The following is a 72,089-nucleotide window of genomic DNA, read 5'->3' as shown; positions in this document are numbered from 1 at the left end:
CCACTCTACTCTATCATAGGCCTTAGATAGACATGGCTAACTTTAAAGCCATGTAAGCTTCCTTTCCAACTCTCCTATTGTTAAGGCAATGAACAAACACACAGGCAATTGCCACATTATCAATAGTCTGTCTACCAGGAATGAATTCTGATTGATTCAAACTAATGCATTATTTAAGAAGGGCATGAGTCTATCAACAAGAATCTTAGAAATGATCCTATAAACTACATTACATAAGCTAATTGGTCTAAAATGAGAAACCAGATAAGGGCAATAAACTTTTAGTATCAGGGTAATGATAGTTTCATTTATGGCTCTCAGAAGATTTCCAAAATGAAAAAAACTAGAGATAGCAGCAGTTAGATCATTTTTTATTGTGTTCTAAAAATTTTGAAAGAAGACAGGTGCCATACCATCTGGTCCAGGGGCTTTGTTAGAATGAAGAGAGAATGTTGCTTTTCTTACTTCCAGTTCTAAAACAAGTCTGATAAATTTTGAGTTCATATGTCTTTGTAATTACATAAGGAATACCATTCATGATTGAATCAAAATGTCAAGGTTGATAGTGAACAAATTTTGAAAATAACCTGTGATTTCATCCTCTATCTCCCTATTAGATATACACCATTGACCATTCTCATTCTGCAAAGAGTATATAGTAATTCTCTTCCTCCTCCCTTCTACAATAGCATGGAAATATTTGGCATTTTTATCACCTTTCTTCAGCTATTGTACTCTTTCTTTCTGGCCTCTGCTAATTTCTTCTGTAACTTCTCAATCTCTCTTTTTTTATCTTGCATTCCACTACTTGGACCTCATTAATCTTCTGCTTCAGCTCCTTGATTTCTTTCTTAGCATTAATTTTCAATTTTCTGTTCCAATTGAGCAAAGCTATCCTATAAGACTTGATTTTCTACTAGAGTTTAAAAAATCTAGTGCCGTTATGACTGCTCATCCATGCATTGTCTATTATACTGCTAACTTTCTTATACTGGAACCATTTCCTATGAAAATAAAATCTCTTTTTCCATTGTTTCTCTCTTGGATTGGTATCTAGCATCAACATACAATGATCAAAAGCCTTCACATGTATATGTATGCATTTAGCTTTGATATACTCCTTTCTCCATTTTGTCCTACGTAAAATTCTATCCAACCTTTCTTTTATCTCCCCTTCATTTTCCCACTTGTTACTCCAAGTTCAAGGCTTTCCGTCAAAACTTAGGTCTCTAAGATGATTCCCCTTAATAAACTCTCTAAAAACTCTAAAACTTCTCCCTGGCCTCTTATTCCCACCCTATTTCTCATCATTTGAGATGATGTAAATTCATGTCTCCAGCTAAAATCCAACTATTACGCCATATTTGTTTCCTTTGTTCAATTATTTTCCATTGCTACACTCTAATTTGCCCCTTAATACTTGCATAAATACATATCAGCCACCATTTCCTTCTTCTAGCTTGATCATCTAGCAACATCTCTATAGTAAAGTCGGTAAATAGTTTCTTACCCATCTTGATGTCTTTCATCCAAATCAATGACATATTGCCTTAGTAAATTTTGCAATTTATTTTTGAGATTTGAGTTTATGGAGACTTTGTAGTCTGATTCATTGTCTTTTATCTTGATCTTTCGATGTCAATTAGGCAATCTAAGTCGGGTTTTAATAAGTCTAGATTCAATTCATCTAATTAGTAACACTTTTGAATTTCAAGTCATGAGTTTCGGGTTAATACATGTGAAACTCATACTTAATTCACAAAATATTCGAGTTTTGAGCCTAATTCAGCTTTAGTCCAAACTTACTTATTACTCTTTAATTTTCTTAATATAATTACTATAACTATTAAGTCGTAAAGCTAATTTAATTTCTACAACATTAAAATTATACATGAACCAGTAACAATTCATTAAAAAGTACATAAGCCAAGAATTTTTCAACAATAATTATATCTAATTAGTTCAAAGTACATGAAAAATAGTAATAAAATATGACCAACAGTCAATATATTTTCAAAGATTGGAATTTCTCCATGGCCTTCTCAATTTGTTCCTACTAATATTTATCTACTCTTTTTGTTCACAGTGACTAGATTTGAACAAAAATACAACATTTGAATCCAAATAGTATTAATCAAATTGATTTTTCTCATAAGTCATATAAGAACTTACAAGAAAGAAGAAGTCATATGGTATTCAGTTCAAAAAGAGATTAAGTTGGTAAAGTATACAAAACACATGTTTTGTCATTGAAACTATTAATATATGCTTTGCGGAGGTGGAAATTAGAGATTAGAGTTGGAGATTGGAAATTGGAAAGGCCAATTGCGAAGGTGGAGTGGAGATTGGAAAGGTAGAAGCTGTTGTGGCTGTGGGTGAAGGGAAAAATGAGAGGGATTAAGGCTTTCATTGTTCTTCTGTCTTAATCTTCTAATATATATTGATATATTTTGACATATAAGTATTAGTATTTAGTAATTATACATTTATTTAGATATATTTATGTATACCAAAGTATAAATGTATTATATATATAAGTACAAATTAACGGGTTGAGCCTATATCAAGTTTGAACCTGATAAGAGTCAAGCTCGACTCACATTTAATTCAACGCTATTATTTAGGTTTAATCTCAATCCAATCCAACAAAAAGTTAGGCTTATCGGACATTTTATCGAGCCAAGTTCGAGTTGGTTCAGCCCAGCCTATTTACAATTCTGTCAGGCTACGGACTCCATTTCTGTCTTAGATTGGAGAATTGATTCAGAAATTGGGGAAGAAGATTGCAAAGAAGAAGAGAGGAGAGGGGAAAGTGAGAGCGAGGGAAAATAGAGAGAGAAAATAGGAGGAAAGAGAATGAAATTCTATTAATCTGTTCGATGCTTTTCTGGCCAATCAAGCGCCTACAAATAGGACAACCAACCGACTCAATTAATTCTTGTAACTGAATCTGTTAATGCTTCCCGTGGCGTCGTTCCTTTTAATATCTAGCTATACGACGTCGTCACACTTATTCTACCACTATCAAACCTAATTTGCACAATTGAATGAAAAACGGTATCGTTTAATACAATTTGGGCGAAATATTAATTCCTTGACATTGCTGCCCCCTTTAAACAGTCTTGTCCTCAAGACTGAAACTGAGGAAACTGAGCCTGGATGAAGTCTTGATCTTCCCACGAAGCCTCGTCTTCACTTAACTGGCACCATTTGATCAAGTACTGAATCACAGTTTGTCCCTTCCTCATGATCACCCTCCTACTTAGAATGCGCTCTGGGAACAATGTACATTGATCATCTAAGTCAGGTTCAGGTAAGGTAGCTGCGATGGATTACAGTGGTCCTAACTTCTTTTTGAGCAACGAAACATGAAAAACTGGATGAATGCGTGCCCCTGCAGGTAATTTGAGCCGATAAGCAACTGATCCAACCTTTGCTTCAATCTGGAATGACCTATAGAATCTGGCAGAGAGTTTGAGACACTTTCTTATAGCAACTGTCTGCTGCCTATAAGGCTGCAGTTTTAGGAATACCCAATCACCCACTTCGAAAGCCCTTTCAGTGCGTTTCTGATCAGCGAAATGTTTCATCCGTTGCTAAGCTTTTGCCAAGTGGTCTTTAATGCTACTGGAAATTCGCAGCCTTTCCTGGAGAAGTTGTGAGGCTGCTGGTATAATGGTATCATGGTGGGGACCTGATGTGAATCCCCGATCTAGACAACCAAAACACCATGGCTTAGGCAGCGGAAATTTGACCCAACTAATCCCTAGAAGTCACGAACAATTTTGATATTATCTCAACCCGTAACTACTCGAATTAACGAACCAAATTGGAGGTAGTAGAACGCCACAATCAAGGAGATACTCGATTGATAAGTTCGGGTGAATAACTTGAGAAGATTCTCAAGTATTCAAAGGAAAACTCTCTTGCCAAAGAGAAAGTGAAAACTCACTAATTGTATTTAATAGCCAAAAACTGATCCCAAACAAAGAGGAAGTGGGGCTATTTATAGCCCTTACAAGCATTAACCCTAATCCAAAAGTTGACCAAACTACCCTACATACTTAAGAAAGATTTTGGGCCTTACTTACTAACAAATGGGCCGCAATTAAACTATCTTAATTACCTAGACTTTTTAAAACGAGAAATAACTAAAATCAACGAGAAAAATCAAATAATCCTACTAAACTCAAGCATTCGTGCAATCAACTAGTCTTCACTTGAATCTTCCAATTCCCCATGTGCTTGAATGAGCCTTGGTCTTTATATTCTCATCAGGACCTAAAGGTAAAGGGGTAGGTTTGTAGCCGTATAAAGCTTCAAAAGGAGTCATTTGCAGGCTGGAGTGATAAGATGAGTTGTACCACCATTCTGCTAGAGGTAGCCATTTGCGCCAGTTATGGGGAAATTCTCCAGACATGCACCTCAGGTAATTTTCTACACATTGATTAAGTCTCTCACTTTGTCCATCTGATTGAGGATAATAAGCAGAACTATACCTTAATTCTGTCCCTGCTAGTTTGAACAATTCTTGCCAGAAAGCACTAGTAAAGATTCTGTCCCTGTCAGTTACTATAGACTCAGGTAGGCCATGCAGTTTAAAAATATTGTCAAGGAAGAGTTGAGCCACCTGTTTGGCTGTAAAGGGGTGATGTAAGGCCAGGAAGTGACCCACTTTAGACAGCCTATCAATCACTACCACCACTGTATCATATCCCTGAGATTCTGGTAGACTCTCTATGAAGTCCATGGTGATGTGAGTCCAAGCTAAATGAGGGATAGGTAATGGTTGTAGCAGTCCAGAAGAGGGGACATGCTCTGACTTAAATCTCTGACATATGTCACATTCTTGAATATACCTTACGACATCCTGCTTCATGTTAGGCCAGTAGAACAAGCTCTTCAGCCTCTGCCAGCACCCTCTTTGTCCAGAATGCCCCCCCAGGTGCAGAATCATGCAGAGTTTGGATCAGCCTGCCTCTCAATCCATTGTTTAACCCCACATAAAGTTTGCCATTGTACTTTAATAGTCCATTGTTCCATTCATACTGGGGTTGAGAAGCTGGATCTAGCAATAGTTGGGAAATGATGTTCTGGCACTGAGAATCAGAGTTATAACTCTCCTAAAGCTCCTTAATCCATAATGGTTTAGTCGTAGTGATGGCCAAACAAGATCCTTGTTGTCCTGCCTGATCTGTGTTCCTTGCATGCAGCCTGGACACTACATCAGCTGCTTTATTTTCAGCTCCCTTTTTGTACTGAATCTCATAATCTAGTCCCAACAATTTGGCCAATCATTTATGTTGCAGGGCAGTGGTAAGTTTCTGGTCTAGCAGGTACTTTAGGGACTGCTGATCTGTCTTAATAATGAAATGATATCTTATCAAGTAATGCCTCCACTTGGTCACCGCCATCACCAATGCCAATAGCTCTTTTTCATAAGTTGAGTCCCAAATTCTTAGGTGATAATGCCTTACTCAGGAAGGCTATAGGATGACCCTCCTACATCAGTACTGCTCCAATTCCTCCTCCACTAGCATCAGTCTCGATAGTGAAAACTTTGTGGAAATATGGTAGTGTGAGCACAGGAGCTTTACGCATGATGTATTTCAATGACTTAAAGGCCTCTTCTGCTTCACTGTTCCAAACAAAATTATCCTTCTTAAGTAGTTCTGTGAGTGGTTTGCAGATGACTCCATAGTGTTGAATGAATCTCCTGTAATATCCAGTCAAACCCAAAAAGCCCCTCAGATCTTTCACTGTCTTAGGTATAGGCCAGTGCATGATACTCTCAATCTTGGCTTGATCCATGGATACCTTATTCTCAGTTATGGTATGGCCCAGATAATCTACCTTTTCCTGTGCAAAGGAGCATTTGGATCTCTTGGCAAATAACTGGTGTTGTCTCAGGACAGATAGCACTGTTTTCAGGTGATCTAAATGCAATTCCAGTGTGGGACTGTAAATCAAGATATCGTCAAAGAATACCACAACAAATTTCCTTAAGTAAGGCTAAAATATCTTATTCATAAGGGATTGAAACGTTGCAGGTGCATTGTTTAGTCCGAATGGCATCACTAGGAACTCATAATGACCACAGTGAGTTTGAAAGGCAGTCTTATGAGTATCCTTGGGTTTGACTCTAATCTGGTGATAGCCTGAGGTGAGATCCAGTTTGGTTTTGTACTTTGACCCTACTAATTCATTGATCAGCTCATCCACATTTGGTATAGGATACCTGTCCTAAATAGTCATCTCATTCAAGTGCCTATAATCCACACAGAAATGACATGTTCCTTTTTTCTTTTTAACCAACAATACTGGTGAGGCAAAGGGGCTATTGCTATGGATAATGATCCCATGCTATAGCATCTCTCTGACTTGTTTCTCTATTTCACCTTTTTGGGAGTGAGGATATCCGTAAGGTTTCATTTTAAAGGCTTGGGAGTCAGGCTTTAAGGGAATCTCATGGTCTACTGTTCTTGTGGGGGGCAACTCAATGAGAGTCTGAAATACATCATCAAATTCTTCAATGATCTGCTGCACCGCAGCAGGCATAACAATTTCTTTAGACAACTTTTTCTGTCCCAACCTCAAAGCTAGGCACATCTGCTTCTTATACTTAATGAAATGTCTCAGATCACTGTCTCTGATAAGATCCAAGTCACAATCTTTTGCCTGTCCTCTCAATTACACTACTTCCCCTTGATTATGTAAGGAGATAGTTAACTGATGGAAGTCAAAGGTAATGGGGCTGAAGTGAGTCATCCAGTCTACCCCTAGTATAATATCTCACCCACTCAGGTCCATCACTTTGAGATTAAAGCAGAACTTATGTTGGCCAACTTCCCATGAAACTTTGGGGCAGGTGGCCTTGCTGATCACACAGGCTCCATTGCCTACAATCACAGAAAATGACTCCACTAATTGATATGGTATGTCATATGCAATCACATTCTCGCTGCTGATATAACTGTCAGAACTCTCAGTGTCCACTAAAATGAGCATTTCTTCTCCATCCAACTTCCCTACCAATGTTATTGTCTTCCTCTTCATAGCTTCTGATAGTGCATGCAAGGACATTTCCATGATTTGACCTGGATTACCCGTGAATTCATCTTGCTCTCCCAAAGCATCTTCAAACTCAGGTTCCTCCTCATCCTCAGTCACCAGAAGGTTTAAGTGACCAGATTTACACTGATGTCCCTGTCCGAACTTCTCTCCACACTTGAAACAAAGTCCATTATTCCTTCTATATTGTAACTCTTGTGGTGAGATTCTCCTAGACTCAGATCCAGGAGTAGGAACTGTGTTTCCTTTGAAGGGAGTGTTCCTAAAGGTACTGGTAGAGGGCACTCTGTAATGAGGATTGTGGTTCTGGTGCAGAGAAGAACTCCTGGAAATGTCAAACCTGTCTTCATGCATATGCTTCCCTCCCTCTTTGATGGTCCTTGTTTGTAACCTTAATGCCTCTTCTTGTAAGGCAGCCAATTCAAAGGCTCCTGACAGAGTGGCAGGTTTCAGCATCCGTATCATAGTTTTGATTTCTTCCTTAAGCCCACTGATGAAGCTAGACAAAAAATATTCCTCATCTAGGTGCTGATTCCTAATCATCATGAGAATTTTAAGTTCCTCAAACTTTTCCTGGTACTCCTCTACTTTGCCAGATTGCCTCAGTTTATTAAATTCCTCCACTACATCCCTCCCATTTCTACTATCAAACCTCTTATACAACAGATCCTCAAAAGTTTTCCAAGTTATTCCTGATTGTTCCAATTTAATTCCCTAAAACCAGTTATCAGCCCTCCCTTCCAGATACATTTCTATCACTTCTACTTTCTGATCCTCAGGGATCTAGTAATTCAGGCAGTATTTATTACATTTTCAAATCCATTCCCTAGGGTTTTTGTGACGGCCTCACCTCCTCCTAGGGCGTACCTCAGGATTTAGTAGACTGCCTGTCCAACTCTCGTCAAGACTCACTTACTCGTATCTCTAGAAAATAACTTACATCTTTGGAAAATAAGTAACACTACAAGTTCAAACTTAATATATACATTGATACTCAGATCCAGCTACAAGGCTTATACACGTCCAAATACATTAACGTGTTTACAATCCAAGTCCAATCAACCCTAGTCGGGTGCTAGTGCGAGTACAAGTCAAAATTTCAAAACTAGACTACTCTATACAAGTCTCACGCCTCGCTCGTACCCCCTGCTAAGGAAAACAAATGGAATGGGGTAAGCTATATACTTAGTGAATAGTCGGGGGTAAAAACGTAAAATCACATCCAAATAAACATGTAATCAAGATATTTCACATCAATAGACAGAAATGTAACATCACAATAGTAGGATACGGGTGGCGTCAAAACCAGTTCAATTCTCCGAGTTTGAATGCCTGTTGACACTCCGTCAATCAAAATACTCATGGTCCGTAGACTCCACTTACTTTTCCCGTTCACCTTATCAACTCCCGCTGGCCAGTCAACAGCACAGCAGCTCGAGCAAAACAAAATCACTTAGCTTTAATCAAAGTTTTAACAAAGAACGAAATCCCAAAGTTAGTATGGAACTAACTTCGACCAACTCCCGACTGGCTCGAATAGTTCGTCTACCCTTGGAACCGGGTTGGAACCAAGCCCTGAGATATCCAATCTCTCAATAGATGATATCTCTTAACAAAGTACACAACAAAGTACTTACCCCAACAGCACACAGCAAAAAGGGGTTCAACTCAAGTCATGTAATCACCCCCATCAGCACACAGTAAGAGGGTGATACTCAACATAAGGCATGTATTCTCACATATGATATCAAAATAAAGGATGGGCTTAGGTCGAGTGAGATAAAGTACACCCTCGCCTAAGTACCCATTTAACATATACAAAGCACTTTGACAATTTCACATCAATAAACAACCCAATTACTCACTCAAAAGAGTTAGCTTGCAAATCAAAGCATTTTATACGGGTCCACCGACTCCGTCCGGTTCGTCACTGCTTGTGACAGAAGATTATACTCAACTATCAGTGAATCGACCATCACAAATGAAAATAAGGACTAAAACGATCAAAGCGGCAAAAAGGCAAAGGAATGCATTCGCGCGTGCGCGAAAATGAAAATGGTACAAAACGGGTTACACGATTTTGACCATAACTGGAGCTGTGGTTATCGGATCAAAATGTACTAGGTAGTATCTCAAAACTTAGACAAAGGGTTATAACTTTCATGAAAACACCTCAACCCAGTTTTCAGTGTATCCAAGTCAAATTTGCAGATTACCGAACCAGAACTCCAAAGACCGGTTTATACCTCTAGTGAAATTTGGGCGGCATGCCCCTTGTGTTTACCTATTTTCAGCCATTTATGGCTTCAATATTTTCCTCAAATCAGTCCCAAAGTCATACACAAAATAATCTCATTTCAATAGCCGTTTAATAGGTTCAATGTCGTACAAGTACAAAATCAATTTAGGAAAATGTCTGAAAATAAAGTTTAAGTCATAAAACAAAAGACAGATTTGACGTCGCTTAGCGTATTGGATACAACTGAAGCTACGCTTATAGGATTGGAGTGAAATTTATACCGTTTCGAAGCTAAGATAAAGGGCTACAACTTTGATGAAGACCACTCAGTCTAATTCGTAGTGTATCCAGGCCAAAATTTCAAATTACAGAACCAGAATCTCACAAGCAGGCTAATTAACCGCACTATGCGTAAACGATAATAACTTAGGCTACTAAAGTCCGATTGAGGCGTTTTCGGGGCCGTTGGAAAGCTAAAACATAGTACTACAACTTCTATGTTTTGGTCAAATGCTAATTCAGTATGGATCAGGGTGAACAGATGCGGTCAGATTGGTGAAATGTCAAAACTGGCCACAGAGCTCTACCTATGGCAGTCAGGGGTATTTTTGTCTTTTCATATGCTACAGTGCTTGAATTGAGTTGAAATTTTGCAGAAAGCTATAAAACATCATTCCCTACAACTTTCATGTTTTGTACTAAACCTAATTCGGCCCCCATCATGGTCAAACAGAACCGGACAGAACAGAACAATGAAGAATCTCAATTTTGGAGTTTAAGGTATTCAAGGTATAACTTCCCATTTCTAACTTAAAACCACTACTCCTACCTCCTATACAAGCCTACATGCACCATATACCATCCAAACAACAAGAATTGCAAGTGAACCATTCAAAACCCTAACTCAAAATTCATCACTACAATCATCAAAATCACTTAAATTAGATATCACCAAGCATGAATTCAAGCTACTACATAACTCAAACAAGAGTAAGGGAAAAGGAAAGGATGGCCAGCTATAATACCTCAATAAAAGGGCTTGAAGAGTTATCCTTCACCTCTCCTTGTGAAATTTAGCTCCCTAAGCTTCCCAATCTCTCAATTTGCAAGTTAATCGGTTTAGTTTTCTTGTTTTCTCACTCAATCAAGCAAAACCCAAGATGGATTGAGATGGTTTCCTCTCTCTTTTTTTCCTCTCAAACTCACGGCTGGAAGACTGAAAATGAAGCTTTAAGAAGGTTAAAATGATAGGAATTAATTTGGGTCAAAGGTGACAAGTGTCACACTTTGATTGGAAGTCAAATTTTGTTCTTTTCTCTCTTATTTTTGGTCCAATATTTTGGCTGCCTTGAGGATATTTTGGGACTGATTTTAATCAATTAATAGCAAGGAGATTAAGGTAATAAAGTAGTGTTCAAGTGGTGCACTCACTCGGTAACAAACGGTACCCGCCTGTTCAACCCGTTTTTTCTTAAATCGCGTATACTAGGGTTTTAACTTATAATTCACTAACTTATGATTCTTACTTTTAATCACACACTTAATATCATCTAAACTCACCCTTAATCATCGAATTTAGTGCACACATCTCACCAAGTGATCACACAGTCAAAATACGCAAAAAGCCCTAATTTACCAGAACTAAGAACCTAAAGGGAAAACCCTTGATTCTATGGTTGATTGCAATTACTGAGGGTGTGAATGAATAGTAAAGCTATTAGAAATGAATAAATGCCAAATAAAAGGAATTTTAAGAAAAATGTGAGGAATTTTACAATTCCATTAATTATAATTAGGGTTTCGATTAAAATATGAGAGATTTAAGAAAATCGGTTAGTCACAAGTAAACTAGAGTTTTTTATTAGAATTTAGGGTTTCTAGTCTTTTAAAACAAAATAAGGTTTTAAATCAAATCCAAAGAAATAAACTTCAGTATCTTCTTTAAAAACAATCTCCTAACATTCGGTGTATCACAGTTCTCACCAGTGAACATGGGTAAATCGATTCTAGGAGGATTTGGTATCAAGATCTTACTTGTTTCCTTCCTGGCGGTCCTGTTGAAGTCAGATCCTACTGGTAGCCTCTAGTTTAGTGGAGGTGTTGGTAACAGAGGTGCCTGCTCCATTCTCGTTCTGTTCTCCTCTGGAGTAGCCTTCTCTTTGTTGATCATTGCTCTCATGAAGGCACTGAACTCCCACTTCATCTCAGCTACCAGGCCTTCCATTCTTTTGTTGTTTTCTTCTAGCTCAGTACGAAACTCAGTCTGCATTTGCTGTTGTTGCGACTGCGAAGACTGTAGACTTTCTATTACTTCTTGGATTCTGATTTCTTGTTTTCTGATTTACTCCTCCAGCGTCTTGAATCTGGTGCTTTCCGCCATAGCTTTCTGGTGTCGTCCAAGGATTCAGCCTGCTCTGATACCAAATGTTAGGCTACGGACTCCATTTCTGTCCTAGATTGGAGAATTGATTCAGAAATTGGGGAAGAAGATTGTAGAGGAGAAGAGAGGAGAGGGGAAAGTGAGAGCAAGGGAAAATAGAGAGAGAAAGTAGGAGGAAAGAGAATGAAATTCTGTTAATCTGTTCGATGCTTTTCTGGCCAATCAAGCACCTACAAATAGGACAGCCAACCGACTCAATTAATTCTTGTAACTGAATCTGTTAATGCTTCCTGCGGCGTCGTTCCTTTTAATTTCTAGGTATGCGACGTCGTCACACTTATTCTACCACTATCAAACCTAATTTGCACAATTGAATGAAAAACGGCATCGTTTAATACAATTTGGGCAAAATATTAATTCCCTGACAAATTCTAGATAATAGAAAATAACATATTTAAACAATGAAAGTTCTGTGACTTCCTTTACTTAGTTGCATGACGTGGGATTTGTAAGATAAAGATCTTTGTGTATGGCAAGTTCATCCAAATAATTGTCCCAAAAAATGTTTGATCTTGGACAAAAATTGAATACAAGAATGTACAAATCCCTTTGAGTCTGAAAAATTGAATACGAAAAGCTATAAATTGCGTTTCTTACTTATTAATTTTACAGACGGACTGAGAGTAATGGGATGAGAATTAGGTCATCTATTAGTAATTTTTGCAAATTATTTTTGAGATTATAGTAATTATATGTTTATGGAGATTTTGTAGTCTGATTCATTGTCTTTTGTCTTGATCTTCCGATGTTAATCTTAGTGGGCACTCTGATGTTTATTTATATCAAGAAAGTGCAAATCATGCCGTTAAGAAAGTGCAAAGCATGCCAATCTGTCGGTGATAGAAAATTGGTAAGAATTTACGTTAAACCACTAAAAAAATACACCTGATCGCTTCCTCTCCTCCTAAACCTTTGATCAGAGCTTTTCTTATATATATAAAAAAAAAAAATTGACTTTTGATCAGTCTTATTCAAGAGGGTTTGAGTGTTTGAATAAACTTCCAAGCCGTGTGATGCTCACCTTATGATAGCAAAACCACGATAATGAAAGGGACTCAGAGTTTAAAATAAACGGGTGAGTTTCCAGGTCTTTTACGATTGTTTTATTTTAATCAGAAAGAGTAGCAAGTAGAGAACTAAGTTGGGGCAATAAGCTACTGTATTTACTAATTGACCTTTGATCAGAAAAATGGTACCTGTCTTTTCTTATCAAGAAGGTCGACTTTTGATCGATATCATTCAAGAGGGTATAACGTAAATTTTTAAATCGTGCATGCTCACCTTATAATAGCGAAACAACAGTAATGACAAAGACCGAGAGTTTAAAATAAACGGGTGAGTTTCCAAGGTTTCTTGAATAATTAGTTGACTTTGTTGGTTTATTAAAAGTAGTAACGTTAGTTGGCTGAGTTTAATTTGGCTTTCAATTGGAGCTAACTTAGTCTTTCTTTGTGTTACGGGGATATGCATTGACTAGGAACTACACAGTTTCAGAATGCAGACAAATTTTCTAGTGAAATCCCAGTAATTTCTGCTGGAAATAGAAACGGTGTGATCCAATTGGAGACTCAGAAAATGGGTTTCAAGCCATTAATTTGGTATTGCAGACCACTGGAGAATGGGGTTTGGGCAAAGGAAACAGAGAGTGCTTTTGGGGCATACACACCCTGCGCCTTAGATTCTGTAGTGGGGTGTGTGTCCCATTTGGTTCTTCTGGGATTGTGTTTATATAGAATATGGTTGACTAAGATGGATTACAGGATCCTGAGATATCGATTGAGGTCAAATTTGTACAATTATTTTTTGGCATTGCTGGCCGGGTTTTGTGCTGCTGAGCCCTTGTTCAGATTGACTATGGGCATTTCACTTTTCAATTTGGATGCACAGAGTTGTCTGGCTCCATTTGAGGTGGGCATTTCCACATTTGAAAGTTTCTGATTTTCCTCTATTTTAACTGTTTGATACTTGTTCTTCAACTCTATGTAGCTATCTGTGACAAATATGTGATATTAGGGTAGTAGTTGCATCCCGTGTCTGCTTCATTAAGCGTTTGCAAATTTTTTAGCTTAGAATTGTTTTTGAGTATTTGATTAATGATTAAAGTCATATGCCTATTTCAGTTTTCAAGTTAGCAGGATTACCTTGTAAACAAGGATATTATTTTGACATGCGCGCTTTTGTTGTTGTTGTTATGCTACTCCAAGGTTTCTTGCTCAACTAGAGAAATGGTTTGATATGCTGCCAATGGACATGGTTGTTTACATGTAAATATTATTTTTATTTCTGTTCAACGCTCAAGAGGTTGAAGTTCCTTATAAAACAAAGACGTAACTCTCTCTCAGAACTATGAGTATAGAAACATTTTTTTCACTTTGTTTCTTGTCAACTTTGGCTAACTATCAATATGCTGATATGGAAAAGAACTTGAAATCCCTTGCAAAAGAAATTACAAGTTTTGGGCTTGAGAAGATATTTGATGCATACATTTGGTGGTGAAGAAGTGCTGATTTGGAGCCTAAGTTTAGCAGGCCATATTTTCCTTAATTTATGGTGCTTCACTAGGTGTTTACCACTTTTAAGTACCTGTTTTCTGTTCAGATGCTATCATTGGGAATTGAGGTACTTGCATGGTTCTCATTAGTGTCTATGCTGGGCTTGGAAACAAAAATTTACATTAGCGAGTTCCGGTGGTATGTCCGATTTGGACTGGTTTATGTTTTGGTAGCAGATGCTGTGATGTTCAATTTAATATTTGCACTGAGGGATTTTTGTCCAAGGTAAGTTGCTTATTGTCCATGGTGTTCCTATTCTTTATCTAAATTCTATGTTTAGTACAGCTGCAAGGTCTAAGTCAGTTTTCTATGCTAACTTCACATTGATAGCTCCATCTAAATGCAGTTTGGATAAATTGAAAAATTAAGTTTCTGGTATCCGCATTATTAAATTTGTGTTTAAGATAAACGTTTATAGGCCATGTCATAAAAATAACAATGTCCCGCAGGAAGTATGAATAAAGTCAAAATGTCAGTAGGAAAGTTTTAACACTTGGATCATCAGGGTGGGTGCTGGAAATCTATCTTATCAACATATGTAATCTCCAATGCTGCACGTCAAAGATAAATAGAATGACTCCCTGTTCGAGGGGAACTGGAGATGTATTTTAATATTGAGAGATTTATAAAGCATACATTGAGAAAATGAAAATGGAGAACAACACGTCGTTCAAAGGCCTTGAACTGTTGTAGGTGGTTAGTGGCAGATATTTCAAGATGGTGAATGCAACTTTACTTTAACTAAAGAGTTGCAAATAGGTAACAAAAGATGATAAATAATAGATATCAGCAGAACACATAAATTTTATAGCTCGGTAATGCCTAAAATCTATAACAAAATAGTTGGATGAAACTTTCTGACATAATTTTACCATTTTTGTAAACCATAAGATGTCTCTACTGGATGATGTTTGGTAGCAGATTTTTACCAGTTCTGTAATTTCGCAGGTCGGTACTGTATCTATATTGCTCTACACTTGCCTGCCAGGTAAATTCAGTTTTCTTTTCTGATTTGGCAAATGAGAGTTAATTTTGTTTGCCACTGTTACACATCAATAATATGCAATTAAATGCAGTGATCTATAAAGATTTTGGGCAATGTAGGAAGTCTACAGTGCAACCAGGCTTTACTCTAAAAAATTCTGGAAGGCATTTAATGTAAACTTAGTTTCTGTATGGAGTTACCAACTGTTTTGCTTGATTAGTTTTAAAATTTTATTGAAGGATAATTAAGTGATAAAGGCTGCAAAACTTCTTCTATCATTACTGTTATAATCGGCTTCTGGACACATGTTTCACATGCACATAGATGTAGATGAGCATTGCTACATCTATAGGTCATCTCTCCCCAGGTGGTCAACTAATTCCTCTGTGTATAAATTTTGAGGTTCAACACACGAAGATTTCAGTTGTCAAATGCTTAATGTAATCTCTTAAATCTAAAGCCAGCACATTTATACCAAGCTGTAGAGAAGAACCTAATAGTACAATTAACAAATGCAAAGCTCAATGTCCGCGTCTAATATTAGAGCATGGCTGTCAAGAAGAATTGAGATTTGAACTTTCTGTCACAAAGCTCTACCAAAAGTAATGTGCTGCCTTAAATATTCTGCATTAGGTTTTGTTAGGAGGGCTGCTTCTTGTTTATGTCCCACAACTGGAATCCTACCCTGGCTACATCCCATTATCTGGTGAATCTGCTGATGAAAATAAACATGATACTTTCCTTGGAGAAGACATTTGTCCAGAGCGACATGCCAATTTGTTGGACAGTAAGTAGCTTTATGTTAAAGTCCTTCATGTCAGGTACCTAAATTCCTAAGAATGTGAAGAACTGGGGAGGATCTTGGTTAGTATGGACATGAATATTTATTAGAACCCCATCAGTGCTCTTTATGGTAACTTAATGAACTCTGATCAAGGTCTAATCAGAATTTACATCCTCTACATGGTTAAATTATTGATGCTGCTTAATTGACAATCAACCTATTCTACTTTCCAGACCAAAACATCAATTCAAGTGGTATAGCAGATATAGCAACATGGACTGTTTATTTTAAGAGATCAATAGAATGTGATAAATAGATTACTTTCATCCCTATTGGCTTGCCGTCTTAGACGAGGTGGTGAGGGTAGCCAAAGATTAAGTTCATGTCTTGATATCATCTGTTATGCTTTGATGTTTTCCCATAACACGAATCATAATTGAGTACCATCTTGTGATAGGAATATATTTCGGATGGATGACCCCCCTCATGCAGCAAGGTTACAAAAGACCAATAACTGATAAGGATGTTTGGAAACTCGATTCCTGGGATCAGACTGAGACACTGATTAAAAAGTTAGTTTGCAGTTTTCTCTTTCCACTTGTGTAAAACAGTTGTTGAACTAAATTTCATTTCTGTTATGACTTAGGTTCCATCAATGTTGGGCTGAAGAATCTCAAAGACCAAAGCCATGGCTTCTACGTGCATTGAATTGTAGCCTTGGAAGCAGGTGGCTATTTGGTCATTAAGTTTATGAAAGATTTTTATTTCTGTGAGAGTGGGGTGGGAGGTTGGGGGCAGGGCGGATAAAGCACTTGTCTTGGTTTATATTGTTGATATTGCTTTAGCTGTATCTTCAATAGATGGCATTCTGCCTTTTCACCCCACTATATAATTGTTTTTGTTTTTGCAGGTTTTGGTATGGTGGCCTCTTCAAGGTGAGTTTCTTATAAATGTTACTCGTTCTGTAGTCCAGAAATGTATTTAGTTTCTGATACTATGATACAACGTAGAGCCATCTAGGCAGGGCCTTGCATGACTAGATTTTATGCTTTTTGGGAACTAATAATGCTTCACTTCTTTCAAGAAAAATCTTATACTATACACTTTCTTAGATTTTGTTGCAAGAGGAGAGAATTTTAATGAAAGTTTCCAGAATTGATACATCATCTGATCGTTTGTCTTGACTAACTTTTAGTTTTCAGTCAGTAACAAATTATTAGAGCCACATACTGTCTCATCGTATATAATGAAATAAGCTACTATGTAAAGTCATTTTTGCCACAAGTTCATGTTAGCCAAGAACTTGTTTTTATTCAATCAATTCAATGTCATTACCATTTAATATTTATCCGTGTATACTAAAAAAAGAACATATATGTGGAGTAGTATTTATCAAGCCAAATGTAGAATAATGACTAAATCAAGTTGAGTAGTGCGGGTATCACCAGAATATTTGTTCTTTATATATTCAGGTTAGACATTTCAAATTTTACAAAGCATCAAGGGGAGAGATAAATTAGAATTGGAAAAATTGAAGTTGAAAATATTTTATTATGTGAATTTTAGGTTAAAGAATCTTTCCACCAAAGCATCAGAATTATTGGAGTTCAGCATCAAAATGAGTATCTCTTTGCAGTACAATATGTGATTTTTCAGATTATTTTCTCTTAAGCTCATATGAATGAGCTAGTATTAGTTCCAACTCTAGTTCATATCATCCAAACGAGACAGTACTGCCTCCAACTCTGGTTCCTTTTGAAGTTATGAGGAGATTATACTTTCCCATGAAAGCATAATTCTGCATATACACATACAATGAGACATATAACAGTTTCTTAAACTGATTGAATAATTTTGACGGTCTTGCAGATTGGTTATGATATTTCCCAGTTCATAGGGCCCATGATACTAAATCATCTCTTAACGGTAATTTTGTTTTTTCTTTGTTTCCATAACCATGTTGAATGATGCAGATAACCTCTTTTTCTTTTTATTACTGGGCGTGAAGCAAAAAAATGTAGTCATGCATGACACGTGCATCCTACAATCCAGTCTTCTAATAGGTGAATATTTTTCCTGATCTAAGCTGAAATGAAGCTGGCTTTGGGATAGAATCAACACTCAGGTCAATTCTAAGATATACCAAACATCCATGTTCAAGAAACACTTGTACATCCTATCAGGAAAAGTGATTTGGTTATGGATTCTGCCTCTATGCTGTGCAAAAGTCATCTTTCTTTGTCATTTTGACTATTGTTGACTGCTGGTTCTGATGACAGCATAATATGAAAATTCAGTTGATATCATCTTATGTTAGTCTTTCTAAATACATGAGGTTAATAATCAAGTTCTGGCTTCATAATATGTATTTTTTCAATTAATTCTAGCATGTACAGTGCAACCCCAATATCTTCATCCACCTTTTAGTCGTGTGAACAACTTTATCTTGTATGCTTTTTGTATTGGACCATAATTTTTTCTCTTTATTTAAAACTTGAACTCTTAAGGTTATTGAAAGGGTTTCTAAATGTTGTCAAAAGCTTCAACCAATTACAATTGTAGAAATTAGTTTTTGGAAAATGGTAAGAAAGTCACATAAAAGAAATGGTCTAATTAAGAAATGAAAGTCCAACTCACTCAGATGTTGAAGCTCTAGAGTTCTCAAGCTTGGTACTATAGGTGAGCCAGTACAAACTTTAAACCATATAAATGTGAGAGGAAGTGGTTTTTCATGGGTATCTGGAGAATTGTCGTAATATGGTCTAATGCTTCTTTTTTCAGTTTGACTGCAAAATAATTTACTGTTTCATGAGTATGTTTTCCATTTGCAGTAGCCAGTTCTCTTGATTAACTTGATACATTTTGCAGTCTTTGGAACGAGGAGATCCTGCTTGGGTTCGTTATGCCTATGCTTTTTCAATTTTTGTTGGAGTGGTATGACTCTCATACTAAGTATACTAAAAGCTTCTTCTTTCTTCTTTAAGTATTGGACTGAATCAGGTTTTACATGCATTGATGAAGACAATTTCTTAGAAAGAAGAAAGTACACTTGTGCAGTATGGTGGGTGTACTAGTTTTTCTATGTGAGGCAGTGAACATCTCTAAATGCCTTTTAAAATATAGTGGGTTTGACGTTCATCCTAAATTTTAGGGAGTCATCGGTGGAATGGACATGTCTACAAGGCCAATATCTCCATTTTCTTCTGTTATTATGATTTAAGTATCTGTTTATCTTTAACAACATATTTTGTGTTTAATCTATTTATCTTAATGCAGTCAATCATAGTTCAATGTTTTTGGTTGTGTGTTTATACTAGGGATTAAGTAACTGTGATTTGAAGATGCAAAATAGAATCAAAATCTCAATACATGGATACTCTTATTGAATTCATGTAAGCCAAGTAATCTGTCATGTAGATATTGTGACTACATTCAATTGTTTTAATTTAATCTTATAAATGTATTAACTGTACATGGCAAGTATGTGTTGATGTTCATTCTGACTCTCTCTCTCTCTCTCCCTCCTTTTCTAAGTGTGCATGTGTATGTTCAAATGTCCTCTCTTCTTTCTTCACATTGGAGGCAACTGCCTCAATCAATTGATAAAAGTTCTGTACCACCATTGATTGTTTTGTTCATCATCTTTGAATTATAGAAACCTGCACCTGGTGATATGAAACTCTTAGTGTATCTAGTCAATATGACTATATTTGCTCATCGTTTAAATGACATATTTTCAATTTAAATTTCTTTCAAGAATCTTTCTGCATTTGCACGTTCCATTTCTTCATGATACACTACAAATCTAAGCTGCTCATTTTAGATTTATTGGTCCGTCATAAACTAACCCCTTTTCCATTTCTTCAGTCATTTGGAGTTCTTTGTGAATCTCAGTACTTTCAGAACATGATGCGTGTTGGTTTCAGGCTAAGATCAACTTTGGTAATTATCCTTCCTTCTCTAAATTGCGAGCACCAAATATTGCCTTTTTTTCATACGTTGCTTTGCTCATTGTTCTTGTGATTACATGCTTTTGTGCTTTGAATGTTGTGAAAACACATTTGTATGTGGATCTATCGAACCACAGACTGAATGACTAAATATGGCAAGCATGGTTGGACGCCAAATCTATCTGCAACCCCAGCCGCAGGTTTGGAGAAAAGGAAAGAGTGCATGAATTGGCAAGCCAGAATCACTAGCCTACTAGATAAAATGTGCATCATAGTGGTATTGGCCTTCTAAGATATGCAATCATGACTTCATGATTTGTCCTGCAGTGGATGGTTGGAAAATTTCTGAAATGTATTATAAGACTTAATGTGCAATAGTAATAGCATGTTGGGCTTAATATTGAGTGGCCAATAATGTGCTGGGCTGATAATCCACCTAGGTCATTAACAATTGATATCGGTAGGCATGAGCACATTGTGCGAATGTCAGAATATCAGAGGGATTTCATGGGGAGATGGTGACCAGAATATTTTGCATTACATAATTTGCAGAAATTTGGATGCTAACTGGACTGGCTGGCTACTACTGATAAGATGTCAAGCTAGCAAGAGATTCCAGTAAGTTATCAGGCCGGTATTCCAGTGAAATTGATCCTTCAACAAGTAATGACTTTGAAGGTTGATTAGTGTAGCTCGGTAGAGACACTGAGTCTTTATTTCATCTGACTTCGAATTCCACTTCCATTCTAATTCAGTTTTCATCTAACAATGTTTTAACTACAAGTAGTTCATTTATCAATTGCCCCATCATACATGTGCAAAAAAAAATTCTTTTAAACTTCAACACATTAATAGGAAAATACACAAACTAGTCCAACCCTGATGTTCGTTGAATCTTTAGCTTTTCCAGGGTGTTTAGGTATTATATGGTTGATATTTCTATTAACCTTGACATGGAAGGATTGAGAATATAGGATCTTATTCTCTATTCTTTTATCCAATTCTCCCAAATGGTTTTTATAACAAATAAATTGTCTGAAAGCATAGTGTCTTATGGAACACCTTTTTATTTCCACTGAAAAAGAAATTGAAAAAACATGTACACAAGTCTTCCTCTTCATGTCTACGTTAATGAGAGGAATGTCAAGCTGAAAGAAATAACATTGTAGTTTGTGTAAGTTAATCAAGAAACAAGTTTCATCTTATGCGGAATGCTTAACATCATTGTCAAACAAAGTATCAAGTTTTGTTCCATACTCGACCATAGGTTCAGATTCTTGCCTTTTAGCCTAGCAGTTCAAGTTAGTCTTTTCATGTTGTTCTTTCTTCTCCTGGCTTTTGATGCAAGGTCTGTATTATCCCCATCTTTCTTTTTCTGTTTTTATCTGTATGGTGATAGGAAGAGAATCTACCATTCTGTCTGGTATCAAAGAAAGCCGGAAGCTGAGTTCATATAATGATATCATTTTTTTTTTGTCCTGTTTTCTGATGCTGAAGCATTTTTTGTCTGAGTTGGAATATATACTGTTGGCATTTGTAGGTAGCTGCTATTTTTTGGAAAACTTTGAGGCTAACACATGAGAGTCGCAAGAGCTTCCCATCCGGAAGAATAACAAATATGATAACAACCGATGCTAATGGACTTCAGGTACTGACGTGGATTTTTTATTTTAATTATAACCATATTTAATGGGTGAGAAGCTTGACGCCAGAGTCTGGTCTTCTTTTAGTTGGCTTTTGTTCTCTTTTATGATAAAGCTGTTAAACTAAGTTCTGCACCCAAACAACTGAGTTAGATTAGAGTAGGCTTTTGAATATTCGGTCATCCTCTGTATCCACTGAACAATTAATTAAGGAGAAATTTTGCCATGAGTCCATGACATTGATTTATATTCCAAACTATGATTATCATCTACCTCGAATACATATCAACAACCATTGGTTTCAGAAATTTTCTGGAATGGTCATCCAGACTAGCAGTAATGTCTCTTTCACTAGTGTTAAATACTCTATTTAGCTAATGATTGCATCAATGGGCTAAAACACCAAAGTCTATATTAAGCTGGACTATGGAATGAATTACAAAAAAAAAAAAGAACACATATAAGTTGAAGCTAACACCATCTCTGGTTGATTAGCACTCAAAAAAGCAGTAAAGGTTTTTCATATTTTCTTAGTGGCCGGAATAATTATTGACACCTGTATATATAAGAAAATGTTTTAGAATTGTTTCTACACCATTGGATATGCTAATTTGTAAAACATCAAATCTTTGTTGATGTTAGAGTTGTATGATTTGGCTTAATGGGTAAAACCATTATCACTGGCTCAGAAACATGTACCTTTCTATTGTAATTCTTGTGGCTCGGAAATCTAATCAGACTATCAGTCTCAGAACATCACTGGAACCAACATTATTGATTTGGTGAAGATGGGTTAAACTAATCTTGAATGAGATGAATTAGCAATAATTAAGTATTTTAATGGAGTCATGCATTTTCAGCGTAGACTCAATTTTTTGTCATGTTTATACTTGTGTTTGTCTACATTCTGTGCAAGAATTTTCATAGTTTTATTCATGCGTTATGTTTACTAAGTGATCTATGATTGTTTTTTAGCAAATATGCTGCCAACTTCATGGCTTATGGTCAGCTCCATTTCGAATTTTGATAGCCATGGTTCTTCTATACCAGCAGTTAGGGGTGGCATCAATTCTTGGTTCTCTTATGTTGGCTCTAATGTTTCCCATTCAGGTAAAAAGATTATTAAGCCACAATTCCATTAACTTTTGTGCATCAATGTCTCTCTTGGGATCAGTGGACTATGGAGTACATTCCAAACCAAGTATTTTAGTGGGTTAATTTGCAACTGCTCCTTCTTTAATTTAGAATAGATTTCTAGTATGCACTATGTAAGTGGATTTAGGTCACATTGTCCTACAACTGTTACCCCTTTCATTTTTTATTAGTGCATGCTTTCTGAACTTTTAGTAAGCAATGCATAATCAAGAACTATACACCAAGCTATTATAATGTTTAGGAAGACAAATTTGATTCAAAATGATCTCTTCAAAGTTGTACCATACATATAAGTTAGCAAACACATTCTGTAATTTAAACACTTGAAGTAAATGTTCAGGAACATTGGAAGGGTCTTACATGTTTGGGCAAGAATATGTGTAAATTTGGTTTGGCTAAAAAAAGACAATACTCGAAGCATTTTCTTTTCTGTGTGAAACATTCAGGAAAAATTCCAATTACAAAATCCAGAATACATGTTTGTTAAGAAAATTGAGTTTTTTTTTTACGTCGGAGCACAGACAATATCCACCCATTATGTCAATTTATTTGGTTAGCTTTACATACTTCTACTCTGAAGGTGTTCAGCATTTTGGGCCAGTGATCTCTCTTCACTTGGCTTTTTATTTTTATTTTTTTAATACTCATGCACATGTTGGCATCCTTAAAAATGTTTGACATGTGGGCTTTTATTCCTGTACTATGCATTGTTTCTTGTTTCCTGTGGGATATAATTCATTCCACCGCAATAAAATGCTTGATTTTCTAATTTAGTTTTGATACAGACTTTTATTGTAAGCAAGATGCGAAAACTATCCAAGGAAGGACTGCTGCGTACTGACAAAAGAGTTGGTCTAACCAATGAAATTTTAATGGCCATGGATGCGGTTAAGTAAGGCACAAAATGGATAAGGTTGTTTATAATTTTAATTAGTTCTATTAAACAACTGATGATGATATGGTTATTTATATCAGATGTTATGCGTGGGAGAAGAGCTTTGAGTCCAAGATCCTGAGCATGAGGAATGATGAACTCTCATGGTTCAAGAAAGCACAGTTGCTAGCAGCGGTAATTCATAATCTATGTAAAAGTCAAGCTGAATCAGGAAACCTCATTTAGCCTATCAAAACATTTTGACCCTGAAAAACATTGGTCTGTTTCAGACAATTATAATAGTGTTCAGTTGTTAGCTTATAAGTTGCTCCAGCATATGTAGCTTATGTTTTCTGATGATTGCAATTGCATCTAAGTAAGTAGACCTAAAATTGTCTGATCTCAGTTTCTAAATACTGATTGGGTAAGTTAAGTTCAGCTCAATAGTGCATTTCTTTGAATTTGGACCCTTCTGATGTCTGAACCAAATCATCAAAAGCTACAGTGTCCTAGATGTTTCTCCTATTGGCAGTGATAGCGGGCTTCAATAATACTTCTATTCATTTCCAAACTTTCATGCTCCAGATATTTAGTAGGAGTGTGATATATTAGACAGTTATTCGATTTCTTAAAGCATCATGTTTACAATTTTTTAAGTGCTTAATTGTTGTCCACTCCCTGATTATCTCTATGTTCCTCGAATTGCAGTGTAACACTTTCATATTAAACAGCATCCCTGTTCTTGTAACTGTGGTTTCGTTCGGAATGTTCACTTATCTTGGTGGAGATTTGACACCTGCCCGGGCGTTTACCTCTCTTTCTCTTTTTGCTGTTCTGCGTTTTCCCTTGAACATGCTTCCCAACTTGATAACTCAGGTATTTCTTCTTTGGCATGTTGCTAACTCATCTGTTCACATTTTATTTGCACCTTGGGTTGCAATTCATTGCTTTGGTTAATATGGTATAAGCATGGATTTGCAGAGTTGGAGTTTCTTTTCTTTTGTGTTCATAACTTATTGGAGTTACATGTATCAAATTTTCATTTACAAACAGTCATGCAGGCAAGTCAACAATATTGGCCTAACATTTTAGTTCCTTGAAATTCAGGCATCCACATTATTATGAAAAAAAAAATGTGCTTGGAGCAGTAAATTATTATGTGGAAAAAGTTCTTTCTATGAAAGGTTGAGACTTGAGTGTGACCAGTTATGTACAGAGAGCAATATATTGAGATTTAAGTTAATGAAACTTAACAGAATGCTTCCAGCAAAAGACAAATAAAACTTAAAGTAGCTAAATTTTCAGATCTAAAGGATATGGCTATTTTTCGAAAGGTATTCTGGCCACGAGAATCAACTTATCAGAAAGCACTGAAGCTTTTGTCCATGACTGGTTTACAATCTTAGTCATCCACATGAAAAACAAGTAGATTGTGCTTGAGTGCTTGAAAAGAATTGCACAAGGTTTGTTTTCCACATAAAAAAAAAAAAAAACCACATATACTGAAAATTACTGAATGCTTAAACATGGGCATATTATTCTTTGCATATTGCCTAGGCCAAGATGCCAATTATATTCAAGATTTGAAACAAATAAAAATAATGGCTGGCCATTTTGGGTAATAACCAATTCTTCTGATTAAATCTTGTATTAAGTAGTCTGATATCTGAAGTTTCCTTGTGGATAGTACAGCATGGTTACGGAGACAAATTTTCCTAGTTATATTACATGTTTCCGGGAAACCATAAAATAGCTGACGAAACTGTTTTGAGTCTAATCTTCTTTTTCCCTCTTATGTTTTTCTGTGCATTATGATGCTTTCAGACACCAGTTTGACATTTTTTCCAAGGGATACTTTCCCTTTTTCTTGCTATTTGCTTGCTTCTTTTCTCTTTGTTATAGTTTGTTGTAGCCTACTTATGGAGACTTCCACTTTGAGCCAACTTATTATACTTTGTTGAATAATCGAAGATCCTTAAATAATATAAGAACATTATTTATTGCTCCATCTATTCTAATTTAAGTTTTCTTGCTCTACTTTGGAAGGTGGTAAATGCAAATGTGTCACTACAACGGCTGGAGGAATTGTTCATAGCTGTAGAAAGAATCCTTTCACCAAATCCACCTAGGGAACCAGGCCTTCCTGCCATTTCAATCAAGGATGGATACTTTTCATGGGATCCTAAGGTCGTACTTTCCTCCTTATATCTCTGTAGACTGTCCATATCTCTAATGTGTTTCATTTTTAAACTCTTAATCCACATGGAAAAAAAAAAGGAAAATTCAGATTTTTTATAAAACTTTTATAGCGTTCATAATTGAAATTCTCATTTGATTCTGAACTCCTGATTTAACAACCAGAGGATCAATAATGCAGTGTAAAAGAATTTGAATGCACGAAACAATCTTCTTTCTATTTGTCGAGTTTCTGCAGCATATGTCAATTTAATTGCATCACAAATCTCACACTCTGAAAGGAAACCTCTGGTCAAATTTTAATCAATGAGCAAATCCTTATAGTTGATGGTCTGAAAAGCTTAGTGACTATTACTTTTGTGTTTCTCTTAACCTTTCTTCGAGTGCACTATCAATTATTTTGAATGCCAAGTACTCTTTCTAAGTTACTGCATTTAGTTTTTAGGGACAAGGGAAGCTAATGAGCTGCTCTCCAGATGTCACGTTTATTTCATGCAAATTCAAAAGTTACTGAAATTCGACTTTGCTTTTGGCAAATGAATGTGCCTGCGATGTACTTTAAACATCCAATTAAAATACTGTCTATTTGAACTTTTATTTGAGATGGAGTATTATAACTTTAGCCTTTGAATATTTTATTGAACCAAAAAAATATATGCTTCTCTTAAATTTCATGTTTCATTACTCCTTTTCAGGCTGAAAGTCCCACCATATCAAATATAAATCTTGATATAGCAGTGGGCAGCCTTGTGGCAGTTGTTGGTGGCACTGGAGAAGGAAAGACATCTCTAATATCAGCAATGCTTGGGGAACTTCCGGCTTTAGGAGATACAAACGTTGTCATTAGAGGAACTGTTGCTTATGTTCCTCAAATTTCTTGGATATTCAATGCCACAGTAAGAGTCAAGATGTCAATATTAGACATTATTTATAAATGTTTACCAAAAATATTAAGTAAAATAACTATTAAGGAGCTTGACATCTACTAGTTTGTTATAGAGATTCAAATACATCTTCAAATCATTTTGCAGGTGCGAGAAAACATACTGTTCGGGTCTAGCTTTCAACCTGCCCAATATTGGAAAGCTATAGAAGTTACAGCATTGCAGCATGATCTTGAGTTACTTCCAGTTAAGCCTCTTAGCTCATGTAGTTTTGTCATTTACCTTGCATCTACAGCATCATAATTAATTGCCTTTCCAGGGTCATGACCTTACAGAGATAGGCGAAAGAGGAGTTAATATCAGTGGAGGACAAAAGCAGAGAGTCTCTATGGCCAGGGCTGTGTACTCTGACTCAGATGTATACATATTTGATGACCCCTTGAGTGCTCTAGACACACAAGTTGGACGACAGGTGATTCTTATTTTCTGCAAGCGTATTCTGCTAGAAGAGAAATTAGAAAAAAGGTGAAATGGTGTGACTGCTTCAGCATAAGAAATATCTGCAGTCATTCTTGTTCTCTACTCTTATCTAATTACATTTAGCTAGAAACTTATATTATTTTTAATGCCTATACCCTACTCCTTGACTGGAATTATCCAATGTCAAGGTCCTTTAGCTGCAATTTCTTGCTTAAAATCTGTCTTGTGAGGATGGAAACTCTTTTATTTAATTAGTTTCCTTTCACATCAATTGAGTCTCCATAAATTAGACCATTTTCAGATTACTAGTTGATCCATAAACTAATTCTATATCTTGCAGAACACACTACTACATAAACTTTGGTTCTAATGTTCACAGAATCTGAAAGTGTGCATGCATCATATCTATCTCATTTTGCAGCTCAAGTAATTTTTGGATGTAACAACATGATAGTTCTTTTGGATTTACAAGCATCTGTATACTACACTGTTATTTATTATCAAAAACTTGTGTTTGCCGCAAGACATTTTCCGGATCTGATTGACTAGATTGCCTATTTCCAGGTTTTCAGCAAATGTATTAAGGAAGAATTGCAAGGAAAAACAAGGGTGCTTGTGACAAACCAGCTACATTTTCTTCCACAGGTGGATAGAATTATTTTGATATCTGAAGGTACAGTGAAAGAGCAGGGCACCTTTGAAGAGCTTTCCAGAGATGGCACGCTTTTCCAAAAGCTAATGGATAATGCAGGAAAAATGGAAGAACATATTGAAGAAAATGGAGATGTCACAATTACTAGCTGTAAATCTTCACAATCTTTTGGCATACTGGATGAGCAGCCAAAGGACACGGACTCAATGAGTAAAAGGAAGGAAGTTGAATCTGTTCTAATCAAGCAAGAAGAGAGAGAGACAGGTGTTGTCAGCTGGAAAGTTTTAACAAGGTACCTTACAGCTCTTAGGTTAAAGTCTATGATTTCCAGTCTCTCAAATTTGCACTTTTGTTTCTTTCAACACTTTATCACCTCAAACTAATTCATTAATGACATTTGCTTTATTTGAAAATTTTTATTACAATAGCTCTAAAGAAAATGTAAAGTCTCTATGAACGTCTAGTGCTCATATTTTGAGAGGTCAAGCAACTGCCTAATTTAAGCCAAGTTACATATACAATACACATCTGTCCTCATATAGTTTGATAATTTGCATTAGAAAATACATCCTATATTGAACCAAAAGTAATGACCTCAACAACAACAAGAAAAGAATGGGCAGCAACTAAACATGGTGGGTATAACTTATACACCAATTATGCATAATGTCCTTATCATGCAAGCAATACCTGCAAATCTATGGGAATTACATTTTCTAACGGTAGTCTAGATAGCTAGGGCAAGAAAGAAATTGAGTGAGAAAGGAAGATTCAGCACACATTCCTAGGCAATTTCTGTGAGTTCTCTACCAGTCTTCAAGATCAAGAGCAAAAGGGTAGTTTCTGTTGTTTTCGTGGGAACATTTTATGTTTTTGACGTAGTCATGCTTCTAAACGACATGCATGCACATGCTACATACAGTTCACCATCAATGAATTAGATGTTTTTTCCTCTAAAAGGGCTGCAAAAAATACTCATACATATGTCTTGTTAGAAAGATCCACACCAAAGTAAGACATAAATTCAGCACTGTTAGAAAGCAATCTTACTTTAAGGTGCAGATACCAGTCCACAGAATAAACACAGCCAGTTGTCCTTAATTGGTTCCCTTGTTGCAGTGGCATTTATGCCATTTTAATAGGTCAACTCAGCTTCCTTTGTAGCAATTCCACACAGAGATCTAGTGGTGCTTTAGATATCATGATCATTTTGGTGAAATTTTTGTTGGCATTTTATTTAATCAACAGGTATGAAAAAGCTTTAGGAGGCATATGGGTTGTCATGGTGCTGTTCATGTGCTATACACTAACTGAAGTTCTTCGAGTTCTGAGTAGCACATGGTTAAGCAAGTGGACAAGGGAAAGTGCTGTAAAGAACTATAGGCTGGGTTTCTACATTCTGGTTTATGCACTTTTATCTTCTGGTCAGGTATGAATGGAGTAGATTATTTAATTGATGGCATAACAAATTTTCAAATGAGAGTATCAGCCTTCATCTGTTCTTTCAGCTCTCCTTTGTGATATTAACACCCATGTTTTTCTTTTGTTTGTCTTGCATGGTAGAAAAGTGTTCTTTTGACCATCCAAAAGGTATTTTAATTGTTTAAGGTCATCGTTTCTGGTTGTTATTTGATTGGTGTAACCTCTACTAGCCAAAGGGGCTATTGATTTATAGTCCTATATCTATATGTCAAATCTGTAACTTCCTATCTACGTGAAGTGCCTTTTACTCTCCGTTCCAAGAAAGATGGAAAGGAATATTTTAAAGCTTGCAATGTTGTTCCTTATATTTCCACTTGGTCACTCTTTTTCTCTTTTGTCTGTTTGTTTTGTTTGTGGCTTCAGGGCCTTTGGGATGCATCAAAGGCTTTGAAACATCACAGCAAATTCAACAGAGGCTTATTCTGTTATTACTAAATGCAGGTGGTGGTGGCATTGGCAAAATCCTTTTGGTTGATCACTTCAAGTCTCAATGCAGCTAAAAGACTCCATGATTCTATGTTACATTCAATACTCAAGGCTCCAATGGTTTTCTTCCACACTAATCCAACCGGACGAATTATAAACAGATTCTCGAAGGATATTGGTGATATCGATCGTAATGTTGCCAATCTTGCAAGTATGTTTCTTAACCAACTGTGGCAGCTTCTGTCAACGTTTCTGCTCATCGGTGTTGTGAGCACTGTATCCCTCTGGGCCATCATGCCACTTCTGATTGTATTTTATGCCGCCTACTTATATTTTCAGGTTGGTTTTCTCTACCCTTTTGTATGCCTACTATTTTCTCATGGGTCTATATGCTTTCTTCTGTGCTGTGTTCCCGTTGACCTGGGTGAATGGTCAACAATTGTTAATGTATTTCTTGCTGCATACAATATCTCAATATTCCAAACAACCTTTTCCAGAGTCAACTAAAGTTAGACTATCCAAAAATTTAATAACAAGTTATCAATGGTATTCAGAATCTTATACGCTATATTGGCCCTAGCCAAATTTAATTTGGAATTTCGAGGGACCATTACAAACTTATAATAACAATTAAGAGTTGAGAAGTTTCATAGGATTTTATGATATTAATATACTTGGAGATAAAGTTGAGTTTAAGGTAGTTTAGAGGCTAAGATATTCTTGGAGAGTATCTCAAACTGTGTTCGACTAATTTTCATATTTTCAAGAATTAGTTTAAGAAATAGCTATTGAAACTGTCATCAATCTGAACTGCTGGCAGAAGAATCCTATATATGCCAGACAAAGAAAACCACTGCATCTTATTGAGAAAATTATGTGGTAAAGAGGATATTTAATGTCACAGGGTATACTCATCAGAGTATAGAACTCGCACCAACATTAGGAAAATGATGAGCGAACAAAACATTTACTTAGTCAAAGATTAAATGCCTTTATGTAATTCGAGCTCCTCTGTCGGACTAAGCAGTCACTGAAACTGTCAGATTCATTTTCAAACCTTTGAAGTGCAAGCATTTTGAGGTATACTTTCTTAAGAAATGTTCAGAATTGGCAGATATAAAGGCATAAGATACATCACAATAATAATAAAGAATTAAAGAAGCTGTTGAATGATATATCTTGCCGAAGCCTTATGTTGTAAATATGGTTTTGCTTCTGCTATTTATCCATTTTCAAATTTCAAAGTACTAATTCTATAGATATTGGAAACTTGTGGATGCTGAAGAAGGTATATCAGGGACCTCAACTTCATCGAGGCTGAAACAGGATCTTAGTATTATATGGTGTCCCGTTGCCATTTCTTAACCAGATAAAACACAGAATTGCATGATCCCTACAAACTATCTAGCCGATGATATCTTAGTAAACAAAACGACTTGTTCGGTTTCATTCTTGAAATGACAGAGGAATTCCAAAAGCTATAGGAAACTGAATAAAAGGCTGTTGAGCTTATACACCCAGTGCCGAATAGCTGACTTGAGATTTGGGATAACTACATTTGGCTGACATTTTTTGGTGATAAAAATTGCCAAGTATTTCCATGTCTCCTTAAGAAAGGGATTACAACCTGAATTCATGGTAGAAATGTGTTGCTTTATATAAGTTTAATTTGGTATACTTTGTCATTCATGTCCAGCTGCATCGCAAAGATAGCACAATTTGAATTTTTCATCCAATTTTATCCATTTTAGTCTTATAATTGTCTGCACCACTTTTATTGCATTTTGCTCATGAGGACTATGTTCAGAACAAAAGTACTCATAAATTTAGTAATTTTACTTTTGTTTTATGGTATCTATGATTTTTCAAATTCGTAAAATCAATCCACATATCCACAATCTGGTGAGTAGTTCTCTCATGCTTCTCTTAAAAACATATATCACCTCATATCTATAGTTATTAAACTTGGCCCAAGGAGGAATCTGGAGAAAGAGGTAGGTCAACGGGTTCCTGGTTCAACCAGTGGGTGAATGGTCTAACCAGTGGATCACTAAATATACTTAAATATTATTTCTCATAATTTTTGATACAGTTGAAATTATAATAAACTATGCCATAATAAATGTTCGATTAGTCTAATTTATTATAGAATCATTAATTCTTATAAGAATCAACAAAACCTAAATTTAGTTAGTAATCCACCAAACTTCAAGTATAAAATTGTATGTAAGTGTAATTATCTAATTTATTTACGAATTTTAAGTGCAACAGGTTATTAATAATGATATTTACCTTTAAAATAAATTGTGTAATATGTTATTTTTTAAATCCATTTCATAACTTATAGAATTTGGGGAATAACAAAATTTTATTAAAAGATTCCAAATAAATTTTGTTTTAGAGAAATAAAATAAGAATAAAAGTCTAATATATAATATAAGAAGGACCAAACTACCCACAAATGGATTGTAGGTTCACTAGTGATTGCATTTTTCTCCTATATGTGAGATTCCATGTTCGAACCATCTCTTCAATATCTTCTAAAAATTTTCACACAACAACTCGGGTTCCTTACAAAATCAGCCGGTTCATCGAGATTACCGGTTGAACCATTGGTCCGTTGACAAATCAACGGATCTATTGCTCAAATGATCCAATTAGCAACCCAACCCGGTTTCATGGCCAGTTGACCGGATTGACCGGTTTAACCGTCGGACCGGGCCAGATTTAATAATAATGCTCGTATCTCTACTATTTTATCCTATTACCTTCTCCCAGTACTATGTTTTTAGAACCTTTACACATGATGTCTGATGTCCCACAGAGTACGTCTCGGGAAGTGAAACGTCTAGATTCCATTACCAGGTCTCCTGTGTATGCACAATTTGGAGAAGCCTTAAATGGTTTATCAACCATTCGTGCGTATAAAGCATATGACCGGTTGGCAAACATCAATGGAAAAACTATGGACAATAATCTCAGGTTCACTCTTGTGAATACAAGTTCCAATCGCTGGCTCAACATAAGGCTGGAAAGCCTTGGAGGTATTATGATCTGGTTGACTGCAACCTTTGCGGTAATGCAGAATGGAAGAGCAGAAAACAAGGTTGCATTTGCATCCACAATGGGTCTGCTGCTTAGTTATTCTTTAAACATTACAGATTTGTTGGGTAATGTTTTAAGACAAGCAAGTAGGGCTGAAAATAGTTTGAATTCTGTTGAGCGTGTGGGAACATATATTGATTTACCAGCTGAAGCTCCACATATTATTGAAAGCAATCGGCCTCCACCTGGATGGCCTTCAGCAGGACTAATCAAATTTGAAGATGTTGTCCTTCGCTACAGGCCTGGGCTCCCTGCTGTCCTACTTGGCTTGTCCTTCACAATCTCTCCAACTCAGAGGGTCGGTATAGTTGGAAGAACTGGTGCAGGAAAATCCAGCATGCTCAATGCTTTATTCCGGATTGTAGAACCTGAAAGAGGGAGAATCTTGATTGATGGTTGTGACATTTTAAAGTTTGGATTGACTGATCTACGTAGAGTTCTTAGCATTATACCACAATCACCAGTTCTTTTCTCTGGTAAAACCTACTAAGTTACCCATTCTGTTACTTTATTTTGAGATCTTGTGTTTCTTCTATTTTATCAAATGATTTTAGTTAATTCAATAGTCTGTGCAATTGAAGTTCTCTCCATAACTAGAACGTTATATTTTTGAGAAGCTCTGGTAAAAGGAAGGATTGTGATTTTTCATATATTCTTGTTGACTGGGGACTGGGATGTGGACTATTGGGGTTCATATGTTATATTGGGGTGAGAGCTGTGCAGAGATTTTCATACTGTGTTCTCATTATTTTATACTTGTTAATACCTTTCCATCTCAAGAACATGTTTACGCATCATAAGAAAATAAGATTCTGCATATCTCTGCTTCAAGTAGTAAAGTTCAAGTGTATAACTGCAATGTATGCAGCCAACCACAACTCAATACTCTTGCCCTGCTTATGTAGATGAATGTCGGGAAGAATAGAACTGGTGACACTTTCTGCTTTAGGTTAACGGGGTTTCAACAAACAGCCAATTTGATTTCAAATGATGCACCTTTGATTAGGCCAAGCCTATCATACCTGAAATTCTTCTAACCTCAAAGTATGACTATGAGAAATTGATATTCCACTTAGATGTATACATGTCAAATGAGGCCTGTATCATATTCAGTTTCATATGCATATGCCTTCTTTGAAGCTGAGATTGAATGCCTGCTGCTGAATTCGCACTCCAAAACCACTGCTTTAACTTTGGCACGGTGCTGCAGTGAAGTTTGGCTAAAATGCACGCATGCAGATGAGAATAGATATATGTAAAACCTTGACAGTGAAGTTAAGTTATGCTTAGCTTTTTTATCGGTTTAAGTAAATCTAAATTCTCTAGAATTAGATTCCACTTTTGCATTCAAGTATAATTTATACTATTAATTTTAGTAAAGTTTTTGAGGTTTTTGAATGGTGGTTCTTTGTTTGTCCAGGAACTGTGCGATTTAATCTGGATCCCTTCAATAAACACAGTGATCTTGATCTCTGGGAGGCACTAGAGCGGGCACACCTAAAGGATGTCATTCAGAAAAATGCTTTTGGTCTGGATGCCGAGGTACACATTGAATACTTATAGTCCAATATCATGCAGGTTACCGGGGATAATAACTATTTTGGTCTTCCCATGCATTGATAACTCAAATGGAATGATAATGGTCCTCATCTTCCTTTCTTCAATCACTGGCTTAGCAAATTTAACGTCTTACGAGTTGGCATCCAGATTTTGATCAGTACAAGCTCTATGGTTGATGTAGTTGATCAATAATTTTGTGTCAACTTAAAGACTACATTTTCCATTGGCATTGTAATGCCTTCATGCTTTCAACTTATACTTTGTCATGGAAGTCCTATTTGTTCCTTGTTTGCTCATGTATGCCGTAACATGTACATAGTGAATTTACCAGACTCCTTTGAACAATATGATTCAGAAAGCTAGAAATCTGTTTTCACTAGTCCCCAGAACTGCACTGCTGCTTAAATTCTATGTCCACTTACACTCAAGAGATCCAGATTCTTTGACACTCCTGCAGTAGAAAAACTAACGCTCTAATGACTCAACCTCGTGACAGAAAAAAAAAGGGGGGAAATGAGTTCAATGTCTTTTAAAGGATGCTGGAATTTTTTCTTTAACAGGTAGAATCTAATCAAATAGTTAAAAAAAAAAAAACTATCAGCTTTTGTTTCACATTGATGCCCAACAACATTTCCAGGTAATTTGCATGCAAGGGAGCTGATGAATAACATTGTGGTGTATGCAGACTTCCAAATTCTTCTACATAGTTCATGCTGCATACAAGTTAAATGGAAAATTAAATGTATTGGGATTGATTTTAGGTCTCAGAAGGAGGTGAGAACTTCAGTGTTGGGCAGAGGCAGTTGCTTAGCCTTGCTCGATCACTACTCCGGAGATCAAAGATTCTCATCCTTGATGAAGCAACTGCAGCTGTTGATGTTAGAACCGATGCACTAATCCAGAAAACTATTCGAGAAGAATTTAAGTCATGCACAATGCTCATTATTGCTCACAGGCTAAATACTATCATTGACAGTGACCGGATCCTGGTGCTTGAGGCTGGTCAGGTATACCAAGGATCAGATATTTTCCAACTGATTTTGTATATGGTTTAAATAAAACCAACTTCAGTCAAGAGTACATACTTTCTGTAGTTGCAATGAGGGACTCAGAGAATCCATTTGCAGGTAGTGGAATACGATACACCTGAGAAGCTGCTTCTCAATGAAGGAAGTGCTTTGTCGAAGATGGTTCAAAGTACAGGGGCTGCAAATGCTGAGTACTTACGCAGCTTAGTACTGAGAGATGAACAAGAGAACAAGTTGAAAAGGGAGTCCATGCACATTAATGGACAGGGTGATTTGGCTGGTATCTTCCCACTGGACAGCTGCAGACAGCCATACTAAGCACCATGTCAAAGCTTTTAGCGTATGAATTTGAGAACGCCATTAACGCACAAAACACATTAGGGACGCTCGTTTGTAAGTTGTTCAAAATCATGGCTTGCATGATTTGAATAGAGATTATAAACTTGGACTTCTCATCATCCACATATTTCTTCAATACCTCAACTTCAGCTCGCTTCCCTGACAAAGGATGCTGTGGGCCAAGAAAAGTCTGCGACTCTTCATAAGTGAATCTCTGTTCAAACTTCATCTCTATTTCAGATAGCAAGTTCAGCTCGCGTTCTAGCCTCCTCTCAAGCTTATCAGATCTCTTATACAGGTTCACTTCTCCCTGTTGCAAAACTATGGGGTGGACAGCTGGTAAAGGGCACTTATGGCCTCCAGAGCCATCTGTACCAAAAAACCAGTGTACATGTAGTGTTATTTACAAATTACAATAACAAGATAATTCAATATATTGAATCTCCAAGACTGTCTTTTTGAACATAAAAACTTTTGAGTGATATATGCATGGGGACTGTTTTTCTATGTCTAGAATCAGTAGGCAAGCAAGTACGCAAAATGCGAGGTAATGCTCTTATTTCCGCATGCATTATCTATTTATTACTAAAATAAGGAATGATTTCAGAAACCTCTCCTGAGATTTTTGATAATTTCACTGCTCTCTCTCGACGTTTCAAAAATATCATTAACTGCCAAAGTTAAAAAAAAAAATTCAAAAATGAGAAGAATAGTTGATTCCACAAGTACCCTTCAAGTATTAACTAGTTAGCTAACTAAGAATCAAAAGAGAATATTAGGTAAAAATGGAAAATAAAGACCAAAGTCAGTCAGTGTCATATGTCGTTGAGGGAAATTACAACACCAACATAAGCATAGCATAATTTAGTAATTCTGTCTACTTTCCATAGATATACATACAATAGTAAAATCAAAGAATTTGAGAGGGGATTTTGTTATTTTGGAATCAAGATTTAGGAATAGAATTCCTGCAGTTAGTACTGAAATTTGTGAGAGTTTGAACAAGAATCAGATGACATAAACTATGGCCTTCTCAAGAAGAAACGCCATGATCAAATACTAATAAAATAAACAGTATAAAATATGCTAAATTATGTCATGCTTTTCAATTCAGAAATGATCCAACTTATTCTTGTCACTTACGAGTCATTATTTCGCACGATTGACAAAGAAATTCTCATCATTTGTAATAACAAAAAAGGACTTCACTCTTAGGCAATGTTTGGATTAATGGAAAGGAAATGACTTCAGTGGAAAGAGACGAAATAAAAGTAGAGGAAAAATATTTCTATCCATCTTGTTTGGATTATATATGGAATGAGAAGAGAAGAAGCACCAATATATTGGAAACAAATGGAAGTGAAAAGATTATGTATGGTTACATTTTGTCCATTACTATACAAGATCTAATTTGTAAACATATTTCAATACTTTACTCTCTTTTCTTTTTGTATATTTTGGGTATATTGAGGAGGTTTTGGTTTAGTGGTTAAGGTTGAGATTTAAAGAATTAGAAATTTTAGATTCAAATCCCCTTGGCCCCTACCCGCTTTTAAATCCCACCCATCCCCTACTTAAAAAAGGAAAATTTAAAAAGTGTATTTTGGGTAATCATCTTGTAATTCTCATGAAATATCTATGAAATATTGATACATGAAGACGAATTAAATATCTCTTTATCTATATTTTTGGGGGAAGAAATTACAACAACTACTAAAATATAGAAAAAATAATTTTAAACGTTAACGATTATCAATAAAAAATTTAGTATTCAAGATTTCCTGGTTAAAATATCATTAATTTAGTTAACAAGGCATAATAGTTTCTCCCCATATATATAGATACCTAAAATCTCCTAAATTGGAAAAGTAATAAAGTCATTTGACTATTATTGAGGTAAGTATTGAGTTCTAAACGACTAATAGGGAAAGTAAGTGACATTTTCAAACCTTTAGGAAAGAACAATGAAAATGTTAAAAATCTCAGGGGAGGTTTCTGAATTATCTAAAAAAAAAAAATTTGTCCGTCCTACATCTTACCAAGGCTAACATTTTTTTTTCACGCCCTATGTATTTAATTATTCAGAATATTATGATTATTGCATTTTTTCTGGGGGAAGTAATTTTATTTAAGATGGTGGTGGAGAGAAAGGAAGAAAAAGATGATGATGATGATGATGGTGAGAGTAGTTTAAACATAAATCATAAAAAGGGTTCTTTTATAATAATATAAAGTGAAGAAATTGTTTATACAAAAGCAAACTCCTTAGATAGGATGAACTCAAGCCAACAACCACTTGGGCTGTTGGTCACCACTAAGACTTTAAATCGACTTTTAAGTCTTGGTGAGGATGGGAGGTCAGGGGATCAAACCTTGCCTGGTTTGATCTGCCACCAGCCACGATACTATCAGTGGCTTCCTCCACGGTAGTTTCCGTCGGCTACCTTCCCCCTCCCTCTGAAATAGTATATAGTGGTTATATAGTAGGTTATAGAATAATTTCTTGTACACTACGAAAGAACTAGTCACACTAAGCTACATTAGTCTGTTATTTTTGTCAGGTGTCAATGGAATAACGATTAAAGTTGCATGGTTTAGCCTTAATGAACTTATATTATAACCTTTTTCTTTGTCTTTTCTTTTCTCTATTTCCATAGACCTCGTAAGCATCTAAATTAGACAATTACTAATGAGTAAATCTTATATACACTGTTGGTGTATACACTATCACAGTTAGATGAATGACACATGACCAAGAAATTCAAATTTTACACATGTGTCATATATCTAACGGTAATAGTGTATACACTGACAGTGTATAGTAATTACTGGTGTTTTCTTTTTGGTTTATTTTCTTTTTATTCCTACAAACGTGAAGTTGTCAAGGTTTCAGAAGTATACAAATTACAAGTCAATAGTTTCTTCTTGTCAATGTTATCATCCCATTCTAAGAACTAGTATTTGATGAATATTACTCCACACAAATCCAATGCTTAACCTGTTCTATAATTGAAATTTAGAATAAAACTCGAAGATCCTTTTTGACTGAGCCACTATCCGAGGCATAGCAGATATATTTATAACAGGATTACTCAAACTTAGCCAATTCCTGGCAAGTATAACCTAAATACCAAAAGCAAGAATGTTGCGGTCTTTTTTTTTTTTGGTTTTTTTGGCACATAATGCTAGGAGTGTTATGCATCAATTTCAAGATTTTAATCTACACTTGTCTAGATTGTAAGATTTTCATCATTTAGTTTAAGTTCTGAATCATGAACGAATACTACCATATAATTTCCATCTGAAATTTAGTCTTACACATTTTACTGCTAGAATTTACACAAATAAGTCAATTTCGAACTTGTAAAAAAAAAAAAAAAAAATCTAACTCCTTTAGACTTTTTCCTTTTTGTGAAATTATCCCTAATGAAACCACCACTACTAAGTATGTTCAAATTGAAAGCAAAGCTTTGTCAAAGTTATTCCCCTCTTTCCGACTACTAAATAGTACGTAACATAATTATTAAACTTGTTGACTTGATTATGATTAATAATACTGCTTATGACCCTAACATTTCGTTACATGTATGGTATGAACTTTTCAAGCAATAAGATTGAAAAAAAAGCAATAAGATTGAAAAATTCCATGCAACTATCATCAAAACTAATCACCGGCTTAGCACTCAGAGTTGTCCTCTTTTGGCCACTTCAACCATTCATCTATGTTTTTTCTTCAAGCAATGTTGTCCTTTTCTGGGATCAATAATTGAGTTTCCAAAGTCTTAACCGCTTGTCTAGAGATTCTAGACGATGTGAGGATTAATTCTTTATTCACACAAATTTCTCTTAGAGTAATGCGGTATCATCATTAATAAAAAAGAATTCATCAATTTTTTTTTATGCACTTAAGAATTACAATTACAGTTTAGAAAAGGTATGAAATCCTACTGTAACTGTACGGCCACCAAATATTGATATTTTATTAGTAAATTACTACTTTGTTAGGATTTGGCCAAAAGGTTTTTTTCTTTTGGAGATATTAAATTAGGATGTAATTACTTTAAAAAATTTCCTATTAATTTATTGCATTTAGGGCCATAAAAAATCAGCTTTGACGCTTTTGGATGAGAATAAGACAACTAGGAGAATGTTCGATCTGCAAAACACAGATTTTAGTCCAAATATATGTTGAATAAGAACAAAAAAAAACAATGGGTAGAATGCTCTCATTTTCTGAAAATATGTTGATCTGATGTCTAAAGATGAGTTGAGATTTATTGATTGTTTCCTCTTATATATAAGGAATCAACTACAAAAAAAAAAAAAATTGTTAAACAATTCGTAATTTATTCAATCCTCTTTTGGAAAACGTGAATTTTTTTTTTTTATTTTAACAACCGGTTGATAACAAAAGCACCAAATGACGGCAGTTGACCCCAAATTTTAATATTTTTTAAACTTGTCCGATCTTCTCCCCTGGCCTTCCTCTAATAAAAAATTATGTAAAATTCCCTCATCTATCTACTTTTCTCCAAAAAAAAAAAAATAGAGATGTTGTCATTTTCTAGAATCAGTAGGCAAAGCAAGTGGTAAGCAGAATAGGAGGTAATAGTTGCATGCATTAATCAATTTATGGCTAAACAAACTTTGTCCGTCCGACACTTTATCAAAAACTAGAAGGGCAAAAAACTATTAGAGATTCAACTTTTAGCCCTCAAACTATTAAGTGATAAGTTTTATAAGTCCTCCAACTAATTAAAACATATAATTCTAACCCTTCCGTCAACTTGAGTAGTTATGTTTAACAGAGATAAAGGATTCATGAGATGCTAGTGGCTCTCAAACAATTACAAAGTTTAACTTTTGATTCTCCAATTATTAACTAATAAGTTCTAACTCTCTAACTAATTAAAACATATAATTCTACCCTTTTCGTTAACTTGAGTCATTATATCGAACAGACACATTTATTGATAAAGAATTTAGAATGTATCCAACTAAGTTGATAAATTAAGAAGGTTTAGATATAGTGATATAAAGTTTGGAGGAATCTTATCAGAGAGTTGATTATTTGCAAAATTTAGAAAGTTCAAAATTGAAAGTGAACCAAAACTCGTTGGAATATTCCCAAAAAATGAATTGTATGCCAAGTTTATGCCATTAAGAGAAGCACATGAATCCAATGATTTTGGAACAACAACGAAAAATGAGTTAAATTCCAAATGAAGACAACTCAATGAATTCAAGTTGCCTATCCTTGTTGGAGTTTCTCCATTTAGGGTTTTGGGTTTTACGTTTTCAATTGATTTTGGTCAAATTCAGTAATTGAAGATTTGGTAAATTAGTTTATGAGTCAAATAGGGTAAAATAATTTTACTCTAACACATGTCCTGTGAAGACGAAAACACCTCTTGACTATGCTCTTACCATGCACATGGTGATTTTTTACTCGATGTAACGATTCAAATTGACGGAAAGGTTAGAATTATATATTTTAATTAGTTGAAGGGATAAAATTTATCAATTAATAGTTGAAGGGTCAAAAGTTAAATTTTATAATAGTTAGAAGGCCACTGTTGCACATGTTATACTATTTTTGTTAAACATAACAACCCAAGTTAATGGAAGGGTTGGAATTATATGTTTTAATTAATTGAAAGGCTAAAACTTATCAATTAATAGTTAGAGAGCCAAAAGTTAAATTTTCTAATAGTTTGAGAGCCATTGGGACATTTTGCACAAACTAGTATTCCTACTACATAATACTATATATTTGATTATTAAAAATAGGGCAAATTATCCAATTGGCCCTTAAACTCTTTGTCTAAGTAAAAATAAGCCCCTCATCTATTTTTTGCTGACTTTAAGCCCTCGAACTTGTAAAATTGGACACCCGTGACCCTTTTAGCCAGTTTCTCCGGTTTTGCAACCGGAAAGTGAATTCGCACGAATGCCAGTATGCTTTTAAGAAGGGCATTTTTGTCAAGCAAAAAAGGAACAACTCATCTCTCCTCTCTCCTCATTGACTTCTCCACCGATGCCGTCTCCCTCTCCTCTCCTCTCTCCCGCAACCTCTCCCTCTCCCTCCCATTCGTCTCCTCACCTATGGACACCATCAATGCCGACGTTTCCCAGAAGCCCTCCAATCCTTCCAAAATACACCATTGCCACCACCCCCGTTGTTCTCACCGCCGTTAACTCCTCCTCAATGCCCACCCTGCAGACTTCCGAGGCCAAAGCCCAACAAATTACTGATTCTTCCTCCTCCCCTTCTGCCATACCTATTCCGACCACTGCTTCCTCCTCCTCTACCACCACCACTACCATCACCTCCACCTCCGCGTCGACCAGCATTGCTGTTACTTCCACCACAGTTTCCACACCCACGGCATCTATGCCCAAGAATCGGAGGCGTAGTGTTGTCCAATCAGCTAGGGTTCTGCCCCAGATCATCAAACCCCTGTCGGCCGAGGGTGAAATCAATGCCGCTCTCCACCACCTCCGCGTTGTTGACCCTTTACTTGCTACCCTGATCGATACCCACCAGCCTCCGGCATTTGAGTCTCACCACTCCCCATTCCTTGCCCTCACCAAGAGCATTCTCTATCAGCAACTCGCCTACAAAGCAGGCACCTCAATCTACAATTGCTTTGTAGTGCTCTGCGGTGGTGAGACTGCAGTTCTTCCCGACGATGTGCTGGGTCTATCTACTCAGCAGCTCAAGCAAGTCGGTGTCTCTGGTAGAAAAGCCAGCTATTTATATGACCATGGCCTCAAATCAACTGTGCGTTAGCTACCGTGTTCTACTGTGTGTGGAAGAGATCGAAAGAGGGGGTACTGAAACCCTAGCGTCGCGCGAGTTTTGAATCTTTTGACAAAAATGCCCTTCTTAAAAGCATACTGGCATTCGTGTGAATTCACTTTCCGGTTGCAAAACCGGAGAAACTGGCTAAAAGGGTCACGGGTGTCCAATTTTACAAGTTCGAGGGCTTAAAGTCAGCAAAAAATAGATGAGGGGCTTATTTTTACTTAGACAAAGAGTTCAAGGGCCAATTGGATAATTTGCCCTTAAAAATATATAATGGCTCCTACTTTTATAAGCAAGTAACTTTTTTTTTTCCAAATAAGCTACTCCATATAAGCAAGTTGCTTAAATATAAGATCATGTGAAGCACCAAAAACAAAGATGTGAGTAGTTTAAACAACATTTTTCATAAGGAAAATTCTGCTCTAAACGACATACAACTTGTACAATAGATACAAACTAAATGATGATTCATCTCCTTAATTTTAGGATTTCTCATATTTATATCTATTGGTTAGACATGTCATGATTTTTCAGTCGTTTTTTATAAGTAAACTCTCTTCATAATACTAGGGGAAAAAGCCCGCGCCATGCGCGGGAGTTTAGTACCTATAATTAAAGATAGTTAATAATTATTATATAGTATTTTGTAGTATAAGAATTGAAGTATGACAATTTTATTATGTGATATTAAACAGAAAAATCATAAATTACATATTGAGTAAAAAATATAATATGCACTGAAATATAATTATAAAACACAATTAACCACTTTGCGTCTAATCTAATAGAATAAAAGATATACTTATATCTGCTCATGCACTTTAGGGATATTAAAATTTTTTGTTTAGTTTGAATTTGATTTTTATATGAGGGCAATCCACCTCATTATCTTGTCATATAAGTGAGATTTGAACAATTAGCATACTTGAAGAAATCATTGCTAGTGGAATTTCGGTTCTTGCAAGCCAAATTCTTTGATTTATATTGATTCCAAGGGCATATCATCATGAAACATCCACATTGACCAATCAATCAATTATGATTTATTGTATGATTTAGGACATATAGCAAAGCATCTCCTTCTCAGTAGGGGTTACAATCACAAAACATCAGTTTTTGACCTAGTTGCAAAGATATACAATAACTAACATGCTAATCTAGATGAATAATTACCTCAAAAAAATACTAAAACATCTTAATCCACTCAATTCAAGACAACAATTAAAAGTAATGAAGTACATACTTTGGATCTACAGCCAAATAGTTTTAAGTAGATAGTTAAACATATTGGCAAATCAAATGAAGTGAAAAATTGCCTAAATGGAATCATCAATAAAGTAGCAAACAATTTGAAAATTACCGTAACTAATAGTTAAAACAACAAAAGAAGTAGATGCAATCTATAAATGAAAAATTTTATGATGATAAACTTATTCTAAACCACAAATAACAATTAACAAATGTGATCTCCTCCCTATCAAGCCTATCTAACATGGGCAATTGAATTAAAACACTTAAAAAAGTATTGCACATACAACTTGCAAGATTATAGATTTCTTACAACCAAAAAAGTAGATTAGCTAAAGAAAACATACCTATTGAAAAAGATGTTGCAAAATGGGAAAGAGGAGTAACTAATATAGCAACATCTGAATTCAATAGACTACATGATTGTAGTGGAACAAAGTTATAAGTAAATGAAATGAATTTAAATAGATGGGGGTTACTATGGTAACGGCCAAGAAACCAAACTTCACTACTAATCAGTATTAATTGTGTCTTAACATCTATATATCATAAGTTTGCAAATAACGGATGAGAAAGGCTTTAAGAAATTAAGAGACTTGGATGTTAATCCAATTAAATGATTAAAAGGATTTTTATGTAATTCCACTAAAACAGCTGAATTCAATTGTACCCAATGTTTAATCGGATATCGAATATTGCCACATGTTAAACTTACCCATAGCTTTAAATGTCTGACAGAACATTTAAGTAATTATAAAAAAATCAAATTAGCTATAATGACTCATATTCAATACTTCAATTGCACTTCAAATACTCTCATATTCCAAAAATAGCTCCACCCTTGCGGTTGAAATCTTTGCCCTAAACTCATTCTTATATAGTATAAGGATATAAGTGACAGAAAATGTTGATACTAATAGGAATACTTTGTAATTAAGATGAATTGAACAATTGCAGGGAGGTGTTTATGGTTAGGTTGCATGTATTTTTTGAATTGAATAACCATTTTGCATTATTGAATATCCATTTTACATTTGCCACAAATTGCATGGACATAACGATATTAGAAGAAAATTGGAAGACAATTTCACACACATTAAGGAAGAACTAGTCACAATAACGTATATATGTAGTCAACGACATATTAGTCTATTAACTCTATCAACGGAATAAAGATTAAAGCAGCATGGCTTTGCTTTAATGACTTTTTAACCTTCTTCTTGTCTTTTCTCCTCTCTATTTCCACATATCTAGTCAACTTCTGTGTATTAAACAACTGTTACTGGTGCTTTCTTTTTGGTTTATTTTCCTTTTTTCTTCCAACAAATGTGAAATTGTCATGGTCTAAGAACTATACAATGAATACAAGGCACTAAACTTTTTTTTTAATCTACAGAAGTTTATCAACTACAATACTTAGAAGTGCAGTCTTAAGAAAGAATACAAGGCACTAAACTTTTTTTTTTTAAAAAAAAATCTATAAAAGTTTATCAACTACAGTACTTAGAAGTGCAGTCTTCAGTCACCACTGGCGCATCTGGTGCCTAATGGCAACGAGCTGGCTATATTACAATACTTGGTAATTAAGTCTAATTTTTCCAAAAGTAACCACTTAGTCTATTATAATTACAATAGGAAAAGTTTTGGAAGCATGCCAAACTGTCATAAAACTGGATTAAACCCTGGTATATGTCTACAAAAAGCACATAAAGAAATCTGAAAAAACATTAGGCAGTTGAATATACAGCTTTGAAAATGGTAATGCATTACCATAAGTTGTAATTCTACTCTATTTTTTTTATTCTTTTTAGTACTATCCATTTATTTTCACTTCAATTGTTGTCTACATACTTCTAAACTTCATTTCCAATTATTGACTGTTAGAGAGTATTACAATGAACTGGCAGACAAAGTAATAAGAATTGGCTTTAAATCGTAATTGTATATCACTTTCGTTTAAGCTTTATTTGTCTAGTATAACGTGCAATAACCTTGGACAAATATCCTTTAGGATAAAATGAAATTTGTTTGTCTTAAACTCTTGTACAAAATAAGACAAACCCTCTTGAACTAAAGAGTGTTTTTTGAAGAATTCAAAGTAGTAGGAAAGTAATTTTCTGCAGCAAAGCACTCTCTACTTGACTTCTTATTATAGGAGAGATTGTTTAAGAAACAAATGAATTTAATAAACACTTGTATGAATATATTCAACGTATTGTGTACAAATTCATGTATTTTAATTCATGCATCGCGCAATTCTATGATCAAAGATATGAATCTATCCTTACATTCAAGGATCTCCACATACGGGAATATATTCGTGAATGTATATACATTTATCACAATGCATGTATATCTTAGAATCATGTGATTCATAATACAATACATGTATGTACATCCTAGAATCACTGGATACAAATTTTAAAAATTTTCAACAATCCCCCGCCATTTTCAAAATTTAGAAAATAGACTTCCAAAAGGTCACTGAATAATCTCACACTTATATGTATAATTAATGGTGTTTTTCGATTGAACCACTATCTTAATGAAGATTCTTTGAAATCAATTCTACAAGATGGTAGACAAGTTTTGAACCACTTGTTCATTGGACTAATCTCATAAACACATCACACATTGAGCAATGCACAATCATAAGTTCTTCAATGATACGTTTTACAGCCTTGTATCATCATCCTTTCATGAATGCTACAAAGCAAAGTCATTAATTTTGTGGTTTGTCGAAAACCAACATTCATATAGGCAATATCTTAGTGTCCCCGCCTTTGATGGCACTTTTAAGATTCGTTAAGAGTCCAATGACTCACCCTTACATTTGCACTGGCAAGAATAATATGCACAATTCTATCTTGAGATGTCTAAATTTACATAGTGCACCAACCACTAGAATGATGTACTTTCACTCATTGAATTCAAGATTAGACATTGTATCTAGCGTTGAATTGAGGTTCAACCATTAGTGATCAAGAATTTTGGACTTTAAATCTATCCCCCTTGATGTTCTTAACACCGAGTTCCTTGATAACTCTTTTATCAAAGGATCATTCAAATTTTCATTAGATCTCACAAAGTCAATTGATATGACTCCATTTATGATCAAATTTTTGATATAATTATGTTTTAAACCAATATGCCTTGACTTACTATTATACACTTGACTATATGCTTTAGCAAGTGTAACTGCACTATCACAATGTATTGAGATAGGCGACAAAAGTGTCAGCCACAATGGTATATCACAGAGTAAGTTTCATAGCCATTCAGCTTCTTTGTAAGCCGAAACAAGTGCTACAAATTATGTTGCCATTGTTGAATCGGTGATAGAAGTTTGTTTTTTAGAACCCCAAGAAACTGCACGTCCTCCAAGTATAAGGATCCAATCACTTGTCGACAAGTGATCATCTTTATTAGTGATCCAACTAGCATCTGTAAATTTTTCTAAAATTGAAGGATAACCAATATAACATACACCATAGTCCTTAATGGCCTTTAAATACTTCAATATTTTGGTTATACCTTGCCAATGTAACCTACTAGGGTTGTTTGTATATATGCTCAATATAGAGGTATAGTACAAGTCATTGCATACATTAAACACCCTGTAACCTTGACATATTCCAATTGAGATTTTTGATTCCCTTCATTTTTTACAAAATTTATTTTGGAATCCAATGGTGTTGAGTTTGGAATACAATCACTTTGATTGAATTTGTTAAGAATCTTTTCAATATAATGCGATTGATATAACATTATATTGTTCTTGTTTCTTAAGATTCTTATGCCAAGAATGACATTCGTTTCACCCATGTCTTTCATATCAAAATTGCTTGAAAGCAAAGTTTTGGTGACTTCAATTTGCTTCAAGTCAGTCCCAAAAATTAACATGTCATGTCATTCACATATAAATAAATTATGACACTTTTACCAGCATTAAACTTGCTATAAATGCATTTATCATATTCATTTACCTTGAATCTACTAGGAACAATAATTTGGTCAAATTTTTGATACCATTGTTTAGGTGCTTATTTTAGTCTATATAAGGACTTTACAAGTTTACACACCTTATACTCTTGACCAAGTACTACAAACCTTTCGAATTGTTCTATATATATTTTTTCATCCAAATCACCAATCAAGAATATTGTTTTAACATCCATTTGGTGAATGACTAGATTTTGGATAAAAACTATAGCAAGTAGTACTCTAATTGTAGCAATTCTAGCTACTGGAGAATATATGTCAAAATAGTTCACACCATACTTTTGTGTAAACCCTTTGCTAACCAACCTGGCTTTGAATTTGTCAATAGTACCATCAATCTTCATTTTCTTCTTGAAGATCCACTTACAACCAATTGGTTTTGAACCAGGTAGCAAGTCTACTAATTTCTATGTTTTATTACCCATAATTCAGTCCATTTCATTATTTATAGTTTCATTCCAAAAAGGAGCAGCTTGAGATTTCATTACCTCTTCATAGGTTTTGAAATCAGCCTCAGTATTAAAGGAATAAGGGACTTGATTACTTAATGTATCTCTAGTTTCTTCGACTAGATACATATAGAAGTTTGAGCCAAAGTTTTTTGACTTTCTAACCCTTTTGCTCCTTCTCAATTCAATGGTTTTATTTTCACTATCTTTTGTCAATTCACTTGATTTTGGAATAACATCTTTTATGGAGGTGAATCTATTTTCTTCAAAAATAGCATCCCTAGATTCAATTATAGTATTAACCAAAATTGAATCATTAGATTCAATTACCATGAACCTATATGATTTGCTATTTTGTGCATGTCCTAAAAATATACACTTCATACCTCTTTCTCGTAATTTCCTTTCCTTAGGTTCCGAAAGTTTTACAATAGCTCTACAACTCCAAACTCTCAAATAGTTTAGATTAGACTTTCTTTTATTCCAAAATTCATAAAAGGTTATAAAACTCCTTCTATTAGGAACTCTATTTAAGATATGACAAACCGTTAACAAGACTTCACTCCAAAATCCTTGACTTAGTTCAAAATTTGATAAAAGTGCATTAATCATTTCTGTCAATACACGATTTTTCCTTTCGACTACACCATTTTGTTATGGTGTATAAGTAGCAGTCACCTCATGTTTTATCCCAATAGATTCAAAATAGGTAACATCATAATACTCTCTACCTCTATTTGTTCTTAGACATTTGATAAAGGTTTCACAATGAATTTCAACTTCTGATTTGTATGTCTTGAATTTTTGCATTGTTTCATCTTTTGAGTGTAATAAGAAAACATGACAATATTTAGTATAATCATCAATAAAAGTCACAAAATACTTTTTACAACCCAAAATAGCAGTGCCGTGCAAATCACACACATCACTATGAATGAAATCTAAGATTTTTTAAAATCTTTCAACTTTAGAAAATGAATTTCTTGTGATTTTTGTTAGCATGCATGTTTTGCATTTTCCTTCAGTTTTGTCATAATATGGCATCAAATCAAGTCTCATCATTTCATGCATTCTATTGTAGTTAACATGACCAAATCTCTTATGTCACAATCCAAAAGAAGACTCAATCAAATACACAGAAACCATATCATTCTTATTATTTTTAATAGCAAATACATTCAACTTAAACATCCCATTGCAAAGATAACCCTTACCTACAAACATACCACCCTTAGACAAAATAAATTTGTCAGCTTCAAATACAAGTCTAAAACCAAATTTATTCAACAAATTAGCGGACACCAAGTTCTTCCTAATTTCCGGTACATAAAACACATTTGTCAATGTTACAATATTATCGGAAATAAATTTTAATTCTACTTCTCCAATACCTTGAACTGGTATTGTAGCAGAATTTTTCATGTAAGCAATGGTGCTTTCATCCACCGGTTTCTGGACTTGAAGAACATTTTATTATTGCACACGTGTCGTACAACACCAAAATCAACTCACCAAGCAAAATCATCTTCAATCATATTAATCTTAGAGATCATAGCCACAAGATTTTTGCTTGTGTTGTTGGAACACTCTTGCTTCTCCTTCTTATTTTTAAGAATCTTGCACTCGGACTTGTAATGTCCTTCTTTCTTGCAAGAAGCATTGCTCCTTCTTCCTTTTGTTGGATTGGTTCTTGGATTGTTGGCCCTTCTTGCTTTCTTGAGACTTCTTAGTTTGTCCCTTTTCAACCACATGTATTTTTTAAGTAGAATCTTTGTCCTCTTTAAGAATTTGTATATTCTTCTTTTCTTGCATGCGAATTTCCTCTTCTACGCGAAGAGACTTAGCAAGAATCTCAAGAGAGATATCTTCTTTTTTATATTTAAGGTCTCTCTTAAAATTTTTCCAAGAAAGTGGTAATTTGTCTATTATGAAACAAACAATAATGGCTTCATCCATGTCCAAATTGTGTTGTGTGAAATGATTAAGAAACCTTTCAATTTCACTAAATTGCTCCATAACAGACCTATTATCTACTATTTTATAATTATTAAAAGATGAGATAAGAAACTTCTTACTTATAGCATCTTTTTGCATGTACTTGGATTCCAAATGATCCCAAAGTTCTTTGGCAGTAGTAATTGAATGGTAGACATCAAATAGGCATCACTCATGGTATTGAGAATGTGACCACTGTATATTTCATCATCGTTCTTCCATTTCTGACGTTTTCAGATGTCTTCAAGAGTTTCTTCATCGGAATTGATGATCAATGACTTTGGGGTGGTCAAAACATAGATCACTTAAAGTGCAGTAAGAAGGAAATGAACACATTTTTGTTAACAAATGAAATTTCCTTCATCAAACCTCTCAAGTTTGACAATGTTGGATGCAAACTCTCAACGAATGAAAATTGGCTTTAAATCATGATTGTATATTACTTTTCTTTTGATTTTATTTGTCCGGTATAACGTGCAATAACCTTGGACAAATATCTTTTAGGGTAAAATGAAATTTATTTGTCTTAAATTCTTGCACAAAGTAAGAGAAACCCTCTTGAACTAAGGAGTGCTTTTTGAGAGAATTCAAAATAGTAGGAAAGTAATTTTGTGTAATAAAACACTCTATACTTGACCTCTTTATATAGGAGAGATTGTTTAAAAAACAAATGAACTTAATAAATACTTGTATGAATAGATTCAAGGTATTGTGTACAAATTCATATACTTTAATTCATGCATCACATAATTCTATAATAAAACACATGAATCTATCCTTACATTCAAGGATCCCTATATACATGAATATATTCATGAATGAATATACATTTATCACAATGTAGGTACATCTTAGAATCATTTAATTCATAATACAATACATGCATGTACACTCTAGAATCACTAAATACAAATTTTAAAAATTTTCAACATTGACTTATATGTAATTTCAAATGAAAACAAAAAAAGACTTTTAAACCACAATACGAGCATCACACAAATTTTTTCCTTGATTAGTTGATTATATTGGCAAAATAAGAGGAAGTTTACACTTCGATTTGCATGTAACTTATGGAGTTCAAGGTTTTAAATTCAAGTCTCATAATATGAAAGTTTCTTCTAATTATTAGTATTCATCCCACCATTTTGTAAGTTCGTTTTTAGTAGTTTTGTAATTATTTTGTATTACTCTACTATTGTGCATTATTGCAATTTTATCCAAAAATTTTTTTTTAAAAAAGAGTCTTTTCAGTTTGATTGTCATTTTTTTAGGACCCAAATCCTTCCATATATTAAAGAAGTACACTCATTAATTTTTTGTATGATTCTTTTCCAACAATTTTTTTCAATAAAAAAAGTAGTTCAACACATTTCTAATTGTCTTTTCATACGATACAATTCCTTCCAACAAATTGCTTCTTCATATTTTTTCAAAAACTCTACCAAAAAAGGGAAAAAAAACTGGGATCTACATTTTTTCAATGGAGCCCTAAGTAAAGAAAATGAAAAATTGTTTGAAATGTCCCTCACATTTTATAAAATGACTTTTTTCGTCTCTAATTTTTAAGGGACTAAAAATGTCTTTTAGGGATATTTTGAACAATTTTCCCGAACTTGGTCCTATATCTTGATTAGCCGGCTGGGCTATGCGGCTAAGCTCATTAAGCTGATAGCGGAATCATCGTTCATTTCACGCGGATAACAGCTTTTGCTCCAATTAGTAATTCCCATCATTACCGGCGCGGCACGAGTTGCGGGAGGCGTTACTGATGGCTCGCTATTTACGAGGCAGTTTCGAGACTTGGAACCGTAACCCAAAAGGCAAAGCAAAATCATTGCTCTCGTGTGTTACTATTTACCCTTCATCTCTTTCTCAAGTGAAAATAGAAAATTCTCTTTATTGGATTATTCTCTCCATATATATTGAGGGTGTTACACTTTTTTTTTTCGAGCTATCCTAAATTTTTGTCATGTTTAACTTTTTGACCTATTTTAAGTTTTGAAATCTCCTTTGTACCCTTTATTTATGATGTCATGAAAGATATATAAATTGATCCATAAAATATTGGGTAATCTCGAAATCATTTGAACTCACAAACTTAGCACATGGTGAAGGGCATATGTGGAACCAAAAGCTTTTTTTTCTTTAGTGGAGCTTGCTGTAAATAAAAAAAAAAACAAGTCTTAAAGTATGATAAAAATTATGGAACGGGAAGAGTATTTATTTAGCTATTAAAACAACAACATATCTACGCCTAAAAATAAAATAGAAAGAGTTATGGACTTGATATATTACTCAAAAATGAATTGCATTTTTTCTAAAAATTACTAATGATACATTGCCGTGAAATTTTGTTCAAGAATTAAACAAGTCTAACCCTAGTGTTATTAGCAATATGATTATTTTGTGAGTTTATAAGAAAATAGTAGTCTAAACAAGTTGAAAGAATGATTGAAGAAGTCAAAAGAGGACTAGTTCATGAGAAAAGTGAAGTGTATCCACATGCTAAAGAATCATATATTCAATTTCAATCTACTCCATACTTGCAACTTTAATGGTATATGCTTTGCGGAAAGTGCAAAGTTTGCCATCAAGGCCACGGGGCTGGCGAGAAATTTTATCACTATACGGCAGTAACTACTAGGGCAAGAAGTTGGTCTTTGATTAATAAAATTGCTTCAAGTAAAATTTTGAAATTTACTAATTCCACGATAAATATAATCTAAACAAAATTGTAGGATCTCTATTTATCCAATTAGTGAAATTTCATTGGTCAAAAATCAACTACTAGACGTATTCAGTAATTGGTTCGAAATTTGACAAAAAATTTTCAAAATTAGGCACTTAACAATGTTTGTTTACCTCATTTAAGATAATTAGATTTCATTACTAACCAATTTCTCATCAATAAGTAATGTGTAAATAACCACTAGAAAATACGCATATGACATGCCCTAACTTTAGAATAGCATACTTTCCGCCTCCTAAACTTTTCAAAACTAGGAAAATTGCAAAGTTTGATGCATAAGGTGCAAAAAACTAGTTCTATGATTTATGTATTTTTTTTCGCAATAATAATATTTTTGTAATCTAATATATCCTATTATACAGGAGAGGTGAAAATAAATAAAAAAAACTTGTATAAGGGTTTAACAGATATTCATACCTGATTATATCAAAAGGATGCTCTGACATCCCTTTTAAATTTTTTTTTATCATAAATGGGTTCGAATCTTCGAACTATAGCTCAAAGAAGGACTTAATCCTTTTTTATAGCAGGTATGATCAATGTGTAAATGCATGCAAGAATACTAGCACAAGCACATATATCATGATGCTGTACAACGAATACATGTGTCACGGAATGGCTACTTCTGGCGCTGATGGAGTTGAACACGTGCTGACTATGTCACGTGGAACTAATATCTGGTTGTCAACAAGGCCAATTGTGGAGTGTGGACTAAAGCCAATTCCTAAACTTAAAACTCTTACCATATCATTCACAAAATGCCTTTTCATTTCTAGAGCTCACTGGCTCAGGTACTTGTGCAAAGGAGAAGAACTCAGCGAAATCTATTGCTATTCTTGCATTAGATATTAACTTATATATGGATAAAAAAAATAAAAGAATACTTTTAAAACACTAATTATGATAGTAAAATGTTCAGAAGTTATGCTATTGAATCTGTGATACAAAAAAAAATATTTATGAATTAGCATTTCTCAAGTACATGACCACATAATATTATAAACTTTAGATTATTTAACTAGTAAATGAGGCATGGCATAATTGTCTTTAAATGGATTTATATTTTGGGTGTAACTGAGGATAGATAGTAGTAGATATCGACGAAATTTTTCTCAGAAGACCCTGTGATCTTTTTCCATAATAATAATAAAATGTTTGTTGGTATTTGCAGGAATATCTTTTTCCATAATAATACTGAAAAGGAAAACCAGGTGGGATTGGAATGATTATGCCTGCTACAAGGGCTACAAACTGCTTTATGTGTAAAACCCCACACAATTAAAATTTACTAATCTAGTTCCACTTATATATGCAACTTGTTAATTTAAAGGCAAATATTTAGCAGAAAACTATTATGCAAAAAAGTTTGGGCAGTATTGCAGTGCAATTTTCTTTCTTCTTTTGCCAAATTTTAAGTTTAAACTTTTATGTATATTGTTTAGAAATGTTAATTAGGGTTTCACTTGGTTAGACAAAAAATATTTATTTGTGATCTGGAAATTATTATTCGATATTTCTACAGCGTGACGCACGAAAAATGTTATCCTAGTTTTCTTCCATTGGATAGTGCATTATTTACTTCTAACTGGTTTTTTCTCCCTTTCCCCTCCCTGTAAAAGACAAAAATTATGGATAAGTGCATTATTTACTATTGTTGATTTGTGAATTTGATCAATTACTATCTTAATTTATCAATTGAACTTTATGGAGTTTGAAAACACACGATAATCTAAATAATGATTCTTAGAAAAATGAATTTCAAGTACCAAATTTTTTTTTGAGGGTAAGTACCAAAATTTCAATGTAAACAAAATATAATGTTACACCAAACGAAAAGAAAGGCAAGCAACCACAAGCAAAAAATCTAGAGGTACTAAGCTCGTGTATGTAGGGCAGGCAACTTTTATCATTACGAGAACAGAAATCTCGTGTGGAACAGAAGGGCAAAAGCTCGTTTGATTCTTATTTCCAGTACGAATACGAACCATGAAAGTGTGGCTTAACGATCCTTTAGACCTTCGGAATTTGAAACTAGAGGTGTCAGAAATATAGTACATTGTGCATCCATCTCCAACTTGCTTTAAAAAGGATAAAGTGAACGATAAATGTGCACGGGGCAGTGCACGGGGCAGAGTTCTTAGAGTCTTTCTCGTTGTCAAATTCAAAGTTCAAATCTTGTATCTCATAATTAGTAGAAAATATGTGAAGAGAATTTTTAAAAAAAAGAAAAAAAATGATAAACGTATATATAGTTACACATCCTGAGCATCTCCTCTATATGAAAGATGGTTCTCTTTGAAATATCTAAAACCTACTAGAGCCTGAAGAATTTTAAGGGGTCTGCGTATTTGATTTTAACATGGCTTGATGATGCAAGAAGGAAATTTTATAAAAAGCAAGGAAATTTTGCTCAAATACTGGCGATTGAGGCTTATTTGAGACATGTTATAAACATCATATCTAAATCTGTATATTAATGATAGGAATGCCAATTTACATAAGACGGAGTTTGTTTTTCTTTTTCTTTTCTGGATAAAATGCTATATGTGTTTATGTATCTAGTGGTTCAACATATAAAATATTAAAGCCAAAGGGGAAAAAATAACTAATCTTAAAACAATATTGCTAAACAAGTATATTAAAGCGGTGGGGTTTAAAATAGGAGAGAAAAGAGTAAAGCCCTTTTCTTATCTCATCTATCCACATTGTTTTTTTTTTTTTTTTTACTTTAAAGCAGAAAAAAGTAGAATTTAAGAAGTTAGGAGGGAAATAGGGTAATTGAATTTACACTCCAGTCATCATGAGTCGTATGGTTAATAAGAGTTAGAGGTCTTGTGAAGATTTAGGTTGATTAATCCTTAATTTTGATGATTAACGAACCATAATGATGATTTCGACTAATATTTTGAGCGAGAATGTTACTAGTACACATGCTCAAGCAATTGGCAAAAGAGAAGATGAAAAATAAGAAGAAATAAAGTTTGTCGCTAAGCATCAGACAAAGTTTCAGATACTAGTTAGAAGGATCAGACGTCCAAAAAATGAAAAGAATGCCAATTCTAATGATCGGACGATAGGTCGAACGCACAACATGCCTGTTTGAATGTGTAATTGCCATGCACCCTAATTTGCACTCTCGTTGGAATAGAACATATGGATTTTGAATGCCTAATCATTTCGAAATTCGATTCATATATGTCTTATATGTGAAAATATCATTCAAAATGATAAATTTGGACATATAAATAATTGATTGTGATAACTCTCAATTCCTTCTAAATTAACTCATGACTTACAAAAGAAAACATGAGTTTTCATTTTTTTTTTTGAAAGAGTTTATGTGGTTGAAAATTGTTTATGTTTACTTACTATGAGTTTTATCTGTAAATTATGCTAAGATATCTAAATTTGATTTAGTTTAACCATTTGGTGCCAATGGTAAACATCAGTTGCCAATTCTCCAGCATTCACCTCATCGTGAATTTAACCGCTGTAGGTATAATGGATTTTCTAGTTTAAGTTTGAGATCGAGTATTCTACCCTAATTTAGTTAAATCTAGTATATTGTCAAGTGCAAGTGAAATAAGTGTAATGTTATTTGTCAACTTTGTATTTAAATGATATATCTATGCATATTCGCTTCACATAAGAAATGAATTAGATATCTATCTAGTGATCTTTATATCTTCATTTATGATTAGAAAGATGAAATGCTCTTAATCTCACAATAAATGAGATAGCTACATCACACGTATTTAGTTGTTGATCAAGTACCGGAAAAAAATTTCACTTGCACTACATGAGGTACAAACCTTCAAGAGTGATTTTTGGGTAGAAAAATACTTTGAATATTGTATAGTGGTGAAAAAAATTCTTAGATTTGAAAGGTTTCTCATTAAATAGAAGTAAAACCTTGGAGAAGATAAACCCTCCTTTTTAAAATTCCTTGGCTCAACTAGGAAGAGTTGTAAAATCTCTTGGTTCAATTAGAATTGAAATACGGATGAGCCCTTCTTTGTACAAATTGATTTGTGTCACCAACAATTGAAAGAAGTACATGATTGATTGAAATCCAAGTTTGGTGAAATTTGGGAGTTAAAGGAGGTGCCATTAAGGGTACCAATACATTTGGTTTGCTTTTCTTTTTACTTTGTTGTTCTCTTACTTGATAAATTGTGTGATTTCTTAGTTTTATCTTCATCACATTCTATTTGTTTAAATGTGTGATCACTTAATTAGGCAATTTGATTAGTTTAAATTGGATGAAAATTTGAATATTTTGTTTAGTTGTTAATCAACCTAATTCACCTCTTTCTTAAATTACTTTAGGCCTTATATTTTGGATTCAAATCCCTTGGTCCCTTCCCCATTTCTTTACTCCTCCCCTGCTAAAGAAAATTTAAAAACAAAAGATGAGGCGTAGAGTTAACCATTGTTCATCTTAAAATATGCTACTTGTAACTGCAGTCACAACTCTTTATATTTGAGAAATATCTACATAGGATTGTGAAGTACTTTTCAATACTTATATCAGGGAAAAAAATGAAGTAAAGAACCAAAGCAGATATTATTACAAATTATTATTTTCTCAATCACTCAAGTATTTAGAATTTCCAAAATTAGTATATGCATTATAATACTCCTCTTGTAGACAAATCATCCTCCCGGTACTGAGGGATGACTCATGATACCCCTCTAGCTCTAAGTAATAGTTCAAATTGCTTAAAATACTTAAATTACTGGTCTAGCACTACATGGTCTTTACAAAGTTAAATAGCTTCAATTACTTTTGTTTCTAAATATTTGGTGGTAAAAAGAACTAAAGCAGATCAACTTTCTGACATTTCATTTACTGTAGTTTAATGTAATTAGTACACGAAAGGCAAGAAGGAGAAAGTAGAACTCATTGAAATTTATCATGTGTTAATGATATATTCTTTGTATATTTGTTATAAGAAAAATGTATTTAATTGTTCATAAATATAATTTTTGGCTTTTCTTTCCTCCTTTTTTTTTTCTTTTGTGAATAGGATTCATAAGGTTACAATATTTAGTTTGAGGGTGGTTTTCTTTCTTTTTCCTTTTCTCAAAATATTAGGACCATTAATTTAATCTTAATAGCGAGGGTATACAAAGGAAAGTCAGAAGATATTAACAAAAGTGTATTAGCACCACATTTTTTTTTTGGCTTTTATATATTGCTGAATTGCTTTGAGTAATCTATAATATTCTCTAGAAAAATGATTAGTCTATATGATACTTTAGACAACCGACAATGACAAAAGTGATTTACAGATGCAACTTTTGCTGTATCTTTTGATTTGATAACATCTGATGTTAATAACGCCACAAAATAAAAAATCCCCCCAAAACATTGAAGACTAATTTAATCTCTTTCTCTTTTGTAACTACAAAATCAACAGAATATTTTTTTCTGTTATCAGGTTCGGTTCGAATCTTGAGTTTGATAATTGCGGATGAGAAGGGTGTGAGAAGGATGAGAGGTTAAAAAAAAGGAAAAATTAACAGAATATTTGAAAGTCAAACATATCCTTTTTTTCACACTCTGATGAATTTAGGACCCATCTCAAAGTGTCAGATTTTCAAAGTGATAAAGTAGAGACAAGAAATTTATTCTAGAGGTATCCAGTGTGGATTTTACAGAGTAGTTGGAAGCCATTAAGATCCAAAGGATCCAAAGCATTTTTTCTGATGTTGACTTGGATTATAAAAATATTCCACATTTATGCATGCAGCTCTAAGTCACTTTCCATTAGGGCCCCAAATGCTCGAAGATATTGCCAAAGGGCTACATACATCAAACCGCAAATTGCTTATTTGTAGTGCTCATAGTTTTTGTTATTTGCACTTTGGTACGCTTGAAAGTTAACATCTTATGGGTAACTTTTTTATATATTGTCAGTGAATAATTTTCTTTGCACTGACGGTTCAAATCATGCTACATAACATGAACTCAATTTTGAAATTCAAATAATGCATATGTGACATACATCTATAACTGTTAGTCTAAAAAAATCACTATATTGTCGGTGTATAAAAAGTTAATCAAAATCTTATAGGTACATATACATACCTTTTATGGTATTAAGTGACAAAAATTTAAAAAATACAAGGTGCAAAAAGGAAGGAAATTCAACAAGAAAAATTTATTTAATTGTTAATATATTAACAAATTAAATCCATAACTTTGGAGAAAAATATGTCTTCCCAATTTTGGAGCAGACATATCAAGTATATGTTTGTTAAGGTATTAAAGCACCAAAGTTCGGTTCAACTTCACATTTAGCTGAAAGACATATTAACTGAATCAAAAAAAATCAAACCCCATCAACATTTTTCAAGGATGTATATGGAAAATTTATGCTTTGGTACAAGCATTTTTTTTTCCCTTTTTGAATGACAGCTAACCGATAACCTTAAATAGCAAGAATGCAAAGAGAATTTAGAAGTATACATATGTTGAAGATCCAATGTGCAATTTCTTTCTTGAAGATCCAAGAATGCTATTTTCTTTTTTTCTTTTTTTTTATAACTATAGGTAATTGCTTCAACTTTGAAGACCAAAATAAAGATTATATAAGCTTTAGAAAGTATAAAAATAAAAAAGGAACCATCATCCTTTTTCTAATCCAAATTATTTTAATTTAAAATTGTTTAAATATATTGAGATTTTTTTAACCATAACTCTATTACATAGCCTGCAGGTTTACCTATAGTCAATATGCTATATTGAAGAACTCCTACGACTCCGTAATCTACAGCTTTACCTAATGGTCAAGCTCGAGTTGGACAAGAGAATTTGGATTAATTTTCTGTTGACTGAGATTATATACACTTTTACCTTTCGGTACATGTCACTTAATTCTAATTTAAATTTAAATATTATTTTTTAATATGTGATATATATTCAAGAATGATAATATATACACTATCAATATATACAATAAAATTTATATTCAAATTTAAGCTAAAAAATAAACAAATATCTTAATACAAATTCGAACTGGCTTATATGCTATATGATAATATTGAACTCTGACTCATGTTGCTTATATTTTGAGCCAATCTAATTTTAAGTTCTAGTTGGACCTCAACTGATGTCAATTTAGGTAAATCGAACTCAAGTAACATGTATTCCTCGACCTCAATTGAGTTGATTGATGTCTTGATTGATTATTGCTCGAGTTTGATCCACACACTGAGTTAAAACTTAATTTTAGAATACTAGAGGAATTACATTCATTCATTTACATCATTACTAAATACTAAATCACCAATTCAGTGTACTTCATTTCCAACTATATCTTCATGAATTCATACAAAAAAGAAAAACAAAATGCACATAAGTAGCATGAGGCTTATAATAATATTTAATGAGCCCATAATCTTATGGAAAAAAAATTAAATAGATAATGCAAATCATAAAATAATCCTAAAGGCAGCGAGTCTTCCACATGGCCTAGCTGGGCAAACAGGCAGCAGTTACTTTCAAAGATGGTCATTGGACTCATTACAAAATTAAAAAGAAACAAAGAAATAAAACAAAGAAAGAAGTTTCTTTCTTTCTTGAAAGAATTATTTATTTCCCTTTCTTACATCCATCTCTTCCTCCATTGGATTACAGAAGATTCTCAGAAACCCTGCTGGCCTGCCAGCTCTTCTCTCTAGGAAACCTATGAGTAAATTTCAAGCCAAAAACAGGACCACATGAAGCCTTTCTGCTTCATAAGTCACTGGCTACTATACCATTTATTACCCAGAATTGAGTTCTTCCAAGTTGTCTACAGATGAGTCTTCCAAGTTGTCTACAGATGAGTCTTCCAAGTTATGATCTTTTCAGGCATTATAATATTAAATTGCCTGAAATCATTGTACTTTACTCAATGGTTCTATATTTTGTACTCGTAGTGGTAGTAGTATAATGCTTAGTAGCACAAAGGGTTGAACTTTGGAATCTTCTGGTAGTTGGAGTGGGCACTCTGGGCAGTGGTTTGTGTCAGAACAGATGGGTTGTTTATAAAACAACAGAATTCAGAGAGGTTGACCTAAAATTTCTGTCTTTTTTGGGGAAATTATTATTGTTGTCAAAAAAAGATTATCTCTTTTGGTGGTTTTAGGACTGAGATTTTGGGTTAGTTTCACCTTGTTTTTTTTTTTCTTCTTTTCCTGTGGAGTTGTTTTGTTGATAGATTAAGTCGCTTGTTTGGTCAAATTTGGAGTTTTTTCTGAGGTGGGTTTTCGGTAATTTTTAGGTTTTTTTTAATAAGAAAGAAGATGCATTTGATTCTATGCTGAAGGATCTGATTTGGAGTTTTGGGAATTTCTGAATCTGGGCTGAAGTTAGAAGTCAAAAGGGGAGTTGCTGTTGAAACTAACTCAATTGGAAGTGCATTGGACTAAGTTAAGTTGCATTTTGATGTTAGGAGAGGGGTTTAGTAGAGGTTAGTTGTGGCTCTTGAATCAGGTCTACTTCTGCTGGAAATTCAGTTGCTTAGTTTTTTTCTGGCTAGTTTTGTTCAAACATGGCTTGTATGAAACTGGGATCCAAAAGTGATGCTTTTCAGAGGCAAGGCCAGGCATGGTATGGTTTCTTAACCCTGTAACTTAATGTCCTCTTGTTGATCTGTTGTGATGGTTGGTTTGCCATTCAATATAGTCTGGTCTGCAGAGTGCACATGTAATTTTTCATCTCCTCGTGTTCGTCTAATTGCGTCAGAGAGAGGTCTTTTTTCTTTCTTAATTTTTCGAATTCCAAGTTCTACATAAGTTGGATATTGACGGTCAAGTAAAATGTTTGTTTAACTCTTCTGATTTTACTAAAACTCCCAGATTCACTTATGACTGTTTTGGCTGGAATCATGTGTGTCTGAGATTGAATTAGTAACTCTTACAATTTAGAGGGCAATCCAAGTTAAAAGTTGTTCTAATTCATCGAGGTCTTTCGTTGTGATTGGAAGTCTGTGTTTGTGATCCTGAATGGTTTCAAATCCTGCAAGTTATGTTGCTTTTGGTATTTGGTGTGTATCACTATTGTAAAATCTGATGAAGACAAGCATCGTGTAGAAATTTCTCCGTTTTCTGGGATGAATAGCTAGCTTGTGAAGAAGCATTAAACAACTACCATGAACTCTTGAGTTATGACACTCTGGCTTGTATTTTTGTTCAGTTGTATACATCTGGACTTTCTAAAATTTGTGGAATCCTGTGGTAAGCGAGCTTTTTCAGATAATTAACTAATGCTCGGTATATTGAATCTAAGACCACTATGTGGGTATAAAGTCTATGGGTATCCTCCTTGCTTTCTTGTCCTTTTGAAGTATCTTACAAGATTCCTTGCTTAAGAAAAATGACTAATTTTTAACTTTAACAAATTTGATTGCATATTTTCTGCTGAACGTTGACCTTTTGGTTCTCCTGTGTAGGTTCTGCACAACTGGTCTTCCAAGTGATCTCATCGTTGAAGTTGGGGAGATGTCATTCCATCTACACAAGGTACATTTCAATTAAATAAACAAAAGCTTTATCAAATGGTGCTTTAGTTGTGGTACACAATTATAATTATTTCCTGGAGAAAAAAAAGAGAAGTTTATTTTTGTGCTCATTTATCCTTTTTTTTTGTGCTCATTTACTTTTTGAACTTCAAATTAACTGAAGTTCCCTGGCAATATTGTGGATTACAAGTTTTATTGCTTTTATTTACTGGTTTATTCATCTTAATAGTTATTGACTTGTTTTGCCACGATATAATTTCATTCCATTATTTCAGAAATTCAAACAATTTTGTTATAACTGTAAGGATATATGCAAGGATTAAGGATCATATGTCTTCCAGCATCCACTAAGTATAAATTATGTCCATTGGAGCTCAAAATTGTGTAAATTACAATGCCAAGAAAGGAGAAGTCTTGTGGAGTTTTGATCTGTTTTCAGGACATTTGTCTGCCTTTTTTTAAGTTGTGAGTAAATGAGGAAGTGAGCTACTGCTCTATTTGTGTTTAGTTTCTCTTTTGGCATCTCTATGATAATAGCGTTTAGATCCAAGTCTCTTTATGGTTGAGTGTCAAAAGCACAAAATGGCTTGAGAGAAGGTGTAGCTTATGTAGTCAGCTGGTTAGCTTCAAAGTAACCTATCAAAAGAAGTCTTACTCTGGCTTGTATGTGACACAACAAACAACATGAGAAATCATATGTTGCAAAATACCTAGTTTGTTGAGAAGATCAGTCATTGAACCTAAATATATTAGACATTTCTTTTCGTCCTGGTTTGAACTTGAATAATTAGTGCAGAACTCTTATGTAATCAGTGGTATTACCTTTGGACAAACTTCTTTGATTGTCTTCATCCTTAGTCATAACGGCTGCAATCCTTATTCTACTTTGTAATTCCTAATGTGTGCAGTTTCCATTGCTTTCAAGAAGTGGGGTTATGGAAAGACTGATTGCAGAAGCATCTGATGAAGGAGAAGAAGGTTATTTAATTAAGCTGCCAGACATTCCTGGTGGGGCTAAAACCTTTGAGCTGGTTGCCAAATTTTGCTATGGAGTGAAACTTGAATTGACTGCATCCAATGTTGTATACCTTCGATGTGCCGCTGACCATCTTGAAATGACAGAAGAGTATGGAGAGGGCAATCTTATTTCACAGGCTGAAATATTTCTCAATCAAGTAGTTCTAAAAAGCTGGAAAGACTCTTTGAAAGCACTCCAGACATGTGATGATGTTCTCCCCTATGCAGAAGAACTCCATATCACAAAAAGGTGCATTGAATCACTGGCTGCCAAGGCATCAACTGACCCGAACCTATTTGGTTGGCCGGTCATGGAGCATGGTGGGCCTATGCAAAGTCCTGGTGGAAGTGTCTTGTGGAATGGAATAAGCACTGGTGCAAGGCCAAAACACTCAAGTTCAGATTGGTGGTATGAGGATGCATCAGCTCTTAGTTTACCTCTTTACAAAAGATTGATTTCTGTCATGGAATCTCGAGGCATCAAACAAGATATTCTTTCTGCCTCCCTTAGTTTCTATGCCAAAAAATATCTACCGGGGATAAACCGCCGTCAGAGTGCTGGTGAGTCTAGTAGCCGTCTTACGGGATTGGGGGCAACTCTTACTGAAGAGGACCAGAAGCTTTTACTCGAAGAGGTTGATCGCTTACTTCCTATGCAAAAAGGCCTAGTCTCCACTAAATTCCTCTTTGGGCTACTTCGAACAGCCAAGATTCTTCATGCAAGTCTGTCTTGCATATCAACCTTGGAAAAGAGAATAGGGATGCAGCTTGATCAGGCCACTCTTGAAGATCTATTGATGCCTAGCTTTACTCATTCTATGGAGACTTTGTATGATGTTGATTGTGTGCAGCGGATCCTCGAGCATTTCTTGGCAATGGATCAGGTAACCGGAGGTGCATCACCTTGTTCAGTGGATGATGGCCAACTGATGGGGTCACCTTCTCTGACACCAATCACTATGGTAGCGAAGCTAATTGATGGGTACCTTGCAGAAGTCGCCCCAGATGTTAACTTGAAACTACCCAAGTTTCAATCTCTTGCAGCTTCTGTTCCTGAGTATGCTAGGCCGCTGGATGATGGCCTTTATCGTGCAATTGACATTTACCTAAAGGTGAATTTACCTCGCTAGATCCTCCAAGCTTGCAGGCTTTTAGTTTTAGGGTTCAGTGTCATTCCACTAGAATGCTATTAATGTTCCATGTGCTGTGCTGTGTTATTCCTACATTGCACCCTCAGATTTAGTAATTGAATCCAGGATTGAGGCCCAAAATATTTTCTCTTAGTCTTACAGTGACCTTTTATATATTTGCAGTGGGGGATATATGGCAGGGCTATGTGATGGGTTAGGTCTATCTTGTACTGATAGAGTTTCTGAGAAATATGACCTTATATAACAGGCAAACAACAGGGAGAAACCCATAAAAATAAGGTAAACAACTGAGTAGATTCAAGTCACTAGATTGATTAGATGCATATAATATGAAGGTAAGAAGCCTGTTGTTCTTTCCTTGTTGAAGCATGTGATCCACTGGAACCTGAAAGTAACCCCTAGTCTAGGGACCAGAAAAGAAAGAATGCAATTCTTTTACCACACTTTCTTAAGCGAGTTAGTAACCTCTTTATGTTTTTGTATTTGTAGTCCCACCCATGGTTGGCGGAGGCTGACAGAGAACAACTCTGTAGGCTGATGGACTGCCAGAAGCTCTCCTTGGAAGCTTGCACACATGCTGCACAGAATGAGAGACTCCCTTTAAGAATTATAGTTCAGGTTCTTTTCTTTGAGCAGCTCCAACTAAGGACCTCCATTGCTGGCTGCTTCCTGGTCTCAGACAACCTCGATGGTGGTTCGAGACAACTAAGAAGTGGTTTGGTGGGACCAAATGAAGGAGGCTGGGCAACAGCGGTGAGGGAAAACCAGGTGTTAAAAGTAGGAATGGATAACATGAGAATGCGGGTTTCTGAGCTTGAGAAAGAATGCTCAAACATGAGGCAGGAAATCGAGAAATTAGGACGAGGAAAGGGATCTAGCACATGGGGTAGTGTGTCTAAGAAATTTGGATTCAGATTGAAGTCTCAAATGTGTAGTGCTCAGGAGGGATCCATCAGTAACCAGAACAGCAGCACTGGGAAGGCTGAGAAGGTCAAAGACAAGAACGGAAAGCAGAAGAAAAATTTGTCTCTGGATGATTAGCATTTTTTTCTTTTGGTTCTTTCACTTTTAGTTTGCTTTCCAGGTTCTTTCTTTTACCTCAGGATCAAAATTCCGCCTCATATTCTGTGTCTAATTTGGTTAGGTTGTTCATTGATTTATCCTGACCCTCATCTTTTGTAAAAGAAACTTTCTTATAAAGTGTAATTTTCTGTATCTTGTGACAATTACTGCATTCTCTACACCCCAAGCCCGCCTGCTGACTGGGCAAATGTTAAAATACTGTCAGTAAACTATTCAGGAGTTCTTAGTAATTTGGTCAGTAAACATTTTTATTTAGCCAAAATGGTCATTCAACTAATTAGAACATGCATTTTGTGACTGAAAACTATTTGACTAGAAGTGAAAGTTTTTATTAGTTGAGTGATAAAAAATATATTTATTTTATTAATTATATGATTCTTTTGCTGAAAATAGTTTAGTGATTTTTTGGCTATTTGCTCTAAAAAGACTTGACGGTATACGAATTATCCTCAGTAGCTTACTTTTAGACGGGACGTAGTAACCGTAAAACTTTGTAAGAGTTATCACAAGGTTTACAATTTGGCAAGTTAACTTGATAGATTATTATAGTCATTTTACTTAAGTTAAAATTTAATTGATCCAAGCATGATTGCAGTAGACACTAATTATGTTCTTTGGATCCAGATTCTTTGCGGTTATAGTAGTGATTGCAGAAGACAATTCATGATGATTGGATGGAGTGACTTAAAATTAGATGGTTGTGATTAAATTTGTAGGTACAGATTTGATGAAGAGACAAGTTGTGTTTTTGCATAGCGAAATTTATACAAATAGTAGTTTACATATTAGATTTGTACTTTTTACGTCTCTCACATATGGAATGATGATATTTCATCCATTACATATTAGTTTTGTACCTTTTATGTTTTTCTCGCCCGAAATGATAATTTTTCATCCCTCACAAATGAAAAATGCATATTTCTAGCCCTTTAACTCATTTCTACTCATATTCTTGCCAAGAAAAAAAATCATGTGCAACACATGGCTCACAAACTTTACAGGTAAAATTGGAAGATCGTAGGAAAAAATAAAAATACATCCCTCACATTTCTTTTCTCTATGTCCTATTTTTCTAATTAAGAATATGGCAGTAGCCAAGGCTACCTCCTACCATCATGGCGGTGCTGCCATTCGTTACCACTACTTTTTAGTTACAAAATTTCATAAAAATTCAACTTCCTAATGAAATTTTGTAAAATTTTAATATTAGTTTTTGTGAAAAAAGGGAACCAAAATGGGTGAAAAAAAGTATTGATGGGTAGAATCTGCTACAAGTAATAGCCAAAATAATAAAAAAAAAGAAACAAAGCCAATGTCTTTTCATTAACTATATGATTAAAAAAAACACAAAACGAATGTCAAAATCAGATTCTATCCGCTAGTGTTTTCCTTTTTTTTCTTTTTTTCCTGCATTTGTTCATTTTTGGCAAAGACTAATATGGAAATCAGATTCTATATGAAAAACTAAGTGGGGAGTTGAATTTTAGTAAAATTTTGTGATTGAAAGTGGCAATGGCCGACGACAGTCGAAGGCAACCATGAGTGCTACCACATTCTTGGTTAGGAAAATAGGACAAAGAAGAAAGAAATGTGAAAGACGTTTTTTCTTTTTCTTTGCGATGTTCTAATTTTAGCCCTAAAGTTTGTGAGGCAGGATGTGTGCATCATTTTTTTTCAGTAAGAAATGAGACGAGGGACTAAAAATATACATTTTTTATTTGTAAGAGACGAAAAATCATTATTTTATATGTGATGGACATAAATGATACAAAAACCAATATACAAGTATAAAAAATCATCATTTCATATATAAGGGATATAAAAGATAATGTGAGGGACTATTTCTGTGATTTTCCTTTTTGCGTATTGTTACCTTAGTATTTACATTGGTGAATTTAATGGCTACATTGATTATATTACTGCTTTCGATCCATGTTCTTTAGAATGTACTCGAATTTCTTAGCTACTACTTTCTATGTTTAGGCATCTTTTTGACCAGCAAATCAAGATGAGATTGTCAAATTTTTAGTTAGGAAAAATTACACAAATTGTGACTCGCATATTATTGATGTGAAATTTTAGTCCGTTAGAATTGAAATGAGGGATTTTAATTCCTAACAAATAAAAAAGGGATAATTGCAGAAACCTCCCCTGAGGTTTCTGACACTTGCACTGACCTCCCCTATGGTTTGAAAAATTGCACTAACCTCCCCTGAACTTACTAATCCTTTGCAAATTCAGTCCAAATGATTAAACTATTGTTTTAGAGAGTGAAATTAGAATTTTGTACCAGATTTGCCCTTTGTGTTACACGTCCAATGAATGACAAAGTATTATAAATCAATTAATAATTAATAAACTTTAAGGGGTGTAGTTTATGGGCAAATACGCATTACCTATTTAAAATACCGACTCTTTATGGGTATTTTACTTTCAAACATTTAATTTATGATAAATATATCAATGTTTGTAAGTAAAATTCAAAAAGTGTTACAGTAATATTCTTACAAAAAGAAAATCGGTAGGTTATCTATTTAATATAAATTAAATATTAAAAAAAAGAAGAAATATTTAATTTTTGTTAAATACAAAATCTACCAGTTTCCTTTCGGTAAAAATATTAATGTAACACTTTTTCAATTTTAGTTACAAACATTTATGTATTTAACATAAATTAAATGATTCAGAATAAAATGCCCATAAAGAGCCAATACTTTACTCATCTAATGGATGAAATCCATAAAGAATTAATACTTTATGGGCCATTTCTTTTTAAAAAAAAATATTTAATTTATATTAAATAGATAATCTACCGATTTCCTTTTTGTAAGAATATTACTGTAACACTTTTTGAATTTTACTTACAAACATTGATATATTTATCATAAATTAAATATTTGAAAGTAAAATATCCATAAAGAGCCGGTACTTTAAATGGGTAATGCGTATTTGCCCATAAACTACATGCCTTAAAGTTTATTAATTGTTAATTGATTTGTAGTACTTTGTCATTCATTGGACATGTAGCACAAAGGCCAAATCTGGTACAAAATTCTAATTTCACTCCTTAAAATAATATTTTAATCGTTTGGACTGAATTTGCAAAGGATTAGTAAGTTCAGGGGAGGTCAGTGCAATTTTTCAAACCACATGGGAGGTTAGTGCAAGTGTTAGAAATCTCAGGGGAGGTTTCTGCAATTATCCCAATAAAAAATGCTCACTTTTGATCCTTCATCACCTTTATGATGAAATTCTGGTCGGAATAGTTCACGGATCCATTATGTGATTAATTGTTGAAGGGCAAATTTGGCAACTCATTTAGTTTTGACCAATTTCTCTCTTAATCTATCATTTCTCACAATTATTCTCCTAGTGCCACACTAACTAAAATAATGCATTTTCAATAAAACTTTATTTCTCTATTTTTATTTCTTTTTCCTTTTTTTCTTTTCCTTTTCTTATTTTTTCTTTTTTTCTTCCTTTTTCTATCATCTTCTTCCTTTTATTTTCTTGGAAAGTTAACAAAAGTTGCGATGGTGGATTCTGCCTGTAACGACCCCACCGCTCCCTAGGGCGTATCCCAGGGTTTAGCGGACCGTCTGCCCAACTCTCGCCAGGACTCGCTCACTTACTTTAATAAAAATAGGTTACAACCTCAAGAGTAAATGAAACCATAGTTCCCAAGCTTGGAACGTACATTTACATTCATTTCTATTTCAAACATTCATACACATCCCAAATATAACAAAAGATTAAAATTCTAGATAAATTCAACCCTAATCGAACACTAGCACGAGTACAATTGCAAAAATTCAAAAACTAGACTATGCTAGCCTGCACCAATCTCACGCCCTCGCTCGTACCCCCTATAAGGAAAACAAAAACTAATAGGGTGAGTCAAAACTCAATGAGGTTCCAAAACAATATGCAGACCCAAGTAGCAAGTTAACCACTATTTAAAATTGAAAACATCAAAGTAGCGAGCATAAGAGTTTGTAACATGAGCAATAACACTTCACATAGCAGTCATTAGGTAAATAACATTTACAAGTAAAAGGATACAGTCGCCTTTGCGAGTTAACTCCGTCATAGCTTTATCAAGTAGTAGTTGACACTCCGTCAACTTTCAAGTACAGTAACCAGTTCAGTAGTGCCCCACTTAACTCCACTCTCCGTCCACCATTCAATCCCCCTACCGGGTCCAAATTCCAAGATAAACACTGGTGGTAATACTCGAGCATACCGATTAGTCGAGGAGATAACACTTCACTCGACAAACAAGAGACCTAGGGTTCATTATCTAATCGACCTGGCCTTTACCGGTTCGACTCGATTAACTAGCCACAGGGTTTCTGGAATTCCAAACAGTATTCAAATCATATACGTGTATATCAAGTCAATTGCAACCAATGAATAATAATATGTCATATTAGGGCAAGTGCGATAAAGTACACCCTTGCCCATGCAAACAAGGCAAATATTTCATTCAAATATCAAGTTCGATCATACACTTGGAAACACTTACCAAAGACTTATAACTTTTCAAAACCACGTTCAGGTGCAACTCCCTGATTGGAGTCCAAATCTGCAATAAAATATCATTTAAGAGTTTGAAAGTAATTAGGGTTCGAAATATAGGAGTTTCGCTTAAAGAATATCAAGTAAATGAAACTCGTTTAAATAGTATTCATTTTACTTATCAAACTCTAAAAAATTCATGCTCGCTCTTTTGGTTTTGATAAAGAAGCGTTTAACACTTATAAGTTCGTAATTTGGTATAAAAGACGAGAAAATCGTATTTAAAGTGGTCGCTACTTTCGCCTTATAAAGTGTACGAGTTTTGGCAAAATTTCAGTTTATATACTTCTACTAAAGAAAACTTGAATACTCTAAACAACCGAAGTCCAATTCGTCCACGAATCACTGCTCAAGTTCCAACTTCGCTCCGCTTATCCTACGGAAAAAAATTTGGGTAGCATATCCTTTGTATTTATCAATTTTTCTAGCCATTTAAGCATAGTTATTAAACCCGGCCCGGCCCGGCGGTCGAACCGGTCAAACCGGTCATTGGACCGGGCCGGGTTTGGAATCAGATCGTTTGTGCAAAGAGACCGTTGACTTAGTCAACGACCCGGCGGTCGAACCAGGTTAAACCGGAAACCCGGCCGGTTTTGGCCGGTTTTGTCACTAACCGGATTTTGTGGAAAAATTATATTGCTATTGTTGGAACTCGAACTTCGGACCTCTGCCCCAACACTACCACCTGCTTACCACCAAACTACTTCCATATATGTTGATATAGTAGCTTTATTATGATATATAAATGTTTTTTCAATTCTATCTTTTTTTCTCTAAAACAAATTTATTTGGAATCTTTTAATAAAAATTTATTACCCTCCAAACTCTATAAGTTATAAAATGGATTCCAAAAATAACATATTACATAATTCATTTAAAGACAAATATTATTTTTAATAATTTTTTACACTTAAAATTCATAAATAAGCTAGATAATTACACTAAATATAGATAAAATTTTACACTTGAAGTTTGGTATATTAATAAATAACTTTATATTTGATTGATTCTTATATGAATTAATTATTTTATAACAAATTAAATTAAATGAGCTTTTGTTATGGCATTATTTATTACAATTTATATCATATATCTTATATAAATAATTTTGAAATATAATATTTAAATATATGTAGTGACCCACCGGTTCAACCACTCACCCACCGGTTAAACCAGTAACCCGTTGACCCACCTCCTTCGCCAGGTTCCTTCCCGGGTTGGGTTTAATAACTATGCATTTAAGGCTTCATTTTTTTTTCCTCAAATCAACCCAATTCAAACACAACAAGTAGGCATATCAAGATAGCTCGTCATCTAGGCTAAAAACCATCAAATTTAACAAATACTCATCCACTATCAAAGTTGGAATTTTCTCACCAAAGCTGAAATTTCATCTTTTAAAGCTAAAAAGTCACAATCATGCTACTAATCACCTCACAAATTCATATCCAAGTTCAATACCAACATTTTATAGTTAATCAACATAATCAAGGCTGAAAATTACCAAACCCTAGCTGAAATTTCACTAATCAACACCAAAACTAGAAGATCATCCATAATATTCCAAGATTCAAGCCATCTTCATCATATTTAGCTAGAATAAGAAAGAGAAAGGAAGTTGATAAACTTATACCTTCCAATACTTTTTGAAA

At 34.5% G+C, this 72,089-nt stretch overlaps 3 protein-coding genes across 3 annotated transcripts; all 3 read left to right on the top strand.

The window, feature by feature from the left end:
- The first annotated feature begins 13,194 nt into the window (after nt 1-13,194).
- LOC113748447 (ABC transporter C family member 12-like) lies at nt 13,195-36,288 on the top strand. The gene is made up of 26 exons (XM_027292002.1): nt 13,195-13,658; nt 14,349-14,527; nt 15,251-15,290; nt 15,921-16,074; nt 16,529-16,643; nt 16,718-16,798; nt 16,982-17,006; nt 17,941-17,997; nt 18,940-19,005; nt 19,939-20,013; nt 21,562-21,669; nt 22,640-22,774; nt 23,605-23,711; nt 23,795-23,888; nt 24,402-24,569; nt 25,740-25,880; nt 26,585-26,785; nt 26,921-27,019; nt 27,093-27,245; nt 27,818-28,197; nt 29,154-29,334; nt 29,829-30,152; nt 32,638-33,394; nt 34,339-34,460; nt 35,240-35,485; nt 35,606-36,288. Exons 1-26 carry the CDS (start codon nt 13,326-13,328, stop codon nt 35,822-35,824), a joined length of 4,560 nt encoding a protein of 1,519 aa, XP_027147803.1. The 5' UTR covers nt 13,195-13,325; the 3' UTR covers nt 35,825-36,288.
- Nucleotides 36,289-41,963: 5,675 nt separating this feature from the next.
- LOC113782195 (cell wall protein DAN4-like) lies at nt 41,964-42,638 on the top strand. The gene has a single exon (XM_027328103.1). The coding sequence runs from the start codon at nt 41,964-41,966 to the stop codon at nt 42,636-42,638; it is 675 nt and encodes a 224-aa protein (XP_027183904.1).
- Nucleotides 42,639-60,718: 18,080 nt separating this feature from the next.
- Nucleotides 60,719-66,102, top strand: LOC113782968 (BTB/POZ domain-containing protein At1g30440). The gene is made up of 4 exons (XM_027328957.1): nt 60,719-61,698; nt 62,540-62,609; nt 63,517-64,737; nt 65,266-66,102. Exons 1-4 carry the CDS (start codon nt 61,640-61,642, stop codon nt 65,815-65,817), a joined length of 1,902 nt encoding a protein of 633 aa, XP_027184758.1. The 5' UTR covers nt 60,719-61,639; the 3' UTR covers nt 65,818-66,102.
- Nucleotides 66,103-72,089: the final 5,987 nt, after the last annotated feature.

This window comes from Coffea eugenioides, chromosome 9, assembly GCF_003713205.1.
Source record: "Coffea eugenioides isolate CCC68of chromosome 9, Ceug_1.0, whole genome shotgun sequence".
NCBI lineage: Eukaryota > Viridiplantae > Streptophyta > Magnoliopsida > Gentianales > Rubiaceae > Coffea > Coffea eugenioides.
Note: the sequence above shows the minus strand (reverse complement) of the source record. Positions and strands in the feature narration are given on the sequence as shown.

What these genes read in the sequence shown, in the direction of transcription:
- LOC113748447 (XM_027292002.1), top strand. Translation starts at nt 13,326, where the DNA reads ATGGGTTTCAAGCCATTAATTTGGTATTGCAGACCACTGGAGAATGGG. An exon ending in TCAGGCTAAGATCAACTTTG is followed by an intron (nt 20,014 to 21,561) that starts GTAATTATCCTT and finishes TGGCATTTGTAG; the next exon opens with GTAGCTGCTATTTTTTGGAA. An exon ending in AAGCACAGTTGCTAGCAGCG is followed by an intron (nt 23,889 to 24,401) that starts GTAATTCATAAT and finishes CTCGAATTGCAG; the next exon opens with TGTAACACTTTCATATTAAA.
- LOC113782195 (XM_027328103.1), top strand. Translation starts at nt 41,964, where the DNA reads ATGCCGACGTTTCCCAGAAGCCCTCCAATCCTTCCAAAATACACCATT.
- LOC113782968 (XM_027328957.1), top strand. Translation starts at nt 61,640, where the DNA reads ATGGCTTGTATGAAACTGGGATCCAAAAGTGATGCTTTTCAGAGGCAA. An exon ending in TGTCATTCCATCTACACAAG is followed by an intron (nt 62,610 to 63,516) that starts GTACATTTCAAT and finishes TAATGTGTGCAG; the next exon opens with TTTCCATTGCTTTCAAGAAG. An exon ending in CAATTGACATTTACCTAAAG is followed by an intron (nt 64,738 to 65,265) that starts GTGAATTTACCT and finishes TTGTATTTGTAG; the next exon opens with TCCCACCCATGGTTGGCGGA.